The sequence below is a fragment of the Myotis daubentonii genome, chromosome 7 (genome assembly GCF_963259705.1).
Source record: "Myotis daubentonii chromosome 7, mMyoDau2.1, whole genome shotgun sequence".
In the NCBI taxonomy this organism is placed as follows: Eukaryota; Metazoa; Chordata; class Mammalia; order Chiroptera; family Vespertilionidae; genus Myotis; species Myotis daubentonii.
Genome location: NC_081846.1, coordinates 88,273,556 through 88,344,344, shown reverse-complemented (window position 1 = coordinate 88,344,344; position 70,789 = coordinate 88,273,556). Strand labels below are relative to the sequence as shown.

The 70,789-nt window shown below is 52.7% G+C and overlaps 1 protein-coding gene across 1 annotated transcript; it reads left to right on the top strand.

Moving 5' to 3' along the window:
• The first annotated feature begins 25,258 nt into the window (after positions 1–25,258).
• On the top strand, positions 25,259–66,225 carry GYPC (glycophorin C (Gerbich blood group)). The gene is made up of 3 exons (XM_059704719.1): positions 25,259–25,859; positions 64,038–64,088; positions 65,577–66,225. The coding sequence occupies exons 1-3, from the start codon at positions 25,823–25,825 to the stop codon at positions 65,771–65,773; spliced, it is 285 nt and encodes a 94-aa protein (XP_059560702.1). The 5' UTR covers positions 25,259–25,822; the 3' UTR covers positions 65,774–66,225.
• Positions 66,226–70,789: the final 4,564 nt, after the last annotated feature.

Below are 70,789 nucleotides of genomic sequence, written 5' to 3'. Positions count from 1 at the left end.
GGGCAAGACGGTGTGGCAAGAGAGGCTGGGTCTGATCAGCAGCTGCTATGGAGGCTGCAGATCAGGCCCGGAGATAGGCCTGGAGAGAGAGGTGGGACCTGGTCCACGGCTGCTGTGGAGGCTGTGGAACAGACCCAGAGATAGGCCGGGAGAGAGAGAAAGCTGTCAGCAGGCCATTCTGGATTTCCCAGAAGAGCCAATGGCTGCCTAGGATGTAGAGCTTTTGTTGCTGAGTGGCATAGAAACCGAACAATCAGAATCTAATCTGGGTGAACTGCGAACCTAAGGTGGGGGCTGAGGAGGGGTTTTAAGGGCAACAGCTGTTTGGTGTAAGGTGTAAGAAAGTGGTTCAATTTTTTAATGACCAGTATGGCAGTATAGTGCATATGGCTGGCTATCAGTCCAGATATAGGGGTTATGTATTTTTGTCTGCCAAAAGCATCTCCTCCTGCTGAAAAAGGCTTCCCCCCACCATTTAAACAATCTTATACTATATAATCTATCAATACTAATAAAAGGGTAATATGCTAATTAGACCAGGTCAACTGGCCATCTTCCAAACATCCAACTTCCTTCTGGACAAAGCCATGGTGGTGAGGGCCAAAGCAGAGGCAGTTAGGGGCCAGATCAGGCTGGCAGGGGAGAGCAGTTGAGGGCAAGATCAGGCCAGCAGGGAGTTAGGGGCAAGATCAGGCTGGCAGGGGGTTAAGGGCAATCAGGCCAGCAGGGGAGGGCAGTTGGGGGCGCAACCAGGCAGACAGGGGAGGACCATTGGGGGAGACCAGGCCGGCAGGGGAGGGAAGTTGGGGGCATTAGGCAGGCAGACAGGTGAGTAGTTAGGAGCCAGTGGTCCTAGATTGCGAGAGGGATGTCAGACTGCCAGTTTAGGCCCGATCCCGTAGGGGCCCCAGATTGGAGAGAATGCAGGCTGGACTAAGGGACACCACCCCCCCCCCCCGCCATGAATTTCGTACACTGGGCTTCTAGTCTATACATATAAAAGCCTAAACAATCAAATGACCAAATGACTGAACTATCAGTTGACCAGTTGCTATGACCATACTGACCACCAGGGGACAGATGCTCAATGCACAGGATTGGGCTCCCTCCTGTCTGGATTGGACCTGCAGGGATCAGGCTGAAACCAGCTATCCAACATACCCCAAGGGGTCCCAGATTGCGAGAGGGTGCAGGCCAGGCCAAGGGACCCCACTGGTGCACAAATCTGTACACTGGGCCTCTAGTCAACAAAAAGTTTATTTTTTAATAAAAATCAGAAGATCATATCAATTGATGCAGAAAAGGCATTTGACTGAATCCAATACCCGTTTTGGTTAATCCTTAATCCTCACCAGAGGATATTTTTCCATTGATTTTATTTTATGTTATTTTTTTTAGAGAGAGTGGAAAGGATAGGGAGAGACAAAGAGAGAAACATTGATGTGAAAGAGCACGTTGATTGGTGGCCTCCTGCATGCTCCTGACAAGGTCTGGAGATTGAGCCTACAACCTAGGTATATGCCCTTGACCTGAATCAAAACCAGGGCCCTTCAGTTTATCCACTGAGCCAAACCAGCTAGGGCCCAACACCATTTTTTGATAAAATTCTCAGCAAAGTGGGATTAGAGGAATCATACCTCAACATAATGAAAAGCCTTATATGACAAAACTACAGCCAACATCATACTCAAAGGATAAAAATTAAAACCATTTCCCCTAAGAACCAGAACAAGGTGGTGATGCCTATTTTCACCACTCCTGTTTGACATAGTACTGAAAGGCTAGCCATAGTGATCAGATAAGAAGAAATAAAAGGCATCCAAATTGGAAAGAAGGAAGTAAAACTGTCATTATTTGCAGAAGACATGATATTGTACATGGAAAATTCTAAAGATTCCATAAAAAAAAATCTACTAGATTTAATAAATGAATTCAGCAGTATAGCAGGATATAAAATTAACACCCAGAAATCTATGGCATTTTTTCACACCAATAATGAACTCTCAGAAAGAGAAACTAAACAATCAATTCTATTTACCATTGCACAAAAAAACTAAACAAATAATCCTTTTTACCATTGCATTTATCATTAAGATACTTAGGAATAAACGTAACTAAGGAGGTAAAAGATCTGTACTCAGAAAACTACAGGACATTGATAAAAGAGATAGAGGAAGATATAACCAAGTGGAAGAATATACTTTGTTCAAACATTGGTAAAATCAACATCATTAAAATGTCCATACTACCCAAAGCAATCTATGAATTCAATGCAATCCCCATTAAAATACCAACAGCATATTTCACAGACCTGGAACAAATGCTCCAAAAATTTCTGTGGAATCAAAAAAGAACCGGAATAGCCACAGCAATCTTGAGAAAGAAGAACAAAGGGATCACAATACCAAATATCAAGTTATAGTACAAGGCCACTGTTCTCAAAACTGGCTGGTTCTGGCAAAAGAACAGACGAATAGACCAGTGGTCGGCAAACTCATTAGTCAACAGAGCCAAATATCAACAGTACAATGATTGAAATTTCTTTTTGAGAGCCAAATTTTTTAAACTTAACCTATATAGGTAGGTACATTGTTATTAACTTAATTAGGATACTCCTAAAGGCTTAGGAAGAGCCACACTCAAAGGGCCAAAGAGCCGCATGTGGCCCGCTAGCCGCAGTTTGCCGACCATGGGTATAGACCAATGGAACAGGACAGAGAACCCAGAAATCAACCCAATCCTTTGTGCTCAATTAATATTTGACAAAGAAGGCAAGAACATAAAATGGAGTCAAGATCTAACCAGTGATGTCAGTGGGGTGTTAAAGTTCACTGCTATGATTGTATTGCTGTCCATCTCTCCTTTAAAATCCTCCGGAAGCTTTTTGGATATATTTGGATGCTCCTCTATTGGGTGCATATAGGTTAATGAGAATTATATCCTCTTGCTGTTTTGATCTCTTTATTATTATGAAGTGATCTTCATTATCTCTTGTTGTGGTCTTCACTTTGAAGTCTATTTTGTAAGATATGATTACTGCTATCCCCACGTTTTTTTCATTGCCTGGAAAAAAACTTTCCATTCCTTTAGTTTCATTCTGTACTTTGTTCTGAGGTGGGTCTTTTATAGAGAGCATATATGTGGGTCATGTTTTCTTATCTATTCAGCTACCCTATGTCTTTTTATTGGAGCATTTAATCCATTTACATTTAAGGTTATTATTGACAAGAAGCCCAGTGCACAAAACTTTGTGCACTTGCGGGGGGGCGGGGGAGAGTCCCCTCAGCCCAGTCTGTGCCCTCTCGCAGTCTGGGACCCCTCGAGGGATGTCCACCTGCTGGCTTAGGCCAGCTCCCCCAGGGATTGGGCCTAAGCTGGCAGTCAGATATCCCCCTGGTAGCCCGGGAGCTCTCGGGGGATGTCCGCTTGCCAGCGGGGAGCAAGCCTAAGCTGCAGTCAGACATCCTTAGCGCAGCTGAGGAGATGGGAGAGGCTCCCACCTCCACCGCTATACTGGCAACCGTCAGCCTGGCTTGTGGCTGAGCAGAGCTTCCCCTGTGGGAGCACACTGACCACCAGGGGGCAGCTCCTGCATTGAGCATCTGCCCCCTGGTGGTCAGTGTATGTCATAGTGGCCAGTCATTCCCAGTCATTCTGCTGTTAGGGTCAATTTGCATATTACCCTTTTATTATATAGGATAGAGGCCTGGTGCATGGGTGGGGGCCAGCTGGTTTGCCCGGAAGGGTGTCCAGATCAGGGTAGGGGTCCTACTGGGGTGCCTGGCCAGCCTGGGTGAGGGGCTGATGGCTGTTTGCAGGCTGGCCACAGCCCTTTCAGGGTTGGGGTTTCCACTGGGGTGCCTGGCCAGTCTGGGTGAGGTGCTGAGGGCCGTTTTCAGACTGGCCACACCCTGTTCAGGGTGGGGGTCCTGCTGGAGTACCTGGCCAGCCTGGGTGAGGGACTGAGGGCCGTGTTCAGGCTGGCCACACCCCCTTCAGGGTGGGGGGTTCCTGCTGGGGTGCCTGGCCAGTCTCGATGAAGGGCTGATGGCTGTTTGCAGACTGGCTAAGCCCCGCAGCAGGCACCCTCACCCCATGAGGGTGTGACCATCCTGGGTGAGGGGCTTATGGCTGTTTGCAGTCTGGTCACAGCCCCCAGCCACCCAAGCTCCCAGTGGAGGCTGGCTGGAAGCAGGTATCTGGGATTTATTTATCTTCTATAATTGAAACTTTGTTGCCTTTAGCGGAGGCCACAGCCGGCCAGGGCAGGTGGGAAGCTTGGCTTCCTCCATCGCAGGGGCAACCAAGCCTCCTGCTTGCTCCAGCTCCTTGGCTGCCAGCCGCCATCTTGGTTGGATTAATTTGCATATAGTCGCTCTGATTGGCTGGTGGGCATGGCTGGTGGGCGTGGCTTGTTAGTGTAGTGGAGGTATGGTCAATTTGCAAATACGAGTTCCATTTTTAACTTTTTGAGGAAACTCCATATTGTTCTCCACAGTGGTTGCACCAGTCTGCATTCCCACCAGCAGTGTATGAGGGTTCCTTTTTCTCCACATCCTCTCCAGCACTTGTCGTTTGTGGATTTGTTGATGATAGCCATTCTGACAGGTGTGAGATGGTACCGCATTGTTGTTTGGATTTGCATCTCTCGGATGATTAGAGACTTTGAGCATGTTTTCATATGTCTCTGGGCCATCTGTATGTCCTCTTTCAAAAAGTGTCTATTACAGTCCTTTGCCCATTTTTTTTATTGGATTGCTACTCTTCCTTTTGTTGAGAAGTATGAGTTCCCTGTAAATTTTGGAGATTAGGCCCTTATCAGAGATAACATTGGCAAATATGTTCTCCCATGCAGTAAGCTCTCTTGTTGTATTGTTGATAATTTTATTTGCTGTGGAGAAGCCTTTTATTTTGATATAGTCCCATTTGTTTATTTTCTCCTTAGTTTCCATTGCCCTAGGAGCTGTAATGGTAAAGATATTGTTACAACATATGGCAGATATTTTGCTGCCTATGGATTCTTCTAAGCTTTTTATGGTTTCCCATCTTACAAGTCCTTTACCAATTTTGAGTTTATTTTTGTGTATGGTGTAGTTTGGTGGTCTAATTTCATTTTATTTTTACATGTACCTGCCTAATTTTTCCCGATACCATTTATTGAAGAGACTGTCTTGACTCCATTTTATGCTCCTGCCTCCTTTGTCAACTATTACTTGAGCATAATGGCTTGTTTTGATTTCTGGGTTCTCTGTACTGTTCCAATGGTCTATATGTCTGTTCTTGTGCTAGTACCAGGCAGTCTTGAGAACAGTGGCTTTGTAATATAGCTTGATATCCGGTATTGTGATCCATCCAACATTGTTCTTCTTTCTCAAGATTGCTGTGGCTACTTAGTCTTTTTTAATTCCACATGAATTTTTGGAGAGTTTGTTCTAGGTCTGTGAAATATGCCAGCAGTATTTTAATGAGGATTGCATTAAATCTATAGATTGTTTTGGGTGGTATGGACATTTTATCAGTCCATCGCCTTAACCACTCGGCCACCTCGTCCACAACATTATGGACGTTTTAATGATGTTGATAATACCAATCCATGAACATGGTATATTCTTCCATTTGTTTATGTCTTCCTCTATCTCTTTTATCAATGTCCTGTAGTTTTCTAAGTACAGGTCTGTTACCTCCTTAGTTAAGTTTATACCTAGGCATCTTAATTTTTGTTGTTGCAATGGTATATGGGATTGTTTTTTTGTTTGCTTTTTTCTCTTTCTGAGAGTTCATTATTGGTGTATAAAAAAGCCATACATTTCTGGGTGTTAATTTTGTATCCTGCTACATTTCTGAATTCATTTATTAAATCTAGTAGATTTTTCATGGAGTCTTTAGGGTTTTCTATGTACAATATCATGTCATCTGCAAATAATGACAGTTTCACTTCTACTTTTCCAATTCAAATGCCTTTAATTTCTTCTTGTTGTCTTATCACTATGACTAGCACTTCCAGCATTATGTTGAACAGGAGTGGTGAGAGTGGGCATCCTTGACTTGTTTCTATTCTTAGGGGAAATGGTTATAGTTTTTGCCCATTGAGTATGATGTTGGCTGTAGGTTTGTCATATAAGGTTTTTATTATGTTGAGGTATGATTTCCACTTTGATAAGAATTTTTATCAGGAAAGGGTGTTGGATTTTGTCAAATGCGTTTTCTGCATCAATTGATATGATTATGAGATTTTTTCTCTCAATTTGTTTATGTGATGTATCACATTTATTGATTTATGGATGTTGTACCATCCTTGCTTCCTGAGCATAAAACCCACTTGGTCATGGGGTATGATATTTCTAATGTAATGCTGGATCCAATTTGCTAGGATTTTTTTGAGGATTTTAGCATCTATGTTCATCAGAGATATTGGCCTGTAATTCTCTTTCTTTGTAGTGTCTTTATCTGGTTTTAGGATTACTATAATGCTGGCTTCATAAAGAGAGCTTAGAAGTTTTCCTTCTTCTTGAATTTTTTGGAATAGTCTGAGGAGGATAGGTGTTAGTTTTTCATTGAATGTTTGGTAAAACTCTCCTGTGAAGTCATCTGGCCCTGGGCTTTTGTTTGTTGGAAGTTTTTCTTATTACTGTTTCAATTTCCTCCATAGTTTCTGGACTATTCAGATTTTTTTATTCTTCCTGATTGAGTTTTGGAAGGTCATATTTTTCTAGGAATATGTCCATTTCTTCTAGGTTGACCAGTTTGTTGGAACAGTTGTTCATAGTATTTTTTTTTTTACAATACTTTCTATTTCTGTTGGGTCTGTTGTTATTTTGCCTCTTTCATCTCTGATTTTGTTTATTTGGGTCCTCTCTCTTTGCATCTTGGTGAGCCAGGCTAAATGTTCATCAATTTTGATTATCCTTTCAAAGAAACAGCTCTTGGTTTCATTGATCATTTGTTTGTTTTTTGTCTCTATGTCATTTATTTCCACTTTGATCTATATGATTTCCTTCCATCTGCTCGCTCTGAGCTTTTCTTGTTGCTCTCTTTCTAATTCTTTAAGTTGTAGAGTTACATAATTTATTCCCATTTTTTTTCTTGTTTTTGAGGTAGGCCTGTAATGCTTTGAACTTCCCTCTTTTTAAAAAAATTTTTTTAATATATTTTATTGATTTTTTACAGAGCGGAAGGGAAAGGGATAGAGAGTTAGAAACATCCATGAGAGAGAAACATCAACCAGCTGCCTCCTGCACACCCTCTACTGGGGATGTGCCCACAACCAAGGTACATGCCCTTGACTGGAATCGAACCTGGGACCCTTAGGTTCGCAGGCCGACACTCTATCCACTGAGCCAAACCGGTCAGGGTGAACTTCCCTCTTAAGACTGCTTTCACTGTGTTCCATAGATTTTTGGATTGCTATGTTTTCATTGTCATTTATTTCCAGGATCCTTTTTATTTCTTCTTTGATCTCTTTGGGCACCCAATAATTGTTTAATAACATGCTATTTAGCCTCCAAGTGTTTGAATGTCTTATTGTTTTTATTGTAGTTTATTTTTAATATTATGCTATTGTGATCTGAGAAGATGCTTGATATGATTTTAATCTTCTTGAATTTGAAGAGACTTTGCCTGTGTCCCAATATGTGGTCCATCTTTGAAAATGTCCCATGTGCACTTGAGAAGAATGCATATTCTGTTGCTTTGGGGTGAAATGTTCTGAAGATGTCAATTAATTCCATCTGATCTAGTTAGTCATTTAGGATTGCTGTTTCTTTGCTGATATTTTTGTCTGAAGGATTTATCCAGTGATGTCAATTGGGTATTAAAATCAACTACTATGATATTATTGCTGTCAATACCTCCCTTGATATCTTCCAGAAGTTTTTTTTATATGGATGCTACTCCATTTGGGTACATATATGTTTACCAGAGTTATATCCTCTTGTGGTATCAAGCCCTTTAGTATTAGGAAGTGGTCTTCCTTATCTCTTGTTATGGCCTTCACTTTGAGGTCTATTTTGTCAGATGTAAGTATTGCTACTCCAGCTTTTTTTTTTTCATTTCTATTTACCTTAAAAATATTTTTCCATCCCTTCACTTTCAGTCTGTGTGAGTCCCTTGTTCTGAGGTGGGTCTCTTATAGATGGCATATATATGAGTCATCTTTTCTTATCCATTCAGCCACTCAGTGTCTTTTGATTGGAGGATTTAGTCCATTTACAAGTAAGGTTATTATTGATAGGTACTTGTTTGTAGCCATTTTTATTCTTTATGTCTGTGTTCCTTCTCCCCTTTTTATTTCTTCTTTTTACAACAGTCCCTTTAGAATTTCTTGCATTGCTGGTTTGGTAGTGATAAACTCCTTTAGCCGTTTTTTGTCTGCAAAGCTCCTGATTTTACCTTCAATTTTGTATGATAGCCTTGCTGGATAGTGTATTCTTGGATTCATTCCCTTGCTTTGCACCACTTTGTATACTTCATTCCATTCTCTTCTGGCCTGATGTGTTTCTATTGAGAAATCATTTGATAATCTAATGGGAGGTAACTCTCTGTCTTTGTCTTGTAGCCTTTAAGATTCTCTCTTTGTCATTAATGTTTGCCATTGTAATTATGATGATATTGGTGTGGGTCTTTTTTGGTTAATCTTGTTTGGGGCTCTCTGTGCTTGTGTGACATTTTCTTCCCCAAATCAGGGACGTTTTCTGTTATTATCACTTCAAATAAGTTTTCTAAACCTTGCTCCTCTTTTTGTCCTTCTGGCACCCCTTTATACATATGTTACTTCTTTTCATGTTGTCCCAAAGCTCCCTTAGGCTCTCCTCCTGCTTTCTAATTTTTTTCTCCAATTGCTATTCAGATTGGGTGTGTTTTTCTGCCCTATCTTTTAACTCACTAATTCAGTTCACTGCTTCTTCTAGTCTATTGTTGAAACCTTCCATTGTGTTTTTATTATAGCAATATCATTTTTTATTTTCTCTTAATTCTTAACATATGTTTTTTGATTTCTCATCCATCCAGTTTATGAACTGTGTGACCCTTACTCTGAATTCTTTTTCTGACATACTGCATGCCCCCATTTCATTTAGTTTCTGTTCTGGTGATTACTCCTTTTCTTTTTGGGGGGGCGGGGGGGGGCGGGGTGTTGTTTCTTTGTCTCCACATTTTTGCTGTCTCTTTCTGGCCCTGGGCAACCTTTTGGGGTTTGAGAGATGGAAGATTCTATCAAGGCAATGGTCCAGAAATTGTTAGCACAGAGAATGGGTCTGCCTTGAGTCTCATGCCTTTATCATCTCTGCTCTATCCCCTTATCCCATGGATATGGTCCCTCAGTTGTCAGCTTCAGATGCTCAGGGCGTTGGGGGTGCATGTATAATTCCTCTGGTGTGCAACTTCCTATGAGGACCCATAGCCCTCTGGCATGCAATTTGCTGTGCGCCCCAAGTACCTGCAGCAGGGTCGCACCCTAGGTCCCTCTGACAGTGCACTTGCAGTGCAGTCTTGTGGCTCCTGGCTAGGCACACCAACTTGTTCCAGGTCACCCTGTATGACTGTCCCAAGGGTAGGAGAGAAGCAAATGCAGGTTGCTTGGGGTTTCACAGTGAGAGCTCCCCAGTGGCCTGTGAGGGGTATGCACTGGGTTACTCCAGGTTGCCACAGCAGCAAGACCCTGGGATCAGGGTGGAGTGGGTTCTGAGTCACACAGTCCTCACTTTCTTGTAGCCCAAAGTGAGATGTGCACTGGGTTGCTCCAGTTTTCCCCTCCTCAGTGTGGAGAAGGGGCAGGTTGCCCTGGGTATTTCAGTCCAAGCTCTCCTGTAGCCCAGAGTGAGGTGAATATTGGGTTGCACTGGATGGCCCTGGCAGGACTATCCCAGGGGCCAGCATGAAGCAGGCACAGGTTGTTCTGGGTCACACAGCCCCTTATTTGACTTATTTGGGTTCTCCTGTTGTAGTTATATCTTGAATGTTATTGTCCCTCTGTGGATGGAGTCTCCTCTTCCTTGTGGCCCTGAGTGAGGCATGTACTGGGTACTCTGGGTCTCCCCTCCCGGGCTGGAGTAAAGTGGGCATGGATTGCTCCAGGTCACTCCAATAGGGCTATCCAGGTGGCCAGGGTAGAGCAGACAGCAGTTGCTCTGGGTTGCACAGTCTGCTATCCCAGAGTGGGGTGTGCTCTGGATTGCTCTGGATAACCCCAGCAGCAGATCCGGGGTTCAGGGTGGAGTGGGTGCTGGGTGGCTCTGGGTCATGTTAACAGCACTGTTCTGGGTTCCAGGGTTGGGGCACCAGGTTCCCCCTGGCTTGTACTCACTGTGGGGGTCTTGGAGCTGGATTCTAGGATGCTTGGTCCCAGCAAGCTGGTGAGGAGGCCTGGTACAGGAGCTCACTCTGGTGGCATAAACGCTCCCTGCAGACATCTGGGAGCCTGCCACTCACTGCCAGGGCATGGTGGTAGTTCCACACATGTTATAGCTAGCAAGTGGCATTCTCTAGGTGTCCTCTGCCCTTCTTATTGAAAACTATCTCCTCAGCTGTGTCTAATTTGTTAATTCAGGGTGGATGTTCTCCAATTTAGTTGCTTTTCTGGCCTGGTCTTGGGAGGAGGTGAATGACACTGCTGCCTATTCAGCCATCATTTTCTCTCCCTTGTCATTCTTATTATTTATGCCTGTGTTCTTTTTTAAAAAATTCTTTATTGTTTAAAGTATTAAAAGAATTTTTCCCCCATTGACCTCTCCCCAACTGTTCCCACCCTCCCCCCGCCCACCAGCATATGCCCTCATCCTCCTACTGCCTGTGTCCATGTGTTATGCTTATATGCATTCATATAAGTCCTTTGGTTGATCTCTCTTACCCCCTCCCCCCATGTCCTTCTCTTTCTCTCTATTTCTTCTTCTTACAACAGTCCCTTTAGGCTTTCTTGCAATGCAGCTTTGGTGGTAATAAAGTATTTTAGCCAGAGTTTTTCTGTTCAGCAAACCTCTTTATTTTTCTTTCAATTTTGAATGATAGCCTTGCTAGATAGAGTAGTCTTCAGTTCAGTCCCTTGGTTTGGTTTTCAGTATTTTGTATATTTCATTCCATTCCCTTCTGGCCTGAAGTGTTTTTATTGAGAAGTCAGTTGACAGTCTAATAGGAGTTCCCTTATAAGTAACTTGCTCTCTCTGTGTCCTGCAGTCTTTAGGGTCACTTCTGTGTCTTTATTGTTTGCCTTTTTAAATATTATGTGCCTAGGTGTGGGTCTTTAGGGCTTTTTCTTGATTTGGGGCTCTCTGTGATTCCTGAACTGAGTGACTTTTTCCTTCACCAAGCTAGAAAAATTTTTCACCATTATTTCTACAGATTCTCTATTCCTTTCTCAGTTTCTGTTCCTTCTAGTTCCCTTATACTGTAAATAGTTCCCTTATAATGCAAATGTTGTTACCTTTCATATTGTCCCAAAGCTCCCTTATATTCTCCCCCTGCTTTTTTTTTTCCATTTGCTGCTCTGAATGGGTGTTTTTTCCTACCTTGTCTTCTAATTCGCTAATTTGGTCCTCAGCTTATTCTTGTGTGCTGTTGAATTCCAGGGTGTTCTTTATTTCAGCTATGTCATTCATCATTTCCAATTGATTCTTATTTATTGTTTCAAGCTCTCTTTTCATGTTGGTATAGCTCTCATTAAGTCCCTTATAATTCTCATTAAGTTGCTTATACTTCTCACTGAATTGTTTGAGCATCCTTATTATCATTACTCTGAATTCTTTATCTGACAAATTGCTTGCCTACATTTCATTTAGTTCCTTTTCTGATAATTCCTCCTTTTATTTCATTTGGGATTGTTCTTTGTCTTTCCATTTTTTGCTGTCCCTTTGTTTTTGCTTATCTGTATTTGATCGAACTGCTATGCCCCCCAGACTTCCTGGGGTGGGCTTATATAGAAGGTGTTTTATGGGACCCCATGATGCAGTCTCTTAGATATCCTTAGCTGGGTGCTCTAGGAAAGCCCCTTATTTGACTTATTTGGGTTCTCCTGTTGTAGTTATATCTTGAATGTTATTGTCCCTCTGTGGATGGAGTCTCCTCTCAGGCTGTCTGACTATGTGCCTCACCCTCGACCACATCATGAGAGCTGTTGTAGAGGTGCTAGCCGAACAGAACAAAATGCCACACAACAAAACATGAAACAAAAGAAACAAAACGCCCTAACCATTTTGGCTGAGTGGATAGAGCCTTGGCCTGCTGACTGAAGGGTTCCAGGTTTGATTCTGGTCAAGGGATGTACCCAGTGGGGGCTGTGCAGGAAGCAGCTAACCAATGTTTCTCTGTTATTGATGTTTCTAACTCTCTATCCTTCTCCCTTCCTCTCTGTAAAAAATCAATAATATATATATATTTTTAAAAAAAACATACAAAAGACCCCTGGAGCACCAACATAAGTAACCACCAGAGAAGAAAGAATTAGAAAAGAGAAAAGAGAGCAAGAATGATAGTAAAAAGATAGAAAAAAAGTGTGAGGTGGAAACAATACAAACAAACAAAAGCACAGACAAAAAAAGAGGGTAATGGAGTATGTAGATGCACATCAGAAATAAAGAAAATAAAAATAAAGAAATTAGGAATATAGAAAGGAAAAAAACATTTTGAAAAGGAAAATAGAGGAGAGAGCATATAGACCTAAAATAAGAAAAGGAAAAAGATGAGGATGCAGGAGAGAAAGTGAAGTGTGTGTAGGGGGGTGGATTGAGTATTAAAAAAACAGGAAAAAGAGAAGAAAATTAACTAGGAAAGAGAAAAATCAGATATATGAACAAAACAACAGAGACTAGAATAGTAACAAATCAATACAGCAGATAGATAAAGAATATTTAAAAGGGGAAAAGGAAATGAAAGAGAAAAAAAGTTTTAATGGGGAAAGGAAAGGAAAAGGGGAAGAAAAAAGAGAAAGGAAAAGGGAAGTGTGTTCCTTTCGGAGTGTTGTGTGCCCCAGGGCTTCTCCCTTTGGGTCCACTCTCCTGTGCCTCCTGAGAGTAACTTCCATGCTGACCACTGTCAGACACCGTCCTCCTTTGGCTTTCACAATCTGCTTGAAACCCCAAGGGACCCACTGGTCCACCTTCTGTGTGGGTCTCCTCAGGCCTTGGCTGCCAGCAGGAGGGACCAGTCTTCCTTTTAAATAGGCTTGTTAGCAGCATGGGGCCCAGGGCTGGTCAGCAAACTTCTCTGGTTCCCTGGGCTCTGCCTCTGCCCTTTTTGCCTGCTAGCCAGCTGTCAATCTTAATCACCAAAAGTCTGTTTCTGAAAGGGCCTTAGGCGGGGGAGGTGCTGTTTAGCTTTCAGGGAATGTGATGGGTGTGTTTCCTGTCCCAGAGCCACTCCTCTGCAGGTGGCCCAAATATCACTTTCCCTGGGCTGGGCAGATCCTGTATGGGGACCAGTGGGCCGGCTGGAGACCTGGAGTTTCTATCAGCTCCACCCTGTGGGGAAAGCACCAGCCTGGTTCCCAGGACAGTGGGCGGACAGCCCCTCCCCCAGTCCAGGCCCTGATGCTCCTGAGACTGATCAAACCCTCAGGCTTGGCCTCTGTTTTTGTTTCCTCTGAAAAGCTCAAAATGCAGGGTGTGGCATGCAGGCCTCCTGAGGGTGGGGTGGGCTGTATCACCTAGGCCAGTGGTGGGCAAACTCATTAGTCAACAGAGCCAAATATCAACAGTACAACGATTGAAATTTCTTCTGAGAGCCAAATTTTTTAAACTTAAACTGTATAGGTAGGTACATTGTTATTAACTTAATTAGGGTACTCTTAAGCTGGCCTTCGCTAAAAACGTCCTCAATCTGATTGAGGTACGTTCACTGAGGTCAACCCCTTCCAACTCTCCCATCCACACTCGTCTTGTATACTTATTTCGTCTATCTCCTTTCGTTCATCCTCTCTATATGTCCAAACCATCTCAACATACTTTTCTTAATCCTCAACACTGCATCTTCTTTCACTCCACAACGTTCCCTAAAGTTAACTTAATAAACTTTACTTAAAGTTTTAAGTCAACTTCGCACTGTACGTGCGCCTCCCACATGTGGTATTTTGTGGAAGAGCCACACTCAAGGGGCCAAAGAGCCGCATGTGGCTCGCGAGCCGCAGTTTGCCGACCACTGACCTAGGGAACAGTTTTTTCCTTTTCCTGCCCTGTGGCTACTGGGAGCAGCAAACTCCTCTCAAGAAAAATGGCCATTTTCGTTTGGGGGCCTGTGACTACACCCTCCTGGCTGCTGCTTTCCAGGTCTCCCTGCAACACTTCCCGCCCCATCTCTCCTCAGGCACCTCAAGTCCACATCTCCCTCCCTGCCCCAAAACCATGGTGAGCAGCTGCAAATGAAAACTCCTGTCCTCTGGGTTAAAAACAAAACAAACAAAACAGATGAAAGGAAACTGTGGCTTTCTCTCTGACCGGCTCTGGTCTGCCGTTTCCAGACTCGGCCGTGGCCAGCAGCCCTGCCGCCTTTCACGCTGGATGTTACGTGGGCCGGGGGTCTGGCTCTGGTGCTCTGGGCTGTGGAGCCCAGCCTGGGTTCTGGGCCTTTATCTTCTGAGGGAACAGACCCTCCCATAGCCCAGCGCTCCCCCTCACTGTCCACCTGCGACCTGCCCTCCTGGAAGCTGGGTCAGCTCTCCCCTGACCTCGCCCTTCTGTGGTCTCCAGGTGTTTTCTGTTCTTCCTGGATAAGTCTCCGCCCCAGCTGGGCCTCAGCTGGTAATTCCAGGTGCATGTTCTCCGATTTAGTCATATTTCCAGCTGGGCCCTAGGAGGATGTGCACAACAGTTCTGCCTGATCAACCGCCATTTTTCTCCTCCCAGTCACTACTATTTTTAATTTTCACCACAAATCTGTACGGTGAGAGTTGGTATGCCCACATTATATATGAGAAGCTACAAATCAAAGAGAAAAAGTATCTAGTCCAATGTCACCAAGTTCAGACCAAAGATAAAGGCAAGGCCTTTCCAGCAGCTCATCTAATTGCCCACGAGCACTTTCTAGTTTTTGAGAGTGCGCAGCCACACTGTCATCTCGTCAGATTTATTTATTTATTTATTTATTTATTTATGCCAATTAACAGCACAATGAAATGCTCCTCACAGCAAACAGAGTAAGCAAATTTGAAAGACTCCAAAATACCAAGTGTTTGGAAGGTGTATCAAGAACTCCGCACCCCACCGGTGGCGATGGAATTTGGCACTTTGGAGAACAATTTGGGTTCTTCTAAGTCGAATGCAGCTCTGCTGTAGCCCAGCTAGTCCACTCCTCCCGCGTCGTGTGTGATGTGCATAGATGTTGACCACAATGTAGACACTGACATACAGACAAACAACAAAAACCGAACAATCTCCACTTGAGAGGACTAAAGAGGAAGGAATGTCACTAGGGAAAACCATGCTCTTGGAAGAGCAAGAGCATGGAAGTAACATTTAACAAAAAGGTCACGGAACACAGAGACATTTGCTGGTAGGACTGTGAGTTTTGGCGCACCTGTGGGAGCTTTGGAACGTAGGGGGAATGGGTGATAGTAAGGACTTAGGAGCTGGATGGGAGGAGGGAACTGGGAAGCCTGAACTTGGTGGTGGCTGAAGAGAAAGGGGTGCCCAAGGGTAGTATTCTGTAAGGTAACCCCGGAGAAGGCAGGGTGTCATTTGTACTCAGAGCTTCCGCTGGACTTGCCTGGAGGTAGTGCTCAGAGCTGGCCATGAACAGATCACAGACACTGAGACGCTCCCCCTTAAATCATGCTGTGGGCAGAGCTGAGGCTGAGAGCGGAGCTCAGTTATGTGTCCTTGGTACTGCCCATGTGTACTTTTTTGAAACAAAGCCAGGGATATAAATGAATTGCTGCTAAATTTCATCTTCCTAAGTCAAGCCCATTTTCTTAGCCAGCTGTCTTTTTGATAGTTTAGTTTTTGACTTGCTAACGATGTGTCCTGATTTCACCTGGTAAGGGCGTCATCGGCAGAGTGTCCAGCTGGGTTAGACCAAAGAAGGCCCCAGCACCAGACAGGTGGACAGAGAAGTGGGGTAGCTGCTCCACAGCCTACCCTGCTGCCGCCCTCCCTCTGTGGCTCTGTGGGGCCATGTTCCTCCAAAGCAGCCACTGTTGGGAGGCCCCCACGTTGGGCCCTGCGCAGGCCCAGCCCTCATAACCTGTTCCTCCCTGCACGTTTAACCCTGAGCCTGATGTTCATCCTAAGATACCAGACCAGCCCCTCTAAACACTCTATATATCATCCTTTTCTTTAAATCCTCACCCGAGGATATATTTTTATGGGAGAGAGAGAGAGAGAGAGAGAGAGAGAGAGAGAGAGAGAGAAACATCAATGTGAGAGATAAAAATTGATCTGTTACCTCCTGTACACACACCCACCAACGATCAAACTCTCAACCTTGGTATATGCCCTGACTGGGAATTGAATCTACAACCTGTACAGGACGATGCTCCACCAACCAGGCTGTTCATCCTTTTTGATGTGTCATCATTGTCCCTCCAGGGTCCTGACTAATCTCCCTTCACAAGAAATGATAGCACATTAGCACTGGGCACCACTCCCCACTTCCTTCCCCCTTTTTCTCCAAATGGCAGAGAGTTGCATTATTATATTTGGTTCTTCTCTCAGTTGATTGTCTTTGTAACTCTCAGCACAATCCTTAGGGCAGACAACCTTGATGCCATCGACATCTCAATGCCCTCTGTGCGAACTGAGAATATCCACATTCTTCCCCTTCCCTCCATCCCTCCTCCCCCGACCCTCTCTGTCAGCCAGGACTTGAGGACCAGGATTTGTAAATTGTCAATGTTATCAAAACCTGCAGTCAGTGATCCTAGTTGTCATTTGTTTTCTACAGGCTTATTCGGAACCTGAATAGCAGTTAACCATGGTTTTGTGTGGTCGCTGAGGAACCGTCCCCATTGCAGAGCCCAGTGGTGTGGGAGGGTTGTGTCTCCTGTTCTTGGGGTCTCCATTTCCCAAAGGAAAATGCACCCCAACTTGTGGCGAGATGAATGATTGTTTCTCATACTTCATCAGGAGCTCAAAATCATGCCACATACGAGTTGGCTTCCTATTTAGACCATGACTTATATGTGTAGTTCTTTGTTTGCTTTATTGGGCTTTTAGTCAACATTTCTTTTTTCCTAGAGGGGTAGCAAAGTATGCATTCTCACCACATTTTCAGGAGTATTTAGTTGCTCAACCCTCTTGCCTCCTGCAGCATATATCCCTCCTGACGTTCTCCACCCTCCAGAGCTAAGGGAACGCCCTGGACCCTCCCTGCCCGCCCTCCCACCACACCCACCGTCCCTGGACCCCTGGCTCCTCTGGCTGAGCATCTGCCTTGTTCTGACGGATTTTTATTCTCCAACAGCTTTCTTCTCTGTAAGAAGTAAACGTTTTTAGTCTTTCCATATCCAAGGACATCTTTATTCTTTTCCCTAAGACCATTGATCTTTTAGCCAAGTACAAGATTTGAGGTTCAAAGTCACCCCCACTCCCTGGACCACTCTTGTCTCATAGCATTCCATGCGCGGTGTGAGCTCTGAGGCTGTCTGACTTTATTCTTCTGTGGAAGGCACCCCGCCGCCCGCCTGCCACCACCAGGCTCTGAAAGCCTTTAAAAGCCTTCACTTTATCGTTGTTGTTCTGAAATTACATAATGTGTAAACACCGTTTTTAAGGTCCTCCCTTCCAGTCCATGGTCCTGCGGTCTTCTGCAGCTCTGCTGTTTCCTTCTCCTCTTTGCTCTTCCTCTTCATAAAATTTATACGTAATTTTCTCCCTTCCTTCTTTTCTGTTCCCTCTTTGGGAAATTCATAGCAGTTGGCCTTTCTATATCATCCTTCATTTTTCCCTCTGTCTTGTTTTGCTCTTTTCTTATAATTTCTTTGGCCTTAATTTTCAACCTTTGGATTGAGTTTTCATTTCAGCCACTGTACAGGAATTCTTTCTTATTCTTTTCTTTTTCTTTTTCATAGCACACTACTCTGATTTTATGGTTTTAATATTTTCTCAAGTCTCTGAGCATATTAAAGTTTTGCCTGTTCCTTTGTTTCTCTTAAGTTCCCTTCTTAATTGCTTGTTTCTTTTACTAGGTCAGTGTGTCCCTTTTTCATGCTGGCCCTTTCTTCCACACTCTCTTCTCCTGTCTGACTTGGTTGTCATATGCAGTCATCTCTCCACACCCGCTGATGACCTAAAGGATGCTCAGGTGTGAAGGAAAACCCCTATTCTGTAAAACTACTGTTTGGAATTCTCTGCTATTCTTTGGACGGCCTCTATCTAATTTTGAAAAAGTAACTTTGCTTTCTAGCCTGCTTGAATAATGGGGGAGATAAACTTAGCTGTCTGACCTTGTAGGCCAGAGACTAAATACACCCAATGCCATGCCAGGTGCATTTTTTAATTGGATAAAACTGTGTAGTTTTCAAGACCGCCTCCAGCAAGTGTACAAAGGGCTGGCTCTTCCATAAAAAGGAAAGTTCTGCTTGTAGCTTTGCTTAGAATTTGGATTCATTTCCCTACGCCCGCCGCGGTGAATAAAGTGTAACTCCAAACTCTCAGAGTGCTGTTTGGTTCTGGTCCGGGCTTTCTGTAACACAGGGGCTTCCACTTCTGCCCTCTGAATCCTCTGGCTCCTGATCAGCCGTCACCTGGGAAACGCCTGCCGAGGGGCCTGTTTTCAGGATGGCATTGTTTCTGCCTCAGGGGGAGCTGGAGGGGGCTTCCTGACAGCCAGATCCCAGCAGGAGGAGGGCTTTACTAAAAGAGGCTCCGCCCAGCACCAGCAGCCTTGATTCTCTTGCAGTTTCTTTATCACCTTAGACATCCACACATTTTTGTCCCTAGAGGCAACTTCTGTGGCCAGCTTGACATTTTGTACGCAAAGGTGGGGAAGTGGGGATGAGTTCCCCCACCCCAAATGGATCTTCCGCCAGGCTCCTTATATTCATCCCCTTTCAACCCACGACTCCCACCTGCCGCCTCTGAGCCCAGAGCCCTGTGGCTCTGATGGGCTTAGCCTTTCCACTCTCCACCTCCATGCCCCCCCCCCCGCAACACCTCCCCCCCCCCCCCCCGCCCCCGACACACACACACCAAGGCTACCCTGCAGCCAGCCTCCCCCAGGCTTCCTCTAGGCTGGAGCCTCCATCTCTTTATTTCTTCCCCTTAACATGCTCTCCACCCCATCCAGCCTCCAGGAATTCTTGTGTTTTTTCTTTTATTATCTATCCATTTAAAATATAATTGTAATGGCCTGTTGAAAGGAAGAAAGCACAAAATAGGCTACTAGTAAGTCTATTGTCTTGAGTTATACCGTACATTAGAAGGAACCGATACACGAGAACACTAGATGAACACACCCATGATCCTGTGGCCTGTGCATGGTCAGTCCCATCTGTAGGTGGGCACAGTTACACCTGGTTGTGACCGTGGCACACTGTGTGTGTGTGTGTGTGTTTATGTATATGTGTTTGTGTGTGTATATATGTTTGTGTGTGTGTTTGTGTGTGCATATGTGTTTGTGTGTGTGTGTGTCTGTGTGTTTCACAGCATAGTTTTACAGTTTTTCTGAGTACTGGGAAGACTGTCTTTATCACCTTAACGAATGAGTGAGCCTCCCTGGAGCACCTGCACCAGCCTTCAGAGCACAACTCGGATGTCCGTGTCATTAACCTCACTTGCACCTGGGAATATGTGGAGGCAAAGTCCCTTAGCAGAGTGGCGAGTGGTGAGCCAGGAATGAGCAGTCGTGTGGCCACATTCCCACCCCTGCTCTCTCCTGGCTCAAATTGTTCTGGGGACTAAATGAGATAAAATACGTGGGACTCGCAGAAAAGTCTGGCATATGAATTACCGTTCCAGCTCCCCCTTCTTGCTCACAGACCTACCCACCCCTCTTCCTCTCTCCTCATGGAAAGAGGACAAAGGCCACAGCAAAGCTCTCGGGAGGAAGTGGCCTCCTTCCTGCAGGGGACTCAGAGTTCAGTTGGTAGCAGCTGAAATGCGAATTTAGTTCAGTTTTCACACCAACAACTTGTAACCAAAGGAGAAGGGCTGTGATCCAAACACACCTGCCTGGAAGTTGGCAATCCACTCGCTAAGTAGTGAGATTTCCATTTCTCTCCGTTTTGATGGGAATGTCGGGCGGGGCCCGCCCAGCAGCTCCCTGCCTGCTTCCCTGTGTCTCAGGGCCTCCAGCATGAGTCGCCCGGGCTGAGCAGTGGCACCAGAGACCGGCTCCAGGGCCTCCAGGCAGCACAGGAGGGAAGCGAGGAGAACTGGCAGAGCTTTGGGTTTGGACAACCCTGGCTCATATTCGAGCTGTCACTGAGGAGCTGGGGAGCATCAACAGTTCCCTTTACCTCTCTGTTCCTCAGTTTCCTTTTTTACAAAATGAAGAAGAGAAAAAAGGAAAACCAAACAAGCAGGAGAAAGCCCACCTTCCCTGTGATGGAATGCCCTGACATCGCAACAAGCACCCGGGGTGGGCAGTGAGGGCAGGCCTGGATCCTTCTAGGTGCTCAAGGAGTGGTCCCTGTCTGTATACTCCAGCCCCTGCTGGGATGCGGACCTCACACGTCTCCTGAGGCTCAGAACCACGTGGGCTGAGCAGCAGGCTGTGTCCTTCTTCGGACTCACTCCTCTTCTCTGCCTGAGATTCAAGCCAGCCCCACCCCTGACACTTGTCCTTTCTTGCTTCCTTCATCCCTTCTACCTTTTTTCCAGTCTGAAGCTTCCTCGCTTTTCCCATCTAGTCCACAGCCGGTCGCCTTCAGTGCTGTCAACAACATGGGACGTTTTGCCTATGGTCACGTCAGACTTTCCCAGACCACCTGCCCGGAGTTCCTCCCGGTCCCTAGGCTGCTCCTCTTTCCTCAGGGAGACAGTGGGTTAGGAGGAGGCCAGAGGCTTAAAGATGTACCCCTGGATGAGGTGTCCCCGGAAGTTAGGGGCCCCGGGGTAGCTCTGGCTCTCACAGCCTCATCAACCTGGCCCTCCTCTGTGCCCGCACGCTGACCACCAGCCTTTAGCAACGTGCAGAGAAAAGGGGCCGGGCAGTTCAGTCCTGGCCACAGCACTAGGCCTGCTGCCTCTCAGCCTCAGCCCTCCTCACTCACAGCTTCTCCTCAGGAAGACCTGGTGCTGCTGGGGAGGGAGGGGCTCCGGGCCAAGGCTGCAGGGCCTGAGCCCGTATCTCTGCACTTGGCTTCCCTGGACCCGCCTCCCATGCCCCATTGCACCCTCCTCACCCACAGCCTGTGACAGGCTGTTGCTTCTCTCCATGCCTCTTAAAATATGTATAGCCATGATTTGGTTTTCTTTTTTAAAATGCATTTTTATTAATTTCAGAGAGGAAGGGAGAGAGAGAGAAACATCAATGATAAGAGGAAATCATTCATCGGCTGCCTTCTGCATGCTTCCTACTGTTGATGAAGCCCACAACCCGGGCACGTGCCCTTGACCTCTTGACCGAATCAAACCCAGGACCCTTCACTCCACAGGCTGATGCTCTAGTCACTGAACCAAACTGGTTAGGGCCACAGTTTGGTTTTCTTAAAAGCTGCTGACTTTCCAATGGATAAGTCAAACCATACCTCTGTTCTCATGCACAAGAACAGGAAAAAGGTCCAAGGAAAATACGTCTGCAATACACATGAAAAGGTGGTGTTGTCTTTTCTGTATAAAGAGTCAAATCTATATATATATATATATATATATATATATATATATATATATATATATATATATATATATATATAAAGCCAGTGTCCGTGACGACGGTGATGACCAAACAACTGCTCACCATGAGGTGCATTGAGCATTTCTCGGTCCCTACCCCCGGCCCATGAGCGGGGCGGGGTGGGACTGGGGACTGGCGAGCAGGCTGAATGGCTGACCTCTTGGTCCCTGACCCTGGCCCGCAGGCTCCAATGGATCAGCAATGGTGAACGGGGGAATCGGGGTGGGTGGTGGGAGGATGGCCTGTTAGGCTGTTGGAATCACCAGCTCCTCCCCAGCTGCTCAGGGGCTCAGGCCTGAGGGAAAGCAGGTGCCAGCGACTTCACCTCCATGAGTGTGCCCCGGGCCGGCCACTGATGGAATGCGCTGCCCACTCAGGGCCGCTCACGCCAGGGTGGGTAGGTCATGGGTGCACCCCACAGCTTCTATCAGCACCCCAATTCCCAGCAGCAGCGGCAGCACCCACATGAGTGGCCCCAAGCGGGCAGCGTGTTCCATCAGTGGCCAGCCCAGCACACATGCATGGAGATGAAGTCACCGGTGCCTGCTTTCCCACAGGCCAGAGCCTCCGAGCAGCCAGGGATGAGCTGGTGATCCCAGTAGCCTGACAGCCCAGTGGCGGAAGCAGCTTTCGGCCTGGGGACTGGCAAACGGGCAGAAGATGGCCCTGATCGCAGGAGGCTAGGCCCTAGGGACCCTACCCACACAATACTGTGCACTGGGCCTCTAGTAAATTAATAATAAAAGCATTAATCATCCCTCTGACTGAGGAAACAGCAAGAACAAAATATTCACCTAAAAGAACTTGCAGTTTATAAATGAGCATGACAGTATACTCAACCTTGCTAGTAATCAAGAAAGTGCAAACAAATAATTTCAAATGTTTGTCATCTACATAAATTATTTTTTATTTAAAATCTAATGCTCAATTCTGACAAGAGGCTCTGAAGTGAGCATTGGTACATCTCATCATTGACTGCTGAGAATATAAATTGCTGCAACCACAACCCAGGAATGCATCCAAGTTTGAAACACTCCTAACCTTTGACCCAGTAATTTCATTGTTGGAACACAGGCTAACAAAAAAGTATGAAATGCAGATATTTACGTTCACATGCTTTTATTACAGCACAATTTAACTGGCAAAGTAAAGGAAACAACTAGGTAATTAAAACAAATTAAAGAGCTTCTACACTTCCATGTGGGAAAATGGTTGTGGCATAATGTTTGGTAGCAAAAACCCAGCACTCAAAATCATACATTCAGGAAAATCTCAGTCGTATAAAGCGAATGTCCCAAACACATACGCCAGCTTGAAATAAACATCCCTTATTGTGCTGGAGATTATGAGCAGTTGTTGGGGTTTGCTTTTCTTTTCTCCACTTAATTTTCTGCACAGAGAGCACCTGTTACTTGATGAAGGGCAAAAGTCTTAGAGAACCCACCTCAGCCTGGAGAGCTCACAGCCAGAAGACAGAGCCCCTCCCAAGAGGGGGCAGCCCTGGGGGTGTTGGTTGGGGTGGGGGGCTAAGGCAGGAGGGATCCCCTCCCCCGGGCAGCTCCTGCCTGCAGTGCCTGGGCCCCACCACACCTCTCACCCCTGGAAGGCTCAGCAGCTCATCCCGCCGTCCTGCGGCCCCACAGAGCCGCCAGCGCTGTCTCAGCCCTCCCTGCAGCCTCATCGGGTTGTCACTGCTGCCACCCAGTCTCCTCACTTTTAAAAATGGGCCTTGACAGTATCCTATTTGACGGTCTTCATGGGAATTAAATGAGACAAGAACTGTTTTATTGTTACAAAATAGAGCTGAGTTCTTTCTACTCCATTAATAAATATCCAACACAGAAACACACTAACAATGCATTTCCGATAAATATAAGCTAATTTTTCTTAGAATTACTTACCTTCTTAAAATAGCCTTCATTTCTGTAAAATTAGACATTTCCATGGTTAAATCTCCTAAAGTATATCAAACATTTCCCTACTAGTTAAACTATTCACTCAATGGTGTTTACCTTCTTTTCAGAACGGCCTGAGGTCCTTACTGTAACCCAAGGGCACCCCTGGTGAAGAAGGGAGTCCCCAGCATAATACCATGAGCCCCATGTGCCAGGGAAGACATTGTGTCATCCCATTAATTAACTCCTGTCTGATGTACTGCTGCTCACCACAACCTCCCCTCGCAGATGGCTCCAGTCTCACAGCTGAGGAAATGGAGGCTCAGAGAAGGTCAGTAAAATGCTGAAGGTTATCCAGCTCCGAGGCAGTGAAGCTAAACCCAGACAGAGCCCATGGAGCCCCGACGCCTGGGCCCCTGGACTGCCCGGCGCCATCGCACCCCATTCCTGGCTGGGGCCCAGAGGCTTTGGCTGGTAGTGAATGTGACTTGGCTCTTAACCTCTCATCTCTATAGCCTGTCGAGCTTTAGACTGTGGTCAGTTAGTTATTTGGTTTTTGGCGTCCTCTCTTGAGGAATTCTTGTTATGTTTTGGTGTTTTTAACCTGTCCTAGTCCGAGAAGTTAAATAAGCGAATCTCTTCTGATTGTCTAAAGGCCAATGGGCTGTAAGTGAGCCTCTGAGAAGTCCTCCCATGATGAGCTGTGGCCCATGAGGACTTGCTCTTGGTCACCCTGTGGGTCTTTGACTGCTTTCCAGCTCCCCAGCTGTATTTCTGATCATCGAAGTTGTTTAATTTATGAACTCTGACCCCAGGGATATTATTATCCAACACAGACCTACATGCATGACAAAGCAGATGTGAAACTATTGCAGTCACTGTTGCCGCTTTCCTACCCCACCGCTGTTTAGAGGCACTGTCCCTGTACAACTCTGGATTGGAAGGGTTCTTGTCTCCATGTCACAGACAAGGAAAGCAGACGCCTCCATGCACAAACCCAGGGTGCCCACGCCTGGCCAGGGGTGCTCTGCATACAGTTCCCTGGCAGTCCACACGAGCATGGCCAGCTTGGAAGTTTCCCAGAAGATTTATCCGCAATTGTGGTGCTTCATTATAGAACTAAAGAGACTTATGAACTCGCTCCCACTGTCAGACAGTCCTCACAATGATGGGGGGGGGGGGCGCTGGACAGGAATCTGCGCTGCACCTCCAGGGGCAGCCTGCTGTGCTCAACAGAATGGTCCTCCCAAGGACACGCACCTCGTGCTGACAGCTGGCACGGTCCCCCGGGGTTGCAGAAGGGAAGGGGGGTTCCCAGCAGTGCGTGGAGGACTGCTGGGTAAACCGCATGGAAATCCCCACCCACAGGGAGGCTCAGACGTCAGAACGGAGAAGTACAGGGTGTCTCCTGGGCTGCGATTTAATACCAAGGTGACATGTGTAAGGCCCCTTCCTTTCTTTGGGGGGGGGGGGAGTGGACGGGGGTCGTAGATCCCAGTTAACCAACCAGTGTGCCAAAATCCAAGGGGAGTGTTCCGTTGTCTAAGTAAAGCGGATTTTCCACAAACTTCCACTCTGACTGGAAGCCCAGACGAAAGTGATGGCCTTTGCCCAGCCATCCTTTTTTCTGAGAATCCTCCCCAAACGTCAGCCGGTGAATTGGGACAGCGCCCCCAACGGGCCAGCCGGCAAGAACGCTCCCGGCCCCAAACCAGGAGGGGCCGCCCTCTGGGGCAGAGCAGCCAGAATTCACCCGCACGTCTGTCCCTACTTGGTCACCGTCCGGACACAGCCCGGCAGGGCCTGGTCACATCTGGGAGAGCTTCCGTCCGCCGGGACCTGCAGCCACAGCCCCTGCATCTGCCCGCTGCGGAGGACACAGAACAGTCAGAGCCCCGGCTCCGGCGCGGGAAAGTTGGCGCGGGGAAGAGTTCAGAAGTGGGCGGGAGTGTGTTTAAAAAAAAAAAGGGTGGAAACCCCACCAGCCAAGTCCGCAGAAAAAATAACTGAAGTCTGCCTATCGGGGCCGGAGCCCCTCCCCGCGGCCCGCGCAGAGGAGCCGACCCAGGGCCGCTTCCTCCGGCTGCGCAGGGTCAGCGCAGGCCCTGCGACCCCGCACCCTCCGCCGGCCCCTGGCCCTGCGCGCCGCGACGGCACCGTCCCGGCCATCGCCGATGAGCAGCCTCAACGCCACTTCGCCCGGCCGCCACGGTGAGTGCCCGCCGCGGGCGGGGTCCGGGGGTCCGGCCAACTCCAGCCCGGGCCGGACAGGGGCGCGGGGACCGAGCCGCGGCCCGGGACAAGAGGTGCCCGCCGGTTCAGGCCGAACCCCGCGCCACCCCAAGGCTCGCGGCGCCGGGTTGCACGGAGTTCCCTGTCCCGCGCCCGCCCGGAGGGACCCTGCCCCCGCCCCCACCCCCACCCTCACCCTGGGGCGGGGGACAGGGGACTCGGAGCTCCCCGACCCTTGCGCGGGCTCTGCGCCCGCCGCTCCACCCTGACGCCCGGCAGTGTGCCTCCCACCCCCACCCCGGCGCGCGGGGTACCGCCTTGAGCCCCGACCTTGGCGCGGGGACCGTGCGCCCCGGGCCTGGAGAGGCCTCCGCACCCCGCATCGCGTCTGCTCGGTTTGTTTCTTTGCGTGCCGGTCGGGATGTATCCGACAGAACTTTCCCCTAAAAGCATAAATAAGTGACCTCCTAGGAGAAGGGGCGGAGGTTAAGCAGCCCAGAAAGAGTCAGAAGCTTCGGCTAGGGCTAGGCCGCCGGGCCGGGACGTGGGGCTCGTTTGGAGAAAACGCCGGGGCAGCCCACCGTCCCGGACCGAGAGATGGCGAGGGGAGCTCGCCTCCACCAGGACTTCAGTGGTTTGTCATTTCCCACGGCCTGAGCCTGTTTCTTTTAGAAACCCGCGCGTTCTGTTGCTGACAGGAAACCATACACCCTGCGACTCACTGGGAGGCTGTTCAGAAACATTTCTGGGCCGTCCCACGCCTCCCCTGGGCTGTGCAATAAAAAACGAAACGTGTATTTAGAAAAAGAACGAACGTGTATTCCTCTTACCCCAACCCTGGCCAAGTCCTTAGAAGCTGTGAAGGAATAAGCATTCTGAGTCTATAATGTAATCATGCCAGGTCATTAATGTGGTAACGATGCAGGTATTGGTGACACCCGCTCCTTTTACGTCTCTAAAACCCCTGTGGTGTGTGGCTAGGTCTGTGTCTGTGTACTGTGGGCCTCTGTTTGCGTGGCTGGCTCAGCTGGGTCCGGGCACACAGAGTGGGGTCACAGTGGGAGCCTGGCTGCTGTATTGGCATCATGTGTGCCACCTAGTAGCCAAGCCACCTTCTTAGCCACAGTTTTATCATCTGCAAAATGGGAATATAGAATATTCCTCATTGGGCTGTGAGAATTCAGTGCGTGTCAGTGGCTCAGCACAGAGATGGAGGCAAACAGTGTAAGATGAAGTCAGGCATCTTTGTTCGCTTTGAGACAGTGGATCTGTTCGTTCATGTGTGTCTTAGAGTGTGTGTGCGTCAAGAAAGACACTGCTGAGCTCATGGGAGGGGGGTAGGATTGAGGGACAGAACCACTGTAATCATCCCAGTCAGGTGCTGAGGAAGTGCAGGCCCGCGGACAGGCCCTGTCGGCAGAGGCCAGGCTGGCCTGCCCCATAGCTCAGCCCGCCCCTCCCCCAGCAGTGCTCTGGAATTCAAGTTTCAGACCTTGACCAATGGCTGCAAACACCGCCCTTCTGGGACGATGGGGATGCAGCCCCTACTTGCACACCATTCCAGATTTCCCTCAGGACGGGATTGCTGGCAGGCTCTCGGCTGTGGGGGAACCCTGCGGCCCTAGCTCTTGCTGCTAACTCAGGCAGGATGTCTCGGTTTACATCACTGTTCCTCAGAACCTGAGGTTAGAATGGAGAGGACCGCTACCCCCCTCGCGCCCCCCCCCACACACACCCCTCTCCCGCCCAGGCCATGCCTGCCCTACCCAGCTGGGCTCCCAGCCGCTCAAAGGCCACAGTTATTGCAAATGAGTTATGTGCAGAAATCCGTTGCCTTGCCCTTGGATGAAAGAGGCCAGCGTGCTTGTAAGGAGATGGCCAGGTTTGGCAGCCTGTGTAAAATGTGCTGCCTCAGTCGGAGCAGAAAGGATCGCATCTAGAGCCAAATGGAATTCCACCTCAGCCATTGCTCTACCCCTGCAGACACGGGTGGAGTAGGGAGTCACGTGGCAGGGGCACAGCCAGCACCTGGGCCTTTCCAAGGGTGCCATGTCTGGGCAGTTATCTGGGGGCTTGCCGCGGACCCGGGTTTGCAGTGGGAGCGCATCAGCCCATCTACAATGAGCAGGAAGAGGCCTCTTACCAGGCAAGCGGGGAAGGTTGGCAAATCAAGTCTCTTTGCCTCTTTGGGAGGCAAACGCCATTCTGAGGCCCCCACCGAAATACCTTCTAGAAACTGAGCAAACACTGTGGGCCAGCAAGCACAAGCTAAAAGCTAAACAAACAAACCTGAACAATGAATGAAGAGCGCATGCTGGAGGAGGACACCTGCTGCCCACCTCGGGGGCAGCCACTTTATTGCTTTGTCAGGAGCCTCCTAGGAGCACTGCACGCGCACTAGTCTACAATTACTTTTCACTCTACAGAAGGAAACTTATCTATGTGCTCTGCCTCATCTTGGTTTTTTTCTTAAGAATAGGTGTTAAAGATTACACCAGATCCTCCTCAAATGCACATTGGGGTTGTGTACAGTCTGATTGACTTTTTTCTAACCAGACACAGTTCTGCCACTCTACTTGTAAGTGAGTTGTACATGCATGTGTTTGCATACTTTCAGGATAAATTCCCCCAGAATTTAACTTCTGGGACAAAGACTGTGTGGCTTTAAAATGTTAATAGATGCTGAAATTGCCCTCCAAAAGATCACGTGATTACAAACACCACCAGTAGCCAATGAAAGGTGCCCTGACAGGTGAGGCTGGGCAGGGTTTTGTGCCCCTAGAGGACAGTATATTTCTTTTTCAGGGAAAGCACCTCTTTATGGCCTTGGCCTTGGCCTGTCAGGTTCCCGCCCCCATGGGAAATGCCCCCACGAGTTAATGACGTGTCCTCCCTCCCATGGGGAGCTGACAGTAGAGCAGGGGCCCGGGTCCCACACATGCTGTGGAGTCACCTGGGTTGGCCCCGCCTCCAGCCCTCACTGGCTTTGGGGAGGTCCAAAATGCCTCTGAGCCTCGGTTTCCTCGTCTGTACATGGGAGTAATAACAGCCTCTTCACAGGAGCCACGTGGTGGGCCGGGGATAAAGCCTGGCTCCATGCCCGGGAGCAGCGGTATCTGTGGCTGTTGTTGGCTGACGTTATCAGCGCCAGCCCTGCCTGCAGGTGCTGGTAATCTCCATCTGGCTGCGACGCTGCTGTTTTGTTTTTGATAATGTAACAACGACAACAGCGGCACCTACATGCCAAGTCCTGTGGCGGGCCTGGCCCGGGTCACCCCCATAGCCTGGTCTCACCGGCCCGGCCTTTTCTTACCTGTTTCTCTCGAGGCTCAGGGGGAAGGGTTCCCAAGAACGGAGGCCTCGGCCAGGCTGGGGACACCAGAGCTACAGATGCCAACCCGAGGGGGGCATGTGGGGACACGTGGGCCTGCTGTCCCTGTCCCTGCTGCCCTCCCCCCGGCGAGCTGTGCCTGGGGCATCACTGCTTAGCTTTGCACCCAGGGAGACTCTGTGTGGCACAGGCACTCAGGGCCTGCCAGACAGCCATGGCTCTTCATCCAGGCCTGTGGTCCCGCCTCGGCTCACCACTGCCCACCAGGCTCCCTGTCCTGTGGTCAGGCCTGATCCGCACGGGGCCAGCTGCTCTCCACCCTGCCTTGCGCAGCCAGCTCAGGCTTCCCCGGAGCCTCCTCCATGGCCCTCCTCGTGTCCAGGCCACCTGCCTCCAGAGCTGCATCCTCACAACTGCCCGCTTCAGCCCCACCCCATTCTCTGGGCACCTCCCCCACCCCGCCCGCACACACAGGCACCGCCTGCCTGGCCCGCAGCTGCTTGTCGCTTTAGGCCTGGTTAACGCACTCCCACCTCCCTTGCCCTCCCCACACCAGAAAATCCCCACCAGGGCCCTGGGGACACTTGTCAACCCCAACAGACCCCTGGGCCTGCCCGCCTCACAGAATTCTGACCTCCCCAGGGTCCCCATGACTCATCTGCCGCCGAGTGGGCCTGGCACAGGCTGGTGCTCAGAGAGTGACGTGGAAGTGAATGGAGTGTCCGTTCCACATGTCAAGGTGCCTTTTAGAACCAGACACTTGATAGCTCCTAGTCCAGGTCTCAGCATATCTAGGGAGTTAATGAAAAATAAATTGAGATGCACAGAAAGTCAAACCAGAACAGATTCTACAACATGCAGACGGGCCCCGGCGGGCCCCGCCTGAGCATTCAGTCACAAAGGGCCGCCCTCAGAGGGCCACACTCACTAGGTTAATGCTCTGTTGTCCCCGTCTTGAAATTCTTACGTTTGGAAAGGGGTCCCACGTTTTCATTTTGCACGGGGCCCCAGAAATTCTAGCTAGTTTCCTCGGGTAAACAGATAACCATTTCTGCCCCAGGGTGTGCGCGAGGACTGAAGGGGCCGTCCTGGGTCAAGGCCCCAGCACGGTGCCTGATAGCTTCCTCACTGGACTCACTGCGCCTCGAGGGCACCGGAATGAGTGCTGGCGCCCTCCCACCGCCACTTCCTTGTTCCCAGGCCTTCCCTCTGGCAGCCCATTTGAACCCAGAGAGTAGCACCCAGCCACAGGATGGCACAGGCTGCCCAGGCCCCGAGCCGGGGCCAGGCCTCGGCCCCACAGGGGAGGCGCCCTGCAATGGCTGTGGGGAGCTGCTGCCCCTGAGCCGTGAGAGCTGCCACAACCCGCTGCCCCTCATGTTTCTATAAATGCAGGGGTGCAGTGAGTGCAGAGCAGCCCAGAGAGCGCACGAGGCCCAGCGCTCAGTCTCCTTTACGTGATACCAGGGCCGGGCCCTCCGTGCTCCCCACCTCACCTGAGCACCAGCCCCGTCTAAAGGGGCCTCACTGTCTCATTCTCCACAGGGAAGAGAAGATGCTTTAAAGACACTGAATGAATGAATGACAGTTCCAACCCATGTAGACAAAGCCTGATCCACACAGAGAGCCATGCGGGTCCTGGATTCACCTGAATCCCCTCCTGATCAGGGAAGGACTCCACCACTCAGTGGCCTGTGTGATGAGAGCTCCCTTGGTTCAGCCCAGGGCCTTTCCATCCAGGAGCCCTGTCCCTGCACACGGGAGCCTTTCCATCCAGGGCCCTGTCCCTGCACACAGGAGCCGCCCCTTCCATGGGCCCTGTCCCTGCACACGGGAGCCTTTCCATCCAGGGCCCTGTCCCTGCACACGGGAGCCGCCCCTTCCATGGGCCCTGTCCATGCACACGGGAGCCGCCCCTTCCATGGGCCTTGTCCATGCACACGGGAGCCGCCCCTTCCATGGGCCCTGTCCATGCACACGGGAGCCGCCCCTTCCATGGGCCCTGTCCCTGCACACGGGAGCCGCCCCATCCATGGGCCCTGTCCCTGCACACGGGAGCCTCCCTGTCCATGGGCCCTGTCCCTGCACACGGGAGCCGCCCCATCCATGGGCCCTGTCCCTGCACACGGGAGCCACCCCGTCCATGGGCCCTGTCCCTGCACACGGGAGCCTTTCCATCCAAGGGCCCTGTCCCTGCACACGGGAGCCACCCCGTCCATGGGGCCTGTCCCTGCACATGGGAGCCGCCCCGTCCACCGCCCGCAGGCGTGCCACCTCCTGTCTCTCCCATAGTCGTGCTTTCCTTTCCCTTGGGGCTGCCATTGACGGTTCCCAGGGGGACTCTCAGGACCCTTCATTGCGGGACCTCTCCCAGCAGAGCTTCCTCTCCCCTCCCAGCCGCTCCTGCCTGAGCTCCTGTGGCGGCCGGGCTGCCTGTGACCGGGTTCTGGGACTGCCTGTCATTTGAATCGTCACCCTTTAAGTTCCCATTTTAGTGAAATAATTTTAGTTGTGGCTGGAAACCTGGAGTAGTCCATTTTTAATTTCACAATCTCTGTTCCCCCTTTTCTACAAATTCTATAAATTATCTGACCCACTCTCCTCTGATGGTGACTCTCTGACTCAAAGCTCCATTTCGAGTAAGTTATCTCATTTCACCCTGAGCAGCCCCGCGGGAGGTATTCTTCTCTCCATTTTGCACGTGATGACACTGGAACTGAAGCGACGGCAGGTGATGTGGTTGCTGGGAGCCAAGGCCGGTGACCCGGGAGCGGCTCACAGAGGCAGGTTTCCAGGGGAGGGCGCAGCCCGCTCCACCCGCACACCGGGCGCCTTGCTTAGGGCCACACCGGGCGCTTGCTTAGGGCTGATGTTGCTGTTGGAGACCCACAAAAATATGTGTTCCCTTTAAACTCAAATAGGAAAAAATGAACTTTTAGGACTAAGCGTTACAGTTTTTATACCAATGCCACTATAAAAATCAATCAACACTAATAAAAGAGAAAAATGGTAATTGGCGTACGAGCTACCCTTTTCATTGGCTAATCAGGGCTATATGCAAATTAACTGCCAACTATGATTGGCAGTTAACTGCCAACTAAGATTGGCAGTTAACTGCCAACAAGATGGCGGTTAATTTGCATATGTAGGCACAATGCAGGGAGGCGAAAGGGAAAGAGGGAAGAAGCCCCCTGCCACTGACAGTGATCGGAAACCCAGGGGGGAGCTAAGAGCTGGGGGTCAGGGCAAAGGGGGCCATGGGGCCGCCTTTGCCCTGCCCCCCAGCCATGATCGGAGAATCAGGCGCCTTTTCCGCCCTGGCCAGTGATAGCAGGAAGTAGGGGTGGAGCCAGCGATGGGAGCTGGGCACGGTCGAAGCTGGCAGTCCCGGGAGCTAGGGGTCCCTTGCCTGGGCCTAAAGCGGAGCCCACGATCGCGGGGCTGCTGCAGCTGTGGGTCCCCACTGCCCGGGCCGGACGCCTAGGCCAGAGGCATCAGGCCTGGGCAAGGGGCCGATCCTGCGATTGGAGGGTGATGGGGGTCAGCGCCTGAGGGCTCCCAGTATGTGAGAGGGGGCAGGCTGGGCTGAGGGACACTCCCCCCCACACACACCCAGTGCACGAATTTCGTGCACCGGGCCCCTAGTTTTTAATAATTGGGGAGAGAAGGGACTGTGAAGGCAAAGCACCCAGGCTGACGAAGGTCACACCTGCGGCCCATCAAGGCCTAAGAGTGGATGCCTGTTGGCCCCCAGACTGTCGCTCTCCCACTGGACCCTGCCCTGCTCCCCTGGCTCGGGCTCCGCTGCCTCCGCAGGGCTGCCCCTCCTCCAGCCCTCACGCTCCTTCCCGGGCAGTCCTGCCCAGTGCGGTGCGACCCCCGGGCTGGCCACATGTGGTGGCTGCTCTTGCTCCTGCCTCTCCTGCCCTAGAAAGAGTCACGGAGTCAAAAGTAAATGCTCGAGGACACCCAGGACTCTCTCTGCCTCTGCCTCTGTCCCTATCTCTACCTCCGTTTCTCCCTCTGTCTTTATCTCTGTCTCTTCCTTTCTCTTACTCTCTTGGCTTTTTAAGGTAGGAAATTGGGCTGCTCATCAATTAAAAGTTTAAAAACAAGCTTTCTTTGCCCGGTGTCATTACTGGGGAAGCCGCTCATGTCCCTGTAGAAAGATGCACATGAGACAGGGGGAAGGATGAAGGGAGGTTCTTTCCAGAGCAAGGTGATTTCAGGTACCCAGGGGACCCCCAGATGAGGGCGTGGGGACCATTCAGAGGGAGGCCTGGGCAGAGAGAGCGATGGGACCTTCGTGGAAAGAGGCCCCACAGAGGGCGCCCAGGGAGCCGGGCAGAGCCTGCTGGAGCTGCGCCGGTCACTCTGGATTGGGGGCAGGGGCCGCGGTGTGGTCTTAGCCCAGGGGCCAAGGGCAGGCTGGTGAGTAGCGTTGGGCTACTCCACACCCTCTGGGATACACAAGCACAGGGATGCGATCCTGTTCATGCCAGTTGGCAATATTGACACCGACGTTCAACGAGGTTGTTTCCCCAGGGCCTTCCTGGGCATCCTGGCACTGCCCAGCCTTGAGCCAGACATGTCCCTCCACCTCCGGGACATGGCAGCTCCGTGACGGAGGGGCTTGCCATGACCCCGTCCCTCTGCTCAGCTCCCTGCAGCCCTGAGGTCACTCTCCTGGCCTCAGAAGAAACAACCTTCCTTTGTTCACCCGCCTCTGCCACTTGTGCTGGCTCTGCTCTCTGCCAGCCCCCACCTGTTGGCCTGGCAGCTGCTATTGAAATGCTCAGAGAGGCACCGGGGGCCGCTGTGCCTACGGGTCCTGCCAGCTGAGGCCACCCCCACGCAGGTCCTCTCCGCTGGGCAGGTGGTGGGTAACTGCCCCAGGGTCACCACAGGGGCACTGGGAGAGAATAATGCCCCACAGTCTGGGGCCGCCTCCACAGAGCCACCCGGGCTGGAAGCTCTGTTGTAGAGCTCTCCCAGGCGGGGGCTGGGACTGCAGGCGCGTTACACTTCGCTGGCACTGTCAAGTCGGTTTCCTGCCTTCATTCAAGAGCCGCCCCCCTCTGACAGGGACATACAGTGAAGCTCAGAAAAGCAACTTGACATGTGAGACTCACACAGGCAGGCGTAGGAGGTGGGCAAGACTGGGACGAGGTCTCTGGTAACCTTGGGTGCACTGTTGGTGCCGCAGAAACTTGGTCACCAGGGTTTTAGTGGGGCTCAGGAGGGAGTGATGCTGAGGATGCTGGGACTGCATGTCACTAAAGAGAAGAAACTGTGACATTAACCCTATGTTACCCGTACCTCTCTGCCCTACACACACCCACACACGTGCACAGGCACTCACACATACAGGCACATATACAGGCATGGACACATACACACATGCACACAGGCACTCACACATCCACACATGTGCACATGCATATAGGCATGGGCACATACAGGCACTCACACATACACACATGCACACACATACAGGCATGGGCACATACAGGCACACATACACACATGTGTGCACACATACACACATGGACACATACGTGTGCACAGGCATACGCACACATGCACACACATGGGAACACACACCCATACGCCCCTTACCACTTCCGTGCATTTCTCAGTGACAGACTGTGAGCCGAGATTCAAGGCAGAGCAGTGCTCTCTTGGAGTCTAGTTTGGCCTGGAGCACAGCAGGCAGGGCTATGGGGCCTACTGACCCACCGCTACCCCCAGAGGTAACGGAAGCAATGGAGGAACTGCTGCCTACAGCGTCGCTGGCCTTAGGTATGCTTTTCAACGTTTCTCTCACCATCATTTCCCAGGCACCAGCCCACCTCTTCACCTCAGTCTGGGATGTCCGCAGTGTGCCCGGCTGTCGGCGTTGCGTTCTCAAAGCCCCTCTGTCTGGTCTCACCTGAGCCAGACCCCTCAGCCGCGTGGCAGACAGGGGCATGCTCACAGGTTGGGGGGTTCAGTGAGCTAGTTTGGGTTATTTTAGGTGGGGCCCAGCATTGCCTCTCCCTTGCATTCCCTCCTTGAACCCACCCCAAGTCTATTCACGAAGACGGCGATCTATTAACGAGGCTGTTAATAAGTCGGCTTTCCCTCTGGCAGGGAGCCTTGCAGCGCACTCGGGTTCCAGGAGTTAAATTCTGGGGCACTTTCCAGATTTGACCCTACACAGCCCTCTTCACTCCCAGCCTATCACATGACAGGGGTCCTTTCATAAGCCCCAAGTTTTCAGTGACCCCTTGGGTAGCAGGTGACACAAGCCAGGAGCCTGCAGCTCTCCGTCCACTTCTGGGGCACGCAGTGCAGAGGGCCGCCTTCGACCCCACATCCAGGCTGGTGCCCTTTGAGTGTAATCCAGTGAGCACCTCCTGTGAGCAAGGGCTGCATAGGAGACAGGGGGACACAGACTGTGCCTTCACAGGGTCTCCAGCCTCCTGGGGGTGGGAGCAAAACCAAGAACATCGGAGGCAAAGTGGTGCAAACACCATTCTCAGCCACTTGGTCCTCCAGGCCAGTGGCCACACCTGGCTCATTCGTCCCCTCGGGAATGAAGGGACCTATAGAAGAACGGCTTCCCTCCTGGGGTCCCCACTCCACAAGAATGGTGTCACAGCTACAGATTTCCACGGCAGTTATTTTAATCAGAAATGATGTTGCTACAAAATAAATTCCTGGATAAAGACTGAAAATATAGGCGACAGAAGCCCCTCTGACGCTTGTTGTGTGGGAGTGAGCAGCCTGGTGCCCGCAGTCACCTCTGGACACTGAGGGTTTCAAGGCACCATGTTTGCAAGCTCCTGCCGGCACCTTCTGGAACGGTTGCCTGAGGCCCTGTCGCTCGGTTCTGCTGCCCAAGATAGTGCTCTGGGGCTTGGATCTCAAGGACCCTTCATACTGGACATTTCCATCCTGTGGCGCCATCGAGCACTCTCATTGGGTGAAGTGTGTGCCGTAGCCAGATCACGATGTGCCCCCCACTGTCAACCTTGACCAGTTAATCCCATGAGAAAAACTCTTACCAAACTTCGGGAACCCTATGGCCCCAGGAAGCTGAAAAGTTGGAAAGGAAACTGGATGGAAGATTTTATTATGAAACCATCTCCCCACAAATGCTTACTATCCACCATATACCTCCCTGGTCCGTCAGTAGAAACACGGAGTGTTACAGCGTGTCCCCTGTCCTCTGTCCTGGGGATAGGGGATAGGGGAGGAGACCTCGGACCACGGACCCTTGCCCTCGAAGCATCGCTGGGTTCTTGGGCACCGAGGCGCACACCATGGCAGGGATCAAAAGCATCCAGTCCTCCTAGTGGGAAATTTCCTGTCGAATGATTTCAGCTTCCAGATTGAAATGCCTGAGTCTTGTGATTGTTCACTGAAAGAGCTAAAGAGAGATCCCCGTGTTTAAAGAACAAGTTCAGATAATGTGACCCCCAACTGTAAGCCGAGACCTAATGCTGGCTGACACTGATGGGCCATCTGAAGTGTGGTGGGTTTCTCCTCAGCCAGATGGAGTTTTATCTTGTTGAGCTGAGAGTCTGCGCTGAAGAAGCAGACAGTGGCCAGGGCTGCTGTGGAGAATGCCCTAACCCCAGGGAATGACTAAGTAGGGCAAGTGGCAAGGATGTAAAAATAGGACGAACTGTGGGCATGCACGGGCGCCCGCTCTGGACGGGGCTGGGCTGCCTGTCATAGGTGCCAGGAAATGTGAGCTGGGCTGTCCCTGGACGCCAGCCATCCCCGTCCCTGTCCCTGTCCCTGTGAGCTGGGTCTGCAGGCCACACCTCTGCCTCAGGACTCAGGATTTGGTTGTGAATGGCAGGGCTGTGACTTGAGCCCAAGTGGTCCAACCCTTGGCCATCTCTTAGCCCCTGCCCACCCCTCTTTCACGTGGGCAGGAAATGGGGAGTTCAATGTGGAGCAGTTTCCTTTCACAGGAGGAGTGAGAGAACATTGTCTCCATGGGCGTTTTAACTCCTTCCATTCACACCAGGCTTTGGTGATCACCCCCAGGCCATTGCCTATTAAGAATAGTGGAGCTTCTGAAAGACCTTCTAGAATAGTGGTTCTCAACCTTCCTAATGCCACGACCCTTTAATACAGTTCTTCATGTTGTGGTGACCCCCAACCATAAAATTATTTTCGTTGCTACTTCATAACTGTAATTTTGCTACTGTTATGAATCGTCATGTAAATATCTGATATGCAGGATGTATTTTCATTGTTATAAATTGAACATAATTAAAGCATAGTGATTCATCACAAAAACAATATGTAATTATATATGTGTTTTTCCAATGGTCTTGGACGATCCACAGGTTGAGAACCGCTGTTCTAGAACATGTTATTTTAAAGCAACTCATTTGTGTGAAAAGGTGTTGGTCGCTCACTGAGAAAACAAACGATGCTGAGAAAGTCCAAGCCCATCTTTAAGACATTGCGGTCCAAGGCAGATGAGATCCATGGTTTCCTTCGGAGTCCAGGGGCCCTTGAGGCTGCTCCCCGCTCAGGGCGCTCCTGGGCGACTCGTTTCCTCACCTCTTCACTGCCTCTCCCCGCTGTTTCCAGGACTTTCCCTTCTGAGGTCCCATGGTTATCTGAGTTCCTTGGCCTTAGTTCGTGGTGTGTTTACTGAGCCAACAGCCTCCAGCGGCCTCTGTACTGCTGCAAAACGCTGCCCAGATCCCCTCCAGCCTCCCTGGGCCAGACCCAGGCTGTGGCCACTTGGATTGGCCACTTGTCTTCTTATGGTACTTGATGACCTGGAGCTCTGGATTTCCTGGGCAGTCCCTCTGTGACAGGGCCACACCCATCGTGGGGTTGCCTGGAGAAGTCCCAGGGGCTGGGGCCACAGCCCTCACCTGCAGAGATGGCCTGGACCCTGCATAGGCTTTAGGCCAGAGACAGACTCAGCAGGCCACCTTGCCAGCTGCTGTCAGCTCCAGCACTAACCAGTGAGGGTGGCGTCGGGATAGTGACCACCCACATTGGCCTCTGTGACCCTGGGGTCCTACAGCCTCCTGGGGGTTCAGGCTGCAGTGGGCCCAGGTGCAGCTGACCTCTAACCCATACCAGGTGGGCACGGACCTGGACAGTGTCCTGTGTTCTAATGTCACGTGGGTTGAAAGTGCAGGTTTCGAGTATGACAGACATGTGTTCAAGGTGCACATAAGCCACTCGGTCCCTGAGCTTCCGGCCCTTAAATGCAAAGGTAGGTGAAGGCCCAGGCCTCGCTGGGGAAGCACTCAGCAAATGTTAGCCTGAGAAAAAAGACACATGGGGGCCTGCAACACAGGCCAAATTCAGCCTACAACCTCCTTTTATAAATAAAGTTTTATTGGACACAGTTGCACCCATTGTTTATGGGTCTATGACCGCTTTCATGTAAGAAAGGAAGAGTTGTCACAAAGAACTTATGTCCCACAATGCCTAAACTATTTACTATGTGGCCTTTATGAAAAGCATTTGCTGACTCCCTAGCCAAGTTGTTCAGTGGCAGCGGTTCTCAACCTGTGGGTCACGAACAATGAAAATATGTCCTGCATATCAGATATTTACATTACAATTCATAACAGTAGCAAAATTACAGTTATGAAGTAGCAACAAAAATAATTTTATGGTTCCACAACATGAGGAACTGTATTAAAGGGTCGAGGCATTAGGAAGGTTAAGAACCACTGGTTAAAGTGATGGCCTGCAGACCGTAGGTCGCAGATTTGATTCCGGTCAAGGGCATGTACCTCAGTAGCAGGCTCAATCCCCGATCCTAGGTTGGAGCACGCACAGGAGGCAACCAATCGATGTGTCTCTCTCACATCAATGTTTCTCTCTGCCTCTCCCTCTCCCTTCCACTCTCCCTAAAAATCAATGGAAAAAATAACCTCCGGTGAGGATTAACAACAAAAAAGTTTGCCAACTTCTGACTTAAGCCAACAGGAGAATTCTCATGGTTCCACTTCTAGGCCTGAGCCCACTGGCCCCATTGCACCTCTCTTTGGGGACACCATGGCTTCACCGATGGACAAGAAGCCATGGAAAAGGCCCACAGCCAAGGTCAGGGACCCGGCAGCAGGCAGGGAGGCCCACTTGGGTCCGGCTGGGCCTGGGTGATGTGCCTTGACTCCCATGACTCGATCTTCCCGGGCGGCCAAAGGGGTGGGTCCTCCTTGTAGCCTCTCTCTTGCCCTCCTGTTACTCCCTCTGTAACACAGGCGCATGGGGCTCCACTGCTGACCAGGAGAGAGCCCTCACCTCAGCCAGCACTTGTAGGACAGGCTCTCCCTGGCCTTCAGCTAGAGAGCCAGCCCGCTCGCCGAGCCTTCAAAGAGCCAGGCCTCTCACCCAGGATCCAGGCAAGGGATATCCCACCCCACGTGGCACTGTCAGGCCAGGGCACTGCACTAACCACTGGGCCCTCCCCCTCTTCTCGGGTTTGGAGATGGAGACTCACAGGGAGCAGTGTGGCCGATTTGACCAGTTACAAAATGGTGGGCCCTGAGTTCGACCCTGCATCTGTGCCCTGGCCTTGGCCTCTGCCCCTGGCACCAGCAAGCTTGTGGCCCCGGAGTCATGGTCCATGCACACCTATTGAGCACCAACTGCGTGTCAGCCCTGGTTGAGGTCCCGAAGGGGAGCTCACATTCTGGTGGGATGGACAGGTGGACACGAGATACGTGGGTATAAGGCGCAGCTGTCAGGTGGTGCTAATCAAGTGAGGGAGACAGAGAGGGCCACGGGGTGCGAGGGGTCCCATTTACAGAGCACGGCCACAGAAGTCTCCGTTCGGGGAGGTGATGTTTTAGAAAAACCTAAAGAAACACAGGGCTGTCTGAGAGAAGCCAGGGGAGGCAGAGAGCACAGCAAGTGCCCAGGCCCGAGCCAGGAAGAGGCCTGGCCGGATCAGGAACAGCCAAGAGCCGTGCGGCTGGGGGAGAAGGGTGGGAAGTGGAAACTAGGAGGTGAAGTCAGACAAGTGAGGTGGCAGGGAGCCCGTTCACCTGTTGGAGCTGCTGGGATTCCATCCTCCTCCTGCATGTGGGTCCTCCACGCCCCTGCTCATGACCTGTAGGAGGCTCTGACCCTGAGAGAGGAGCCCTCAGCATCTCAGCTAATCTCTAGCAAAGGGGTGCGAGCTGGGCCAGCATGCCTTGTGGTGGGAGCAGAGGGGGAAGGAAGAGATGGTGGAGGATTCCTGAGGAGCACCTGAGCGATGCCTTAGTTGTGGGTATGGACACACACACACACACACACACACACACACACACACACACACACGGAGGCGCCCTTAGAGAGCCAGCCTTCAGTCTCAGCTCAGCTGTGCCCTTCAGGCCCACGTGGGGGTCCCCACATGCTGGGGGCGGGGGGGCATGGGTGCCTGCCCTGAGCCCTGGCTGAGGACAGCCCTTTGCCTCACAGGCAGCCACCCGGCTTGACTGTGTCCGAGTGCAAGGGCGTTGTATTTCTTCCCTCCCCTTCGTTCCGCGGATGGAAATGCTTTCCCGCAGGCCTGCCTCTGATAAGGCCCAGGAGTGACGAGGGCAGAGCTAAACCTCTTATCAGGCAGCTGCAGGGGACTCGGGCCGCGCTGGCAGGTCGGGTGCTGATAAGGTGGCCCTGGGCCCGGCCACTCACAGCTGATTTCTGAGGCCCGCACCTGGAGCCCAGCCCTCAGAATAGGGCCCACGAGGCAGGGAGCTTTCCTGCCTTGGACACCAAGGCAAGCTTCTGGTGGCCACAGGCAGTAGGACTGTGGGAGCCACTGGGGACAAGGGTTTGGCAAGGAGGGTGATGGGGCAGCGGTCTCTACAGGGGCCTTCGGGCGGGGAGCAGGCGGGGGAGCTGAGCCTCCCATGGTGCATCAGGACTCTGAGTGGGATCTGGACCCGCTCAGGTTCCCTGGGAGGCACCCGCTGCGTTCTATGGGCAGGACACTGCGACTTAGAAGGGCTTCTGATGTGTGACCAGGTTTGAAGCCAGGTTTGCTGGCCCCTTGGCTGCCTTCCTCCCTCCTGGGAGCTCTGATTGGAAGGAGAGTAAAGAACTGGTCCCCCAACCTCCACCCCGCACGTCACGCACACCCTATTTAAAGGCAGAAATCCTACCTTCAAAAGTTAGCTCCTCCTCCTTTAGGCTTGGGTCACTGTAAGCTTCCTACCCTTAGGGTAGGACAGACTGGGTTAGCGGGCTGTTTTTGAGCCTAGTTATCCAATTTGTAAAATGGGCCTCTCTGGCCTTAGTTATGTAATCTGTAAAATGGGCTGTTCATCCCAGCTTCACAGAGCTGTGCCCAGTGCACCCCGGAAACCACAGGTGGAGGGCACATCACCGCTGGCCACCAGGACGCCATCACCAGCTCAGCCTCACCCTGGGTGGCAGGGCAGGGCTGGGCCGCAGTGGGCAGCAGCGGGCCCTTGGTTTCAGGTGTGGGTTTGTCCTCACTCTGTCCTTCGCAAGGGATGCTGTCTCCGAGCCTGAATCTTCTCCTGTGTAAAGAGGGGTGGACATACCTGCTGGCAGGGCTGCCTGGGACTTCAGCTGATGAGAGGCACCGCAGACCGTGTTGTCCCACGGGAGCCGGTGTTGTGAGAAGCATCATCAGTGTGATAAGGTGCAGGGACGCCCCAGCGTGGAGCAGACCCATGAAAAGCAGTCAGCATGAGCCCAGCGACACCTGGCTGCCCTCCCCCCGGGCTCTTGTGCATACAGATGCATACAGCGGCCACGGGCCGCCAGCCACAACCTTCCCACAGGGCAGGGCCGCAGGGCACCCTGCCAGTGGCTGGAACCTTTCCTGGAAGGTGCTGCCACCCAGAGGTGACCACAGGATGGTGCCGGGGAGGGCCCAGAACTTGCGGGAAAAGCTGGCGGCATGCCAGGGTGTATCTCCTACTCAAACCCCCAACAGCATCCTGCAGGTGGTCTGCCCTGAGATGGAGACTGATCTCCAGGCCTGGGGTTGCAACTGAAATATCAAGAAATGTGACTCTCCCAGGCACCAAGGCTGGCAAATGCGGAAGCCAGAGAAAGGGCCGACTGAGGGCGGGCAAGAGACCAGCCAGGGGCTGCTCAGGTGAGCTGGCGCCTGGGGAAGGTAGACGGACGGGGCTTCTTACATCCCTTCCCTGAAATCAGTAAGTGCCTCGCTGAGTCATTAGAGTCACGGGAGTAGCGCATGTAACACACTCTGCAGTGTGGGAGGTAAGCCCCGGAGGTGGTTTTGACCACCTAACACAGTGATGGCGAACCTATGACACGTGTGTCAGAGGTGACACGCGAACTCATTTTTTTGGTTGATTTTTCTTTGTTAAATGGCATTTAAATATATAAAATAAATATCAAAAATATAAGTCTTTGTTTTACTATGGTTGCAAATATCAAAAAATTTCTATATGTGACACAGCACTAGAGTTAAGTTAGGGTTTTTCAAAATGCTGACACACCGAGCTCAAAAGGTTCGCCATCACTGACCTAGCACCTAGTAGGTGCTCAGGTGCATTGGTCTAGCGATGACTGCAGGTGTCTGGATGACTTCTCTGCTGCATTTTACTGAACTGAGGGAGCTTTCACTCAGTAAGCTTTTGATGACTACCTACTATGTGCCAGCCACACTGCAAAATGCTGGGACATCGGGAGAAAGACGCCCCTGCCTTTCCCGCAATGACAGGAGTCCGCTCTGACATGTTTGATGAGTCTGTCTCAGTGACAGGAGGTCACTCCTCCTGGAAGGGCAGAACAAACACCCCCTGTGAGTGGAGCTGGGCCCGTGTGGGTTGATGTGTGTGCATCCACCAGACAGGCCAGGAGTGGGCATTTCAGGCCAAGGGAACGGCATGAGCCAGCACCGGGGAATGGGAAACAGAGGGAGTCCATGTGACCTACATGGGTGTGACCCACAGGGGGCTCCTGTGGGGCAGGTGGGAGGGGAACTTGTGAGATGACAGTGTGGAACTCAGGCTGGCTGTGCCTGTGGCTTTGGCTCATGACCGGGAGTGCTGTCCTCTGGGTGTGTCCCTGCCGGGAAACTCCCAGTCTATCTGGTGAGTTGATGAAAGAACTGAACAGTCTGTGGAGTTGGCATGTAATTTTTAGGACATATTTATACTTTTTAAAAAAGTGTTGTTTATCTCAAACTCAGATATAACTGGGTTCCTGCACTTTATCTGGTAGCACTAGGAGGAGGGGCCCTGGGCATGGGTGTTTTCTAAAGGGCCCCAGGTGATGCGAATGTGCAGCCGGAGCTGAGAGCCATGAGCAAGAGGCTCCTGCTGCTGTGGCTGGCCCACCTCCCTGAGTCCCGGGCCAGGCGCCGCTGCAAAAACTTCTGCGTAGCTGGGGCATTGCTAGTCTCCAAAAGCGTGGCTCCCTTCTCACTCATCCCTTCCACCCACCTCACAGATGTCTCCCACGATGGCTGAAAACTGCTTTTTACATAAATTTGAAAATCTGAAACATAGTAATTTTTAAATAATTTGAAAATTACTTTAAATAATGTGTGGAAGTGATTTAATAATTGAATATACTTAAATACAAAATAATAAATCATTATTCATAACCCTTCTATCACTCCCAACACACTGATGTCTCTTTCATCAACTTGTAATTATACTCTTGCCAGAACCTCAAATTCTCTAAACCTCAAGACTCCCAGCCTTACCAGGTGTGCCTTCCTGGAGCCCTGACCTCACACCATACCTCCCTCTCCATGTCCACTATCCTCAGTTCTGTTGGTCTCTCATTTTTGGTAGCTCTCAAATGTTTTTTTAATCTTGGAAGAAAGAAGCCTTCCTTCCCTTCATCCCTGAATTACTTCAGAATTTCTAAAGAATCCCTTTTATTCCCCTGTAATCTCTCACCTGCTCACTCCCCACAGAAGACCCAGCTTCTCTAACCTGACCTTTAAAACTCTTCATGGCCCATTATTCACCAAGCAGATAAATAGTACAGTTTATTAATGATATTGAATGTGGTAGTGATGGTAGGAGAAGTAATAAGACAAGGAAAAGGAAGAGAGGGAAATAAACTCAATATAGCTACTGGATTTAGTCATTCTTGTTTTTTTCTTCCTTTTTTTCTTCCTAACTAAAACTGATGCTTTTATTTTTCCCAAAATACAATTCAAAATAGTTCTCTGAAAGGTGTAAAATTAAAAGAACACCTACATTTGTTTTAATATAAAAGCATCCATACTAAAAATAATAAGCTTATTGGAAATCTGTTAGACTATCTGGTTTTTCTGGGAGACCTAATCCTGATACTCAAATGGACCCAACCCTACAGCTGGCAAATGTCTGTTTGTTTACTCTGTTTTCACTCTGTTGCTTGACCTGCTTAAGAAATTAGACACCCGTCTGACAGAATAGAAAACCGTGTTTGTACTTACCCTCCTGCCCCTAAAATTGTGTGTGAGATCTCAGACCTGCTCTTGAAGTGCTGAGATCACCGATGAGGAAGGTGGGCAAAGCCTCCTGGGTATAGTGACTGCACCGAAACCTCAGGAGTGAGCCAGGTCACCACCCTGCTGGCCCCTAAACACCCACCAGCTGCCCAGCTTCAACCACGCCCCTACAAAACTCTACGGTGAAACAAGTCGGAGTTGGTGGCTTTTTCTGATTAGTCTCCAGGGCATTTGTCGCCTTCTGTGAAAGAAACATTTACTTCAGATGGCAGTTGATTTGTATCAAGGGGTTTCAAACTGACAGAGGAAGAGTGATGAATGTGTTCGTGGTGCCTTTGCTTTTGCAATATTAATGTGGGGAAGTATCCCTCCCAAGACCTGAACTGCAGCTGGGAGCTGGGGTTGGGGCTGGGGAGATGGAGCAGCAGTGTGCCTGGTGACGTTGGGACATCGGTGTCATAGAGAAGCCGCTGTCAGGAAAACAGGGAAGGGTGGGGTCAGGGGTGCTGGGGCAGAGAGTGAAGAGAAATGGCTTTTCCTCCCCACGCTCAGAGGCAGCACAGGGCCTGGCGCCAGGGTCAGGCCACTTCCTGGCTATGTTGTCTGATGCAAGATGAGGTGAATCCGTGATTTCCTGACGCTCCGTCCCTGTCCTGACACCCAGAGAACAGAGGAGGCTAACAGCACAGAGGGGTGCTCAGGAAGCCATGAGCAAGCACTTCCCGCTCCCCAAGTCCCAGGAACGGGCCTCAGACCTCTCCCCACCAGAGGCCCTGTGTGAGGAAAGGGGGTGGTGACAGTGGTGTGTGCAGTGTGTGTGTGTGGTGTGTGGCGTGTGGTGTGTGGTGTGTGGTATGTATGGGTGTGGTATGTGGTGTGTGGTGACAGTGGTGTGTGTGTGGCGTGTGGTGTGTGGTATGTGGTGTGTGTAGTGATGGTGGTGTGTGCAGTGTATGTGTGTGGTGTGTGGTGTGTGGTATGTGGTGTGTGTAGTGACGGTGGTGTGTGCAGTGTATGTGTGTGGTATGTGGTGTGTGGTATGTGGTGTGTGTAGTGACGGTGGTGTGTGCAGTGTATGTGTGTGGTGTGTGGTGTGTGGAATGTGGTGTGTGTAGTGACGGTGGTGTGTGCAGTGTATGTGTGTGGCGTGTGGTGTGTGGTATGTGGTGTGTGGTGTGACGGTAGTGTGTGCAGTGTATGTGTGTGGTGTGTGTAGTGTATGTGTGTGGTGTAGGGTGTCGTGTGTGGTGTGTGGTGTGGGGTGTGTGTGGGGTGCCAGGACTCACACTGTCTCTGTGTCACAGCCCAGGCTCCCTGAGCCGCACGGCAGGATGCCCCTGGAGTGTGTTAAGATGATTTCCGTAAAGAGCAGCTGGTTGATGTGCATTTGCCCTTCTTGTCACCACCCCCCCAAGCAATATACCCCCAACATTTAAATCAAAATGCCCCCTCTCTTTGCTAGCACCCTTTTCAAACACGACTCCAACAGCAAAACCAAGTCATAGCAGCACCTCAGTATCAGCACTCACGTGTGCGTGTGAACTCCTGCTGCTCTGTCTCTGTGCATCCTCCCATGTCATCCTCACAGCTGTCCTGGGGTGGGCCCCTCGGGTCCTCTGCACAGGTAGGAACAGTGAGTCTCAGCACCCCCGCCCATCCCTGTGGCCCCTCTCTGGCTCCCTGCTCCGGTGGCTCTCCTCCCTGCTAGGACCCTTCTGTGTCCTTCCTAAACTGGAGGTGCCATTGTCTTTGGGTCACGGCCTCCCCTGGGCATGCCCTGCAGGCACGCCCTGCTGCTGTGTCTTTGGGATGCGACACTCAGTGCCTCCCTGGGCTCCCCGGAGGCTCCAAACCCTCCTCCACTGCCCTCACCACCTCGCTGCTTCCCAGCAGGACACAGGGCTCTGCAGAGCCTGCCTGTCAAACTCGGGAAGGAAGGAGAAAACACTTTCCGCCTCCTGTTTGCCAACTGATGAGCCTTCTGGAAATCCAATAACAGAGCATGGCTAATTAAATCATCATTATTTACACGTGCAGCCTGATCGAGGACAGTTAGTCATGTAATTAGGTACCTAATGGTGCTGAAAATGCAATTATATGATTGTTTAAGTGAATTCCCTCCTCCAGAGAAGTGGTCAGGATTAACCCACATGATCCCGCTGGAGAGCAGGGACCACAGAAGGCATGTCAGTGTGACCCTGGCTACACGGAGGTCGAGTGGTGTGCACTTGAATCACATGTATGAGCACATGTGCACACACATGCATAGGCTTGTATGCATGCACACATGCAACACACACATGATGTCAGCTTTACCTCTGTGTCCTCGGGACTCTAAGTAGACCTGCTGTATATGGGGCTTGATGAGTGAGAGCCATTGATATCCCTGGGAGCTCGGTGTACATCTGAGGCGTGACCAGATGGATGACTTGAAAGTCGTGGGGCGGTGATTTATTTAACTTGAGAGATGCAGGTGTCTAGAAAAGAATAATGATAAAAGAGTTAATTGGGACATGCCAGAGGCTTTTATTCCGCATCACTAGTTCACTCCCCTAGCATTGTGTCAGGTGTTGAGGCGTAAAACTCAGTCCTTGTCCTCTAGTAGCTCAGAAATTAGTGTGCAAAACGTTTTAATGGTGATTTGAACAAGTTGCTCAGCAACCTGTAGCCGCAGGCTGAATCTAACCTTTGGCCTGTTTTGGTACAGTCAACTAGCTAAGAATGTTTTTTACATTTTTAAAGGGTTGTATAAAACAAACAGTTAAACAAAGAAGAATATACTAGTACAGCAGAGACCATATGTGGCCTGTAAGGCCTAAATTATTTGTGAAAAATCTTGCTGCTCCTGAAAAAATATTGGAAGAACCTTTGCACAAGTCAGGGAAGGCTTCTTGGAGGAGGTGATGGCTGATCAGGAGTTTTCAAAGGCCCAGAGTCCCTGTGGCAAGGCCTCCTCCATACGCCACTGCTTCCCAGGAGCGTCCTTCCGGCTGCCCCAACATGAGAAACAACACCAGACCAGCCTAGAGGAGGCCTGAAATGACAACTATGAGAGTGCTGAGGCTCTGGAACTTGGACTAGATCTTTAGCAGAAGGACCACCAGCCCTGCGGCCAGAAGTGGCTGCCCTGCTCCTCAACACTGAGGCAGTGGGAAGGGACAGACAACTCACGTGTCAGGCGCCTGGAGGCCTCGATGTCAGTGACTTTAGCCCTGGAATCAGCAGGTGGCTTGTTCTGTGAACTGAATGGGGTGGGAGAGAAGGGCACACACACAGCTCCCAGGCCTCTGACTCACAGACTCCCGGACACCTGCCTATCGCACCTTCCAGTCACCCCCTGCCCAGGCCTCCCCCAAACAGCGCAACTCAGCCCCAGCCAACCCCATCTCCCGGCTCCCTAAAACCTCCGCCCATTGGGACCCCATATCATGTCCCCAGCCCTGGCACACCCTCTGCTGGCGGGGGGAGCCTGGCTTCCTGAAGACATGCTGACTTCCTCTCCCAATTCCAGTGCCACTGGGCACAGAATAGACAGTGGCCACTTCCCAGGCTCTATTCCTCCCTCCTCCTAAAGGAGGCTTCCTTCAAACACTCATTGTGTCCCCCTCCTCCTTTTGTCATAATCTGCTCCGTCTCTCTCGAATCTACCTCCGTCACCATGCTGGGCTGTCAATACACAGGGGACTTCTCTCAGTTCCACCCTCCGCGTCGGCCACCAGCGCCTGCAGTCACACACTGGAATGGGGCATCAGCCTTCCAGCCTCCATCTCACCCGTCCTCCTCTCTGAGCACTTCCGGCATTTCTAGCCCACACCCCTGTGGATTCCACATCTCCACTCCTGCAGTTCCGCACCCTGGGTGCCTCAAGTCCAGTGACCTGGCCACTTCCACGGACCCGACCCTGCATGTCCTCACTTCCTCCCTCGCATCCCACAGTCCCTCGCCATGGTTCCTCATATGTCCTCAACTCTCAGCAATGCCTGGGAAATATATTCAAAACCCACCACTGTCTGGCCGGTTTGGCTCAGTGGTTGAGTGTTGGCCTGGAGGTCACGGTTCCATTCCCCGTCAGGGCATATGCCTGAGTTGCGGGCCAATCCCCAGTGTGGGGTGTGCAGGAGCCAGCTGATCAATGATTCTCTCTTATCATTGATGTCTTTCTCCCCCTCTCTCTCTCTCTCTCTCTCTCTCTCTCTCTCTCTCTCTCTCTCTTCTTCCCCCACACCCCCCCCTTTCCCCTTTTGAAAAAAAAAAAAGAAAGCACCACTTCTCATCTCTTCCACTCTCTCCCTGGCTTTACCTGGACACCCCAGCTGATCCCCTTCGTCTGCACAGTGGCCAGAATGACTGTCACTTTGTCAGCCAGCTCCTGCCCCTTCTCTGCTCAGAATCCTCCCGTGGCTGCCGTCTACCCAGAGCAGGGCTGAGCTGGAGCGGTGCACCCGGGCCCCGGGATGGCTCTGCCACCTCCCCTGTGCCTGCCACACTCACTGGCCCTGGCTGCCCCATAAACACCCTGGCCCCCTCCAGGGCCTTTGCACTCGCGGCTCCCTTTTTCTGGAGCACTCTGTCCCAGACACCACATTCTTCCCTCCATGGCCGCCTCCGGGTCTTGTTACACGCCGCTTCTTCGTGACTGCAACCCTCCCCCCCCCACCCCACCCCTCCCCCCAGTCCCCGTGCTCTGTCTCAGCTCTGTCTACATGCCACGCGGCTCACTGGTTGCTTCTTTTATAGTCTGTATCCCTTCCCTAGATTTCTCTTCTGCTATCTCCCCAGGGTGTGTGTGTGTGTGTGTGTGTGTGTGTGTGTGTGTGTGAGAGAGAGAGAGAGAGAGAGAGAGAGAGAGAAGTTGAACTCACTTAGCCATTTCTCCTCCTCTCCTCATGGCCCAGGCTTGGAGAAGTAAACGCATCTCTCTCTCCTGTGTACCGTCACTCGAACAGCTGACCGTGGCTGGAAACACACCCACTCACACTCGCGCGCACACTCACTGCCCGGCCCACCTCAGTGCCGTGGTCACACACCCAACACGCCATCCAGCAAATCGCCATTTTCTCTGCTCAATGCTTCCCCACGCCCCTCTCTGCGAGCACCTGCATTCCGAGAAGGCATCCTCTCAGCTCATTTCACTGCAGAAGGAGCATTTGACACAGTAGCAGGAGCAGGACTCCTCTGTGTTTGCTGTAACAGGGAGCAGAGCGAGGAGAGGGGCCAGGAGTTGGAGGGAGACGAGGCAAGGGGGGAGGCCTTCCTTTCTTAAACTTGGAAGAACAGCTGTCAGGTCACCTGCCTGGGGGGTGGGGGTTGACGATGATGCAGGAGAGAGGGGCAGCTTCAGTGGCGAGGTTCATGCCCTTGAGAGAGGAGGGGGAGCTGCGTGCACAGAGGCCCCGGCACAGGGCAGCGGGACAGTGAGAAGCTGTGTGGCCCCCAGTGCTGTGGGTGCTCAGCTCGGCCCTGACGCGGCCTGTTCGGGTGTCTTCCCAAATCGCTGCCTCTTTCCCTGGTCCTTCTTCCGCTCCAGGCCCGCGTGACAGCCCAGCTCGCAGCCTCCCTGCGCCTCTTCTCCACGCACAGTCGCCGGGGCCTTGTCCCACCCGTGGCTGTGAGGTCCCTCAAGATGCTGGAGGCCCAGCCAGGCCTCCGCGCCGCAGGTCCCCCCCCCCCATCCCCCCAGCTCCAGACCCTGTGTCCGGTGGCCGGCTGTGCCTGTGCTTGCATCTCATGGGCTCCCGAGGTGACATGTCCTGCACCGGCAGTGCCCCACCCATGTCCCCAGCGGACCTCCTCCCCTCCCAGTGAACTGCAGCCCCATCCTTCCTGCTCAGGACAAAACCTTGACGCTTCTCTTTGCGCACTTCACGTCTAATCCCCCGGCAACTCGTACTGGTCCCGCTCTCTAGATCACCCACACCTCAGCGCTCCTCACCGGCACCCCGCAGTCCCCGTTCTGCGCTGGCCTGGCCACGCCACAGTCTCTCCCATCCGCACCCCAACTGTCCTCTGCGCAGCAGCCGGAGGATGCGCCTCAGGCCCACAGCTCGCACTGCTGCAGCCAGACCCCTGGCCTCCAGCCCGCAGAGCATGAAGCGCTGAACCCCTCACTACGTCCTCCAGCTGCTGTGCCCTCAAGCCCCTCCTAGCACTTTGCCCCTTGCTGCTGTCCGCCACAGGGTCCTGGTTCGCCTGGAACCCAAGCCTGCCTACCCCCTTACCCCCCACCTCCCAGCTGGCTGACGCCTTCCCAAAAGGCTCCTCTCTCCAAGGTCTGGGGCTCATTCTCTCCCTTAGCTCAGCCTGCATTCGTCCTTTCGGCTGCGGTGACAAAATACTGTGGTCTGGGCGGCTTAAAGGACAGGCATTTATTTCTCACAATTTTGGAGGCTGGGAAATCCCAGATCAGAGGCCAGCAGCGTCCGTGTCTGGGGAGGGCCTCCTGCCGGTGCACGGGGAGGAGGAAGGGGGGTCTTCTCGCAGGTCCTCGCGGGTGGAAGGGCTGGGGGGCTCCAGAGGCGCTTCTAGGCCAGTCCGTTCATGAGCACTCCACCCTCCTGGCCTAACCGCCTGCCGAGGGCCACCCAGCTCCATCCCACTGGGGATTAGATTTCCGCCCATGAACTGGGGAGGACACAAATGTTTGGTCTGCAGCACAGCCCAGAGCTGCCGCCTCCGAGAGGCCCCCGGCCCTCTGAAGAGCAAGCCCTCTCCTTCTCCCTTTTTTTTTTTATTAATCTTCACCTGAAGGTATGTTCTTACTCATATTTAGAGAGGGAGGGAGGGAGCGGGAGAGAAAAACATCGACATGAGGGGGAACATCTACCGGTTGCTTCTCGTAAACACCCCAACCAGGGGTCGAATCCACAGCCAGGTGCGTGCTGGACCGAGAAAGGAGCCGCGCCCTTTTGGTGCCTGGGCGGCGCTCCAGTCACTAGCCCTGCTCTGATCATCACCACCGCCTGGATCAGCACCTGCCTTACCTCATGGGTCCACACTTTTAACTCCCTGTCGCTTGCCCCTCCTCTAGAAATGGAAGCCCCTACATAGTCATTGCAAATTGACTGTGTCCCACATTTTATTTTATATCCTCAGGAACTGAACAAAGTAAATTAAAGATGGAAGCCCCTGAGGGCAGGGCCTCGCACTGTCCACTGTTAGATCTACAGGCTCTAAAACACGGGACACAGGAGGTCTCTGGTGAACTTTTGTTGAAGGGATGATTCCAGAATGAGCTTTGGAATCGGACAGACCCGATTCCAATCCCACCCACAACCTCTGTGTGACCGACCTGTCTGGGCCTTAGCTTCCTCGACTGTAAAGGGCAGGCAGTTACAACATCCACCTCAGTGATTCTTCTGAGAAATTGGAAAAATGCATGTAGTTATAAAGCGAGCCCCCAAATGCTAGCAGTTCCATCATTATCCACACGAGGAAAGGGGGGTTCAGTGGGAAGAGAGAGCCTCGGGCAGTAAGGGTCAGTGGAGGCCAGAGAGCGGCCCAGACCTCAGGGTATTGTGAGCGGGAGAGCAGGGAAGGCCACCCCAACGGCCCAGCGGCTGGGGGCCTGCTTCTATGGCAGGTAGAACGGGGCAGGCGACTTCTCTCTGGGTAAGCTTCAGCGCGGCCAGATGCCCAGGGTCACCCCAGGGAGAGGCATAACAACACTGACCTCTGTGCTAGGTGGAGAGATTGGCTCCTCCCACCCTGTGTGGGGAGAGTGCTACCGCCCATCTCCGGGCCCAGCCCACTGTCGGGGCCTCCACATCTCCCCGCGAGGCACAGCTGCTCCTTGCAGAAGTGTCTTCCCATCGCACCGGCCTCGCCTGTGCAGGGGCACAGCAGTCATGGACCCGAGGCGCTCGGTCTTACCAGGCATGCCAGGGCTGTGCCTTAGAGAAGCACCTGACTCAGCCGGGCAGGTGTGGCCATGGCTGCAGGACATGGAAGGCCATGTGAGTTCATTGATGGATGTGTGTGCACATGTGTGCATGTGTGTGTGTGAACAAGATGGGGAATGAGCCCTAACCGGTTTGGCTCAATGGATAGAGCATCGGCCTGTGGACTTAAGGGTCCCAGGTTCGATTCCGGTCAAGGGCATGTACCTTGGTTGCAGGCACACCCAGTAGGGAGTGTGCAGGAGGCAGCTGATCGATGTTTCTCTCTCATCAATGTTTCTCTCTATCCCTCTCCCTTCCTCTCTGTGAGAAATCAATAAAAATATATTTTAAAAAAAGATGGGGAATGAGTGGGTCTCCTCTGATCTAGAAAGTCAGTGAAAGACTCAAAGTTGAGGAAAATGAGCAATAAGTACCCTCACATTTAAAACAGACACCAGGCACGTCCTGCGTGGCGTCCACAGTGGCCAGGGGAGACCACCCACCAGAGAGCTGCCCTAGACAGTGGCCACACGGGGGTCCCTGAGGTCGACTGGGGAGAAGACAGTGCTGCATTGCTCCTGCCTCTCCCGCCCTCTGGACCTCGCTCCACCTCAGGCCAATGAGAGGGCCCGGGAGAGCCCGGGGCAGGCAGAGCTGGTGCCATGGAGCCGGGCTCCCCGCACAGAGCGCACTTGCTCCTGTCACCGCCGAGGAGAGCCCTGCTGCGCGGGAATTCCTGGGAGAAGGTGGCGAAGGTTCTCAGGACATGCGAGGAGACTGGTCATGGCCGCTGCTGCACACCCTACACAGTCCCCGCTGTGCAGGCCCAGGCCCAGAGGGGCTGGCATGAGCCACTTCAAAGCAGCCCCCTTGACAGCCCATCCAGGCTGGTCAGGGTCCAGCGGCTGGAGAACACCTGGTCGGGGACGGTGCGGGTGGGTGGGCATTCCTTCCCCGAGGCTGCCCCTGGGCCTCAGAAAGAGCTTGCACACTGGGGGCATTCCCACCAAATGAGCAACCCGTCACCAGTTAAGTAGAAAGGAGGTTCCTCTCCCCTGGCTTCCCCTTCCCACTGCCGCTCAGGGGTCTGAGCTCGGAGCTGGGGAGGAGGCAGGAATGAGAGGAGAGCTGGCCGCCCCCTCCCCCTGCTGAACAGGCTGGGTACAAGGGGTGCTTTGGTTCTTTGGTTTTATTTCATTGTGATACGAACACTTAAGGTGAGATCCACCCTCCCAGCGCCTGTTTCACTGCACAGTCCACCATGTTTGACTATGGGCAGCATGGTGGAGCGATCTGTAGAGCTTCCCCGGGCTTCCCGAACTCTGTGCCCCTCCACCAGCACCCTGTCCTCACACCTACGGCCCCTGACCACCACCACCCTCTCTGCTTCCGTGGGTTTGACTACTTTAGGCCTCCCCTCTGAGTGGAACCCTGCAGCATTGCCCTCTGTGACTCGCGTGTGTCACTTAGGAGCTAGAAAATGGACTGAGACCAAAGCTTTTATTTCGACTACACTTTCCTCTTTCTGGAAGGCACTGGAAGGTGACTGGAGGACAGACACACAGCGAGTGTTCTGACAGCGAGGAGGGGTGGAGAGCAGCTGTGCTCCCCTTGCAGGGCCTCTTCCTCGGCTGCTGCTCTACCACAGCCCTCCTCTCTGCACCTGCTCATCTGGGCACCACCCCTCTGCAGACATGACTGCAGGAGACTAGGATGGAAATGAAATTGTGGACCTATAATTGCTTTGCATAATCGTGCCCTTAACTTGGTAAGGGGATGTGTAAAATTAACTTGCTAACAAAGTTTTGCTATTGTCTATTTGTATCTTATTTCCCCCAAAAAACAACATGAAAAATAGTGGTGGCAGCCCCAGGCCAGTGCATGGCGCTCTGGTAGACAGATAATCTGACTAGGACAAGGGCCTGATGGAGGGCTGGGTCCTGGGGACACAGAGCCACCCAGCGTGGTTGGAAAGAGCTAGAATTGGAGGCTGGTTTGATAATCCCTGGGAAGCTGTGGGCATGGTGTAAGGCTGTGGTCAGGAAGGCTGTAGAGCAATGGAAGAACCAGGCAAGGATGGCCAGCCTGAATGTTCAAGGTCATTTCCAACCAAAGCTGCTATGATCCCAGCCACTGATAAACACAGGCTCACTACAATGTTAGCAAGAGATGGTTTAAACTCCTCCAGCCCTTCTTTCCCAGGCATTTTGAAAGATGAGATGTTCTGTGACCTTAAGGTACAAACCCAACTACCCTGAAGTTGCACTGATTGGCTTCCGGGGAGTAGAAGGACTTTCCAGTCTGACCCCTCTGACACCCACTCAGCTGAGTGCACTCTCTGCAAGGCAAACCGGACATCACTGCTCCAGGAGGCCAAACCCAGCCACTTCTCTATAAACATGGACATGGACACAGACTGCAAAGGGTAGGGCAAAACACTGGTAGGGAAGGAAGAAACGTTTCTCTGCACTCAAGGCCCCTTTGGACCTTGTAAAAATTAAGTCTACCTGAAACAAATTAACAAAATAAAACTACCAAATTTAACTACGTATGCACATATGGGAACCCCACCTACATGGGGGGTTCAGAGACAGAAAGGGAAAGATAGGTACATATGGCAGTCTGAGCTAAGGGTGAGGTAAGGTACGTTGGGGCTTCAGAAAGGAGGCAGTCGTTGCAATTATTTAGCAGATATTCAGTGATGAGGACTTTGCCCTGCCCTGTAGATAGGTCGAGATAGGTTATCTCTGATAACCTCTTATTATGGCAAGGCCCCTAATTTAAGATCTCCTAGGTATTAAGAGGGGCAGAAGTTTCTCATGAGCCTGCAGGGTCTGGGTTGCCTTTGGCTCAGTAATAATCTGCATATCAAAAAGGCACATCTTGGAATACCTGGGTCTGAACCCCTACCTGGATGAGATGAAGAGATTGAAGATGGTCACAGGGATTTAAAAAAAAAAGGGGGGGGGGAGCCCAAGAGGAGAAAAACTGAGTCGGTGTATTTCCATTACAAGGTTCCTTCCCCTGAGAATGTAATCAGAACAACTGAGGCCTCCCCGCTCCCCCCAGAGAATTCTAGCCAGAGCCTGTCAACGGTCTGGGAAGTGTCTGTAGAAGATGCTCAATCCCGGGTCCTGAGAAGCCAGCGGAGAGAGAGGCCGTGGTGACCTCAAGGAGCTACAGAGAAGCCAACCTGTGGCCAACAGCCCTGGGATTTCTAATATGCACCTGGGAGCTGTCCCTGCTCCACCTGAGAAATGAGAATCCGGGTGAGGACTGCTGGGGTGCGACCACCGCTCAGCCTCCTCACCCGCAGGTGAGCGCTCGGGCAGTGAGTGCTCCTGCCCTGTCCCCATGTGCGCTCTGTGGTTGGAACTGAAAACGTCTACTTGAGGCATCTCTTTACCAGGTCAGGCCTCAGGTGTGGGAACACAAGACTCAGGTCACTGAGAGGAGGTAGCCACAGTCCCACTGCCCAGTGGTGGCCCAGCATGGGTGGAAAGAGCTAGACTTGGGGGCTGGTTTGTGGAGGGTCACAAGACACCCAATGGGGCACGGGGTTGGGCCAACAGGTGCAGCGGGGAGGGACCTGCATGGACTTCTAGTCTGAGGTCAGTTCTGAGAGCCAGTTCTGAAGACCCACTCCCACTCCTTGTCCTTTAAAGTGACACGCGTTTATTGTAGATGGTTTGAAATGTACATACAGCTGTACCCTAGAAGAAAACAATGCCACCATAACCCCATCCACCATGCAGAAGCAACCACCTCAACATCTTAATGTGCTCCTTTCATTCCCTTTTCTAAGGCTTTTTAAAATAGTTGACATAATTTGTATTTACAAGCTCCTGTTTCTTTCCCTCAGGTTATACTGTAAGTACTTTCTCCTGTCACGGACTCCCATGCATCTATCTCTTCAGTAACTGCTTAATGTTCTACCATATCGGTGTGCTGTGATTTCCATAACCAGTTCCCTAAAGAGGGCCGTTTAGATCCTTCTCTTCCTTTTATTTTCTACTTCAAACCATCTTGCAATAGACTTTCCTGAGCATGAACTTGTCTTCCATTTCAGGTTATTTCTAGGACCAATTACTAGAAACAGAGCTTTTGGTTCTCAGGGTGACGCATTTGGCAAACAGTGTAAGGAGCAGGAAAGGTCCCCATTTATGAGAATCCCACTTTGACAGAGGCCATGTCGACAGTGATAAGTAATATTCAGATAGCCGGCCTTAGCGGGCGCCGTGCCAGGTGCCCACACATACCCCCAGGGAGCCTACCCAGTAGGCATGCCACAAAGCTCAGGTCTGCAGGCCGAGGCATTCCGCGGGACAGTCCAGGGTGCTGCAGAGCTCGGTCGCTCTGCCCCTCGCTCCTTCTCCTGGGCACTCCATCCCTGACCGCCAACAGTGCCCACATCCCTGACCCTGGCAGGGTGCCCTCACTGTCCCCTCATCTACATGGGGTTGGCGGGGGTGGGAGGGAGAATAGGTGTGTCTATGGTCTTCTGTACTCCAGCCCCTTCTGGGGACCCGGGAGCTGGGAACCAAGCAGACACTTTGGGATACACAGCCCCACTCTGGATCCTCAAAATGTCTCCAAACATCCATTTCCTGTGCCGCCTGGGGCCCCAGATGCCTTCCTGTGCAGAAGCACCTTCCTGCGGCACCTCAGAGCCCAGGTGCACTTACATAAAGCAGCCGTGTGTCCTCCCGCCCCGTGTCACTGAGCTCAGTGCAGGCAGGGCATCCGGAGCCCCTCGGAACCCACTGCACGTTCCAAAGAGCCAGGCTCAGGGACCCAAATCCAGGTCTTCCTGCCCAGTGCCACTTGCGCCAATAACGGAAGATTGAGTTCGATAAAGGGGAGTGGAAGCTTCACTCTTTAATCAAGGAGTGGAGAAGGGTGAGCTCATGCTTTCATGGCACCTCTCCACCGGGAGGAGCCTCTGTATTTATAGACGGTGGCTGGAGAGATTAAATTCCTTTAGCATTCTTCTGTTGCACTGGCTCTTCTGCATATCATTCCTTTGCACGTGATGCCCATTGCCATCCTGGTTTTTGCACTCAGCACCTTGGTCTTTGTGGTGGGGAATCCTGTAAGTGAGCATAGATCGTGACGTAGTTTAAGTCTTGGAAATATTAGGGTCTTTTAATCCTCCCCCAAGGATATGGTTTTATATTGCTTTTTAGAGAGAGAGGAAGGGAGAGAGACTGAGAGAAGCATTGATGTGAGAGAGAAACATCGATTGGCTGCCTCCCATACATGCCCAGACTGGGGATCAAACCTGCAGACTTTTGGTGTACGGGACAACGCTCTAGCCAAGTGAGCCGCCCGGCCAGGACAGAAAACGTTAGGGCCTTTTAGAGCAGCCGTCACCAACCGGTGGTCCAAGGACCACTGGTGTCCGTGAGGTTCGAAAGGTTGGCGACCGCTGTTTTAGATGATAGTGCAGTGACAACTGCAGTCCCTGATTCGTCACAGGTCAGAGGGTGTGTGCACCTGTCAGACTCTGGCACAGGCCCTGTTCCATTGCCCAGCTCACCCTGGGGCAAGGCAGGGGAGTCTGCAGAGGTGACAAATGCTCTCCAACTACGTCAGCTGGCTCCTGGGGGAAGCATGCTGAGCTCAGAGTTGTGGTGGGGCAGCTGTGACTGTCACTTCTTAGTGGCACTGCTGAGGGTACCAGGACCCCAGTTCTTGCAAAGGATACTGGATAACAGCAGTTGAACCAAGCCGAAGGTCCATGGCCTCTCCCGTCCCCAGCTCAGTGCTCTCTGAGGGGCTCCTGCACCAGCAGCGTCCTCGGGAATGTGTCTGCCTGCTGACCCGGAGCTGGTCTGCTGCCACCCAGGTGGGCACAGCGCCTTCACGGCGAGCCCGCGGGGACCCTGCGAGGCTGGAGGTTCCTCTCTGTTTGCACAGGAGGAGAGGGGGTCCAGAGAGGAGGTGACTTGCGGAGAAGTTCCCCTGACACCAGAGGCGCAATCCGCCTCGAGCTGGGGACGGTGGAGCTCGTGCCACCTGAGGAGACTGCTCAGCGGCATTTAATTCGTGCTCCTTCGGCCTTGCGTCCTGTGCTCAGTGAAGGCTAATCCGTTCATCTGTTCTTCCTTCGCCGCAGTTCAGCACATGCTTCCAGTGCCGCCTGGCCCCGTTGTTTTATACTCTCAACGAGAATGGAGACGAAGTATTCCTTCCGCTTGCTTAGACCCTGGGCTCCACTGAGGCAGGCTGGTCCTTGAGTTTAAATAAGGCTCTTAAAAAAAAAAAGAAAAAGGTTCAGGACAAAGGCAGGGAATGCAGGTGCAGAAAGCCTGGACCCCGACACTCGGGCTGTGACGCACACGTCCTCACCTTTCTTTCCAGTTCCCCTCCCCCGGCCCTCACCCCCAGCTGCACACATGGAAGAGGCTCCCTCGCTGGCACTGCCCACAGCCCGCGCCTCAGTGCCGAGTGTCTGCCCTCCCGCACTGCCCATGCGGGAATGCTCTCTGCCCAGAGCAGTGGCACAGCTCCTGGCCACCTGGCCTTGCGGGCCTCAGCGTTTTGACGTGGGGTGGGTGGTAGCCTGCCAGGCTTTGGTACCTGCCAGACATCGGTCCCTGCTCACACGGTAGCTGCAGGCACGGAGCGGCAGGGAAGCCGAGCACGGCCCGGGGCGAGCAGGGTGGTGGGGCACCGCACGGTGTCAGAGCAGCATCACGTCGCACAACACTCTGGCAGTCCGGGAACAGGAAGGTTGGTTCCAGGGATGATGAGGGCCAGCATTTGACCTTGGGACTGGAAGGCACACTGTGCCCGAGGCGGTCAGATCCTCCTGGCCCTGTGAACTCAGTCAGCAAACCAGGTAAGTGGACACACGCTTCTGCAGATGGCAGGGGTGGCCGTGAGGGAGGACGCAGATAGGCTAAGCTCCCCAGCGCACAGCCAGCCCGGCCTGGAGCCCAGCCCCTGCAGAGATGACCAGGCACATGGCAGCGAGCCCAGAAGCCCTGCCGACCACTCCACCATGGACTCCTCCTCCACGTCCTTCGCTTAACACGGTTCCCGGTTCTCCTGTTGGCATTGCTGACCCAGCTCTCAGCAGGCCAGCCTGGGACCTCCTCCTCCGAGAACCTTCCTTTCCTGAGAACATTGGAGAGCTCCCTCTGAGCTTACCCCCGGATATCTGGGTCTCTGTCCGCGCCACAGTAAGCTCCCGAAGGCAGGCCGTGGCCTGACCGTGGGCGCACAGTGCTGGGCGGAGAAGGCGCTGGAGAAAGCTTCCGAGCAGAGCGCGCAGAATGAGGAGCCTCCCGCTGTCGCAGAGCCCGGGCCTCCTGGAGCGAGGCTGATGGCTGAGACCCCCACAACACCCAGGTAGCTCTGTCCGCTCCTTCGGGCACCTTATCATGCAGAGAGGAGCGTGCCAGCAGCTCAGCCGTTCACGGAGATACACACGGGGTGTCTCCTCCACGAGTCAGAGCTGCCTGAGGACGGGTCGTCCTCTCCGTGTCCCCGAGCCTGGGGCGGGCACGTGTGCACTGCTCTGCTCCGCACTGCTGCGGCTCCCGCCCTCTGGCTTGCAGGAGAGGTGGCCGGATGGACAATAGCTATTTGTTTCTTTCTTTGGGACCATTATAGCCTGAAGCCTGTTTTCCCAGCTGTAGCTTGAATGCTACATCTTTTCAGGGCATGATAACAACAAACCATGCAAGGAAAAAAAATGCATTTGACCTTTTTTCTACCAAGAAGAAAAGGCAGTTAATAAACTTCAAATGTCAAGTGATTTCTACTTCACTTTCATAAGAACTTCAAGGCCAGAATCGAGAGCAGGAACAAGAAACTTAATGAGCGCTCAGGGGGACTTTCCCTGCCCCCCCTCCTCCCCACCCCTCCTGCATAGCTGTGCTCCTCCCGAACACACAGACCCCATGGCGTGGCCGCTGCAGGCGGCCTCTCCTCTCAGAGCCTCGAGACAGGTGGCTGTGCTGCACAGCTCTCCTGGACACACATCATGGCGGGCACTCTCCAAGGATTCCACCACAACCCAGTGTTTCCCTTCATGTTTTAAGGCTAATAATCGTCTTCTCCCCGAACACCAGACCTCCTTGCCTGAGGACCTCCTCATTCCCAGCCCCCAGGAACTCGCTGCCCGGAGCCTGGAGCCCTGGCTCAGCCTGGCCCAGTGGCTGGGAAACCAGAATGGGCGCTTTCTCCACCGCCCCTGAGGCCCAAGGAAAGGCCATCTGAGGTGGGGGAGGGGTGCGAGGATAGAAACACAAGGGAAGGGTCAGTCTGTGTCCACATCAGCTTTCCTCTGCTTTGTCCTCCACCTGCCTGCTCGTTGCTTGATCGCTTAGTTGAGTTTTCTTTTATGAAACACTGTGGGGCTAAGGATTTGATGTATTTCCTCTTATAGTGTGAATGTCCCGAACATGATGGTGAGCATGACCCTGGAAACACCCTTCACATGGTGACTCGGGCCCCTGTGTGTGTACAAGTAAGATCAAAGCTCTACCTAACAGCCCCCCGGCCGCAGGGGAGTCCTCACGCCTCCTAAGCTATTTTCTCTCTGTGTGTCCCTGAGGTCAAAGGCTCGCTGCCCATTCCTTGGGACTTGCCCTGCTCCTTGCAGCCACGTGGGGACCCAGGGCCACCAGGCACCAGGTGCTGTCTCCCTGTCAGCGGACAGTGCTGGGGCCTGACAGCGTCCAGGCCCTGTGTGGACTCACAGGCCTGTCAACTGGCTGCGTAGGTGACCAGCTTTGCATTGCAAACAGGAGTGTTCATAAGACTCAGAATCGCGTGCCCACAGTGATAAACCCCTGTTCTGAGCTGTGTGCATGTGGCTACCACTGTCTGCGTTACAGAGAAAGCATTGCTCATTTCCTGTCCCTAGGACAGGCAGGTACCACGACCCCTGTTTCACATGCACGGGAGCTAAAGGCAGTCGATAGTAAGCACTTTGCCGACTGCCCCACTGTTACATTGGCTGAGCCAGGATTTGAACCCGAGCTGCCATCACGGCGATGTGGTGCAATCTGACTCTCAGTTCTTGGAAAGGGCTAAGCTTTCAAGTAGCAGAAAACAGCTGCCGTCCAGTGGGCACCCGCGCAACACTGGGCGTGGGGTTGTGGCGAGGCTCCTGTGGTGTTGGGATTGGTGGAGCTCCTCTCTGGGGCGGGGGGGGGGGGGGCGCGGGGGGAGATGTAGGGCCCTGTGGGTCTCTGCAGAAGGTCAAGGTGAGGCCTCTCATGCCTGTCCAATCTCAGGGCTGGATGGTGTCTCAGTCTGATCCCAGATCCACACTTGGCCATAGATTACACCCTGCTCCACTGTAAACGCACCTTGTACGGCTGCCCCTGGAGCCCAACCGAGTTCCTGAGCTCAGTACCACTCTAATCCCCAGCACACACTTACCTTCCACCCAGCAGGGGGTGGGTTTTCACTCCAGGCTTTCAAGGGGTGCTCAACTGAGCAAGGGTGCTTACCCACCGATCTCAGAGGCGAGAGATCCAAACCCAGGCTCTGGAGCCTTCGTGTCACAGATCACGGACAGTGAGTGACATTTGGGGGGAAAGCTGAGAAGCAGGTAAAGGTGAGCACTGGTGCGAGCACTGAGCTCTCTGCCTGGCCTGTTTATACTCTTGTCTGTGCAGCAAACTGCTATTCATCCTTCCAGGGCCAATCTGCTGACACCCCCTGGGAAGCCTTCTCTTCCACCAGCACGTCTCAGCCCTGTGCACATAGAAACACTCGAAGGCCTGTTCCCACAGAGGGCGGCCCAGCCCAGCACTTCCGATAGAGCAGAGCGGGGGTGGAGTCCGAAAGTTTGCATGTCTGCGGCTCCCAGGAAATGCTATTGTTCCGGTGACCGCACTTTAGGAACCACTGTCTCGTACCATCCCCACCGTCCCAGACAGGCCGAACTCCCTCCCCTGTGCCAGTTCCCGTCTCTGGCAGTTCTGGTCGTGCTGAAGGGTCCCTACCCGGGGCTCAGTAACATGACGCAGCCCGAGCAAAGTCAGCTCTGCACAGCCGCAGGGGTGCAGGCACAGAGAGCGGCTCAGCCACCAGGCCTCTTGGTGGGCACGACCTTGCAGGAGCCCATGTTGGAGGCTCTCTTGGTGATCCCTCAGGTCCCAGGTCCCTCCAGCCCGCAGCCTGGCTGGCCTGCCAGAGGGCTGGTGTTCCGGTTCATCGGTTTGAGTACTCGGTCCTTAAACAGAGCCAAGAAAAGTCCCCCACGTGATTCAAGCCAAATGCCGCTGCTGCTCACCCAGCTCACCCAGGATCACATTGACGAAACTGCATTAAAACTAAGAAACGAAGAGAGAGGACCCAAAAAAACAAAATAAGAAATGAAAGAGATTATAAGGGATTATAATTACAAATGATTATGAGAAAATACTACAAACAATTATATGCCAACAAATTGGACAACTTGGGGGAAAAGGATGCGTTTTTAGAATATACAAGCTTCCAAGACTGAATGAGGAAGGAACAAAACGGAACAGACCCATAGCTGCTAATGAAATTGAGTCAGTAATCAAAGACCCCCCAGCAAACAAATGACCTCATTGCACTAGAACTCCAATGATGCTCTGAGCGGAAATGACTGCCGTGAAGGCGCCTTCTCTGTTTAGATATGTGTCATTGCTGTACTGGGATTTCCACGTGAACACGGATATTTCCACGCTCTGACGGATCCTTCCTCTCGCTCACGGCCCAGAAGAGGGAGGAGACACATGCAGGTTCCTCGCCCTCTGGCCAGACGCTGAGCTTCAGAGAAGCGCACTTAGCAGCAGCTCGGAGAGCGCCGCGGGGCCCTGCCCCTGGGGGGTGCGCAGACCTGTAGAGGGGTCTCAGGGAGGGATCTCCTGCTGGGAGCCCTCGGGGAAGGGCTTCAAGAGAGAGAAAAGGGAGTGCACCCCAGAGGTGAGAGCCCGCAGCCCCAGCTGCCACTGGACGGGCTGTGCGAGCATGGGTAAGGTCACTTTCTGAGCTTCAGTGTCCTTCCTGCGAAATGGGCTCATAACGCCACATGTGCTAGGACTGCTGTGAAGAGCACGTCACATTACAGACAGGAAGCACTAAAGGGCACCGGCTCAGGCGAGCTGTCCACGTGCGGACACGCCACAGATGGTCTGGTTTGACCATCATTGTGAGAACAGCTGAGGTGGTGCCAGTACCAAGTGCAGCAGTGGGCAACCTCCGCACCCTGCAGATGTGTGTGGAGCATCGGCAGGTGCAGGCACCCTTGCGGTCAGAGATGCTACCCTCACACTCCACACAGCCCCGGAGGTGCCCGCCCTGGGTCTGGCTCAGACGGTTCCTGCTGTGCTCTCCGGCACCGTCAGGGCCGAGCGGAGCCTGGCATGGCTCTGTGCGCCCCTGGCCAGAGGCCCGCGCAACATGCTGTCTCCGGTCCGCTCCGCCATTCACAGAGCTGCTGCATTGTGGGCAGAGGGTGCGGGCTGGGCTGAGACGCCGCTGGTGGCGGGAACCTTCCTCTCTCAACTTGGGCTCCTCTGTTCTGTTCACAGACCCCGGCCCCGGGATGGCGTGGACCACAATGGACATAGCCATCATGGCAGGTGAGCTGGCCCAGGCCCGCCCAGCGGTCAGGAGGGTCGGAGGCGGCGTCTGCAGGAGAACCAGCTGAGGGTTCGGGCGGGCATGCTCTCCCTCTCCCAGGGGCTCTGCGTGGACACTGGAAGAGCCTGGCCCGTCAGAAAGTGTCCACAGGTGTCCGGTGGTGAGGGAGAGATGAGGGCGGGAGGGACCCATGGCAGGGTGCGCACAGGGCCCTGGAGTCACGGAGATCAGGGGCTGGACACACCTACTCTGAGAGGGGTGGGGGGTGCTGGATGGACAGGGCTCCCTGAACTCTTCTCTGTGTCCTCATCGCCCCCCAGTCCATGTCCTGGCCCCACACCCCATCCCTCCATCCTTAAAACATGTGACCCACTGGGCATGGTTGTGACCCCAAACCGCTTCAGGAAGGACTGGGTTTGGGCGGTGCAGCCTGCTGTTTCCCCCCGAGACTCACACATCTCCCAGCTCCTGAACAGCTCGGGGACTTTGCACCCAGGTAGGAAGACGTTAAGGCCGCCCTCAAACTGCTCTCAGTTCTACGTAACCTGCCCACTGACCCTGACCCTCCTCCTCCTTGGGCAGTGCTGTTAGCGTCATGCACAGCAGTGCTGTCCTGCGGGCAGCAGGACGGTTAGGACACTGTTCCTCAAGGTGGGACTTGGGGACAGTTTGCGCCTCCCCACATTCTCTAACATCCCCCGAGGGGCACGAATGAACCTGCCTCTAAGGCCAAGCAGAGGCTTGCTCTGTGGCCTCAAAGCAAATGCCTGACTCACACACCCCAGGCCCCATTAGCCCTGCTCACCTGTCACCCTGCGGCCCCTGTGACCTGGCTCTGCTGACCAGCCCTCAAACCTCATCTCTCCCCTCCTGACTCCAAATGAGCCCACACCCCGTGCTCGCACACCTGTCCCCCAAGATTCCGCCCCTTTAGGCTTTTGCTTGGCCAACCCCTGCTCCCTGCAGGCTCTTCCCAGATCCCACCTCCCAGGGGCTCAGGAGAAGTGGGCAGGGCCTGGAGCAGTGAAACCACACTTCGCCCACGTGTCCCAGAGGCCCCAGCTCGCACAGTCCATCCCCTTGGCCTTACCCACCCCCACCCCACCCCTCCCACCCCCATGGTGCACAGCGGGCAGCCAGCTCCACGGTGTCAGTACCTTCCTGCTTCCAGCACTTTAAGTCCCAGGCCCCAGGAATCCTGGTTTTAAAAGACCAGCAAGTTCTGATCCCCTGAACCGCTCCATTCCAGGCAAACCCACATCGTTGCTTTACACGAATTACAAACCATGCCCACAGGTCTGCAAAGTGCCCCGAGGGGACGGGTGGGGAGAGGAGAGAGACAGCAACTCAGATGGGCACCGAGGAGGGGTGAGGGCCAGGGGCAGGGAGGAGAGTGGCGGGAATAGGCCAGGCTCTGTCCCGCCAGGACCCCTGTGGCAGGACCTGGTGCTCTGCCCTCAGACAGCTGTGGTGCCCTCCCTCTGCAGGAGTGATCACCGCCGTGGCCTTCTTCCTGGTCGGCCTGCTCCTGCTCATACTGCACTACATGTACCGGCACAAGGGCACGTACCGCACGCATGAGGACAAGGGCACAGAGTTTGCCGAGAGCGCAGACGCGGCCCTGCAGGGCGACCCGTCGCTCCAGGATGCTGGGGACAGCAGCAGAAAGGAGTACTTTATCTGAGGGCACAGACCTCACCTCCCCCAGCGCCTCCTCCTCCTCCAGGACTTCACGCCGCCACCAAGCAGACCTCCGGAGCACCCCCTGGGCCCAAGCCATACGCGTGGCCTGGAACCCTGGGCTGGGGCGCGGGAGGAGAGGAGGAGCCCAGATGCGGAGGCCCCTCCCAGGGACGGTGACCCCCAGGTGCCAGCCTTTGTCTGCAGGGGAAATTCGGGGTCCTCTGGGCAGTGCAGTTGTCATCTGCGCACGTGTGAGTCCCTGCTGGGTGTGAGTAGGGTGGGGGCTGGGGAAGCAAGAAATGAGTCAGGCTATGCTGACTGGGACGATGGCATCAAATGTCAGCCCTTGACATTTGGGGGAGCAGCAGGTGACGGAGCTGAAGTGCCTTTGTCTTCCATTGATCCACCTCTAAGTGATAGGAAATAAATCTGAAACATAACTGAGCATCCAGAGTCAAACAGCATTAGCGTCACTGTCTGGGGGAGAGAGATGCCACCCAGGGCGGGCTTTTCACCGTGCGCTGCGACCGTGTCCGTCAGAGCCTGCGTGCCGGTGCGGGTGCATGGGGCTGGGCCACCCACTGCCAGTGGCACTGCCAGCCCCAGCACTGACAGGCCCGGGGTCCTGGGCCCACAGAGGGGGAGGGACCAGTGACCAGCATTCCTTTTCCCAAGGGCGCCAGCTTCAGAAACAAAGCCGAGGGTGGAATGGTGGCCCCAGCCGCCCTGGCTGACACCCTGTTCTCTGAAGCGGGTTATAGGAAACTCAGCCTTAGGCACCGAGTGAACCGTCCTCCCTGCAGCAGCCGCTGCAGCACAAGCTCCTGGGTTTGGGCCCTGGCTCCCCTTTCCTGGCCCAGGAACTTGGACGGCTTGCTTGACCTCTGGCCTCACCATTCTTGTTCCTCTAGAGGGCACCCCTCCATGGTACCGACTCTCGGGGCTGAGGGCCCTAACACACATGCCGCGTGCTCGGTGCTGTGTCCTGGCTCATGCGTGGTACCGGGTGTCTGGTATGTACAGATAAGTTAACAAAAGTGCCTCATTGCACCACTTCTAAATGCTTCCTGAATAATAATCATAACTTAAAATGAGTAGCAGGAAAGGAAGATGAACTGCTAACCATCCTCTTTCACAGGAATCCCCAAGACCCCCAGCAGCTCGGCAGTCACCCCGAACCCAGCAGCTCCGAGTAAGACTGCTCCCTGGGTACTGGGAGCTCCGGGGCCCAGTGCAACCGGGGGCCCCAGGCACTCTCCCCAGGCAGCTAATGGGTCTGAACACAGTGGGGAACAGCCACCACCACAGGAGCTGGAAGCCAGGGCTGTCGGGGAGAGACAGAGAAGAGAGGAACCTGGCCCCCAGGTGCAACCGCTCCCGGGGCGGCCCAGGCGCCTGGCCCTCCACCACCTCCTCTGCGAAACGAAGGGTTTGGCTCTGGCTCTATGTCCCAAACTGTGCCCGACAGAACACCACTGCCAGGTGCCACACAGCCACACGGAGGGTGCGCCCGTGCAGACAGGTTTGGGAAATGGCATATTGAGCCGAGGGAAGCAGTGCCGGCTGCCCTCATGTTGAGGGCCCACAGGTTCAGTGCCCGGTGTGCTATGACCCGAGGTGTGAGGGCAGGGAAGGGAACGCAGTCTCCCCGGATGGGTTTGGCATCTGTGCGCCAGCAGTTCCTCAGAACACGTTTGGGAAGCACCAACGGCTTCTAACATTGCTTCCTGCTGTGACGTCGCTTTAGGATTTGAAGAACATATGGGCCTATGGCCTCGTCTTCAAGGGTGGTAAGCACAGTCACCATCTAGTGCACCCGGAGCCCACACGCAGGCGCGCTTGCTTCACAGGGGCTCTAGGGAGAGGGGTGAGCCAGGGCCCCTGGCAGGTGCCTTTGTGGGGGAGGGGAGCGATGGTCACTTTCCCCTCCCTCCTCTGCTGGTCAGCAGCCCTCTGCCTGGCTGCTGGCTGAGACCTGGCCATGGGCGGTGGGCTCTGTGCCCTCACCTCCTCGTCCTCACCTGCCCTGGTCCTCACCCCCTTGCCTGCCCACTGTCCTGGAGGATGTATGGAAGAACAGCCTGCTCCCGCCCACTGGGTCCCCAGGCCCCATCATGTCAGATGCAGTGTGACATGGACACCGCAGTGTTGGGCTGTCCAAGGTGACCAGGCCAGATGCCACCAGGAGGGCAGTGGCACTGGCTGCTGCAGAGGCGAGGCCAGCACGCCAGCCAGTAAAGAAACTTAGTGAGACGTGCACATTCATTCAGGAGCATACACACACACACACACACACACACACACACACACGGGCATGCAATACACACTAGTGTGCAAATAAATGGTGTCCCTCCCCTCAGGCCAAGGAGCACACTTTCCTCATCGTGGGAATCTGCTGACAGTGTGCTGAAGTCTTCAAGCGGCATGCCTGCAATGGATGTTGGGGAGGGGGGTGGGCACCTATGCATAACTATGCACAAACCACACCTCCAAGCTCCAAGGACTCTGGGGGAGAAAGGAGGGGAGGAGAGGAGAGGAAAGCAGGAGGGGGAGAAGAAAGGGGAGAGGAGGGATGGAGGCTGGAAGGAGGAAAGGGAACTAGCGCACTCCGTGTGAAATCCCAGCTTCCCTGCACCTGGTCCCCTTTCACCCTCTCAGTCACCCTCACAGGGGAGGGCCTCGTCCTCCCGTTAGACCTGTAGAAACTGAGGCTCAGAAAGACTGCTGGGCTTTTGGAGGTCACATAGCTTCTCAGGACCAAGAGACCAGTGGGAGGAGCCTGCTTCCTCCCCAGGCGCAGGTGCCTCAGTGGGAGCTCCTCGTGGGAGCAGAGCAGGTGCCCCAGGACTCAGGGTGCCGGAACGACAGTGCTGGCTCAGCACCCAGGCCCGGCCAGCGGTGACCTGACTCCCACGCCAACATCCCCATTCCTGGTGAGGGCCGGCTGGGGCAGAGGCAGCTCTGAGCGGGCCCAAGCAGAGTCCTGGGCAGTTGGCCCTCGGTGGGATGGTTAGCAGTGTAAAATGCTTTCAGTTGGGTCACACCCCATCCACACCTCAAGCACCCAGGAAGCTGGCCGCCCACTCACTCTCACCAAAGAGGAAATGATTGGCTAGCTGGCATGCTGACCCTTCTTGAGTGATTTGTGCTTTAAAATTGCTCGACCCCAAATAAAAATGTTTAAGGACGAATTTTCAGATCCAGAGACAGATGTGTGTCTGATTATCCAGCTGCAGGCCACACACCGGGGTTAGGTACCTACCCAAGGGCGGGACAGCCTCACTGACCGGAACAGGCCCTGCCTCAAGGGGTCTGTGCCTGGTGGAAAAGGCAAACATGCCACGTTCACGGCCCTAACGGTGCAGGTGCAGTGAGGGAAGTGGCACAGAGCAGTGGGGAACGCCAGGAGGGAAAGGCGTCCCACCTGGGGTGCGGTGGACTTAGGGTGAGGGAAGCCTGGTCATCCCGCAAGAGACTAGGGCATAACCGTCGAGGGTCTTGGGCCCCAGACTAAGAAATGGGACTTTGTCCCACGGGAGCCACCAGAGGAACAGGTCAATTCTATCATAAAAGCACGCAACAGCCAAGTTAAAGAAGACACAGGTGGAAATGCATGTGGAGAGGTGCCAGGGGCTTCTAAAGGCTTACCGTGGCGGGGCCCCTGCCAAGGGTTAGAGACATCCCTCACCCTGGGATGCGGAGATGCCCCTCCCTGCAGCTTCCTGTCCTTTAGTCTGATTTCCCAGGACCCCGCCCTTCCTGCTTGCTGGGAGGAGAGCGCTCCTCTCCAGAAGGCAGGGCAGTAGGTCAGGCTCCCGCTGACCGCTCTGTGAGTGTTAGAGAACTTTTCCTTTGGTGGAAGGAACTGCTGATGAGTGTATCCTGTTTATGTTCCTTTGGAGGAGACACTGCTCAGCTGTTTTTCATTTTCTGCCTGAGATCTTTTTTATCATCATAGCAGCAGGGAAGATTTAGGGGCCAACAGGATTTTAACCGGCCCAGTTCCAAAAATAGGACTAACTACAGGAACTTTCAAGTGCCCGTTAATAGGTGATCGGATAAAGATGTGATGCATATACACGGTGGAATATTACTCAGCCATGAAAAAGAATAAAATCCTACAATTTGCGATAGCATAGATGGACCTAGAGGGTATTATGCTACGTCAAATTAGTCAGATAAAGACAAATCACCTATGATTTTACTTATTTGTTGAAATAAGTGAACAAACAAAACAGAAACTGACTCATAGATACAGAGATCAGACTGATGGCTGCCAGATGGGACGGGGGTTGGAGAGCTGGGTAAAAAGGTAAAGGGATTAAGAAATACAAATACTGTAGGTCCTTACAGAAAGTCATGGGGATGTAAAGTACAGCCTAGGGAATCTGGTCAGTAATATTGTATTAACTGTGTGTGGTGCCAGGTGGGTACTGGAAATATGGGGGGAACACTTTGTAAGTACATGATTGTCTGACCACTATGCTGTACACCTGGAACTAATCCAAATAATACTGAGTGTGAACTGTAATGGAAAAATAACATTTAAGAAGGCTCTGTCGTGAGGATATTAGCAGCACTCTCGAAGCCGGGCTTGCGGCCCAGGCACGCTGGCCGCATTTAGAAAGCCAATGGCGAAGGCGGACTTAAAGGCTCCACTTTTAACAGATACATAAGCTCCAATGACCAGAAACCAAAATGTAGGGCTAGGAGACAAGGGTGACCTGGCACGTACCACCACTCAAGTAAGTGCAGAAGAACCTGTGCCCTCTTTTAAAAAGAACTGTGGGCACTTTCGTGCTGGTGGTTGAACATGTCCACATTATCGAAAAGAATGGCCCTGGAGTCAGGCAGAGCTGAACAATCTCCCCTCTGGCACCAACTAGCTCTGGGACCCAGGAAGAGTGACTTAACTTCTCAGCGTCAGTTCGAATCAACACAATGGAGATGACATTTTGAATTTTAGGGTGTTTTGAATATGAAATTCACTAAGGATACAAGCTTGCCAGGAACTGTG

Excerpts from the sequence above, each read along its gene's own strand:
- GYPC (XM_059704719.1), top strand. The coding sequence starts at position 25,823 with ATGAGCAGCCTCAACGCCACTTCGCCCGGCCGCCACG. Across the intron at positions 25,860-64,037 it reads CACTTCGCCCGGCCGCCACG|ACCCCGGCCCCGGGATGGCG; the intron begins GTGAGTGCCCGC and ends TTCTGTTCACAG. Across the intron at positions 64,089-65,576 it reads GGACATAGCCATCATGGCAG|GAGTGATCACCGCCGTGGCC; the intron begins GTGAGCTGGCCC and ends CTCCCTCTGCAG.